This window comes from Arachis stenosperma, chromosome 3 (genome assembly GCF_014773155.1).
Source record: "Arachis stenosperma cultivar V10309 chromosome 3, arast.V10309.gnm1.PFL2, whole genome shotgun sequence".
NCBI classification, from domain to species: Eukaryota; Viridiplantae; Streptophyta; class Magnoliopsida; order Fabales; family Fabaceae; genus Arachis; species Arachis stenosperma.
The window spans coordinates 141,469,503-141,541,591 of NC_080379.1; the positions used below are offsets into that span (position 1 = coordinate 141,469,503).

Below are 72,089 nucleotides of genomic sequence, written 5' to 3' on the forward strand. Positions count from 1 at the left end.
CCTGAGCAAAAATCTGATTCAGAGGCTGAAAAAGGACTGCAAATGCTGTTGGATTCTGACCTCCCTGCACTCGAAGTGGATTTTCTGGAGCTACAGAAGCCCAATTGGCGCGCTCTCAATGGCGTTGGAAAGTAGACATCCTGGGCTTTCCAGAAATATATGATAGTCCATACTTTGCCCAAGATTTGATGTCCCAAACTGGCGTTCAAAGTCACCTTCAGAATTCCCAGCGTTAAACGCCGGAACTGGCACAAGAATGGGAGTTAAACGCCCAAACTGGCACAAAAGCTGGCGTTTAACTCCAAGAAGAGTCTCTACACGAAAATGCTTCAATGCTCAGCCCAAGCACACATCAAGTGGGTCCGGAAGTGGATTTTTATGTCATTTACTCATCTTTGTAATTTTTAAGCTACTAGTTCCCTATAAATAGGACCTTTTACTATTGTATTTGACATCTGGGTAGCTATCTTTAGTCTTATGCTATCTTAGATCATTGGGAGGCTGGTCTCACGGCCATGCCTAGACCTTGTTCTTATGTATTTTCAACGGTGGAGTTTCTACACACCATAGATTAAGGTGTGGAGCTCTGCTGTACCTCGAGTATTAATGCAATTACTATTGTTCTTCTATTCAATTCAGCTTGTTCTTGTTCCAAGATATTCATTCGCACTCAAGAACTTGATGAATGTGATGATTATGTGACGCTCATCATCATTCTCACTTATGAACGCGTGACTGACAATCACCTCCGTTCTACAAGCAAACAAGGCTCTAATGTTTATCTCTTGGGTTCTTTAATCAGAATCTTCGTGGTATAAGCTAGAATTGATGGCGGCATTCAAGAGAATCCGGAAGGTCTAAACCTTGTCTGTGGTATTCTGAGTAGGATTCAATGATTGAATGACTGTGACGAGCTTCAAACTCGCGATTGTGGGGCGTTAGTGACAGACGCAAAAGAATCACTGGATTCTATTCCGACATGATCGAGAACCGACAGCTGGATAGCCATGCCGTGACAGGGTGCGTTGAACATTTCCACTGAGAGGACGGGATTATAGCCATTGACAACGGTGATGCCCAACATACAGCTTGCGATGGAAAGGAGTAAGAAGGATTGGATGAAGACAGTAGGAAAGCAGAGAGACGGAAGGGACAAAGCATCTCCATTCGCTTATCTGAAGTTCTCACCAATGAATTACATAAGTATCTCTATCTTTATCTTTATGTTTTATTCATACATCATCCATAACCACTTGAGTCTGCCTGACTAAGATTTACAAGGTGACCATAGCTTGCTTCATACCAACAATCTCCGTGGGATCGACCCTTACTCGCGTAAGGTTTATTACTTGGACGACCCAGTATACTTGCTGGTTAGTTGTGCGAAGTTGTGTTTATGCCATGGTATTGAGCACCAAGTCTTTGGGGCCATTACTAGGGATTATTTGAGTTGTGAAAAGTAGTGATCACAATTTCGTGCACCAAGTTTTTGGCGCCGTTGTCGGGGATTGTTTCGTGTATGGACAACTGACGGTTCATCTTGTTGCTTAGATTAGGCATTTTTCTTCAGAGTTCTTTAAGAATGAATTCTAGAGTTTCATGATGATCTATTGAAATCTGGCTGGCTGTGAAGCCATGTCTAATCTTATTGGACCGAGGTTTCAACTTATCATCACAAGAGCTTGTTGATTTCTATCAATCTTGCTGTTGGAGCAATGATCTGCTAAGGCTTGGCTGGCCATTGGCCATGTCTAGTGTTTTGGACCGAAGCTTTATTTGAAAGCTTGGCTGGTTGTGAAGCCATGTCTAATTCCTAGACCGAAGTCTTAGACTAGCATTGTAATGATTCCTGGAATTCTCATTAAGAATTTTGATACCTTTATTTTCTTTTCCACTTAATTTTCGAAAAATCCAAAAAAATTACAAAATCATAAAAACCAAAAAAAAATATTTTATGTTTCTTGTTTGAGTCCAGTGTCTCATCTTAAGTTTGTTGTCTTGCATGCATTGTTTATATGATCTTGGGTCTATTTTCAAGTCAATAATACAGGGAACTGAAGATTCAGTACATGCAGCAGAGGAATTACACAGAAAAAGCTGGGCGTTCAAAACGCCCAGTGAAGAAGGGCAGACTGGCGTTTAAACGCCAGCCAGGGTGCCTGGCTGGGTGTTTAACGCCCAAAAGGGTAGTGCTTTGGGCGTTAAACGCCAGAATGACCATTCTGGGCGTTTAACGCCAGGATGGCACAAGAGGGAAGATTCTGTTTTTAATGCAAATTTTTTTCAAGTTTTCAAAATTTTTTCAAAATCAAATCTTTTTTAAATCATATCTTCTTCAAAATAATTTTCAATCATATCTTTTGATTTCTAATTTCAAAATCTTTTTCAAAAAAATCACTTGATTTCTTTTCCACTTTTAGTTTTTGAAAATCAATTACTATTTTTCAAAATGTTTTTAAATCTTTTACTTAGTTTTCGAAAAACTCTTCCTCTCTTCTCACATCCTTCTATTTATGGAGTAACACTCCTCCTCAATGCACAATTCGAACTCTATCTCACTAAGTTCGAATTCTTCTACCTCTTTCTTCTATTTTTCTATTCCTCTGACACCTCAAGGAATCTCTATACTGTGACATAGAGGATTCCACATTTTCTTGTTCTCTTCTCTTTCATATGAGCAGGAACAAAGATAAAGACATTCTTGTTGAAGCTGGCCCTGAACCTAAAAGGACCTTGAAGCGAAAGCTAAGAGAAGCTAAAGCACAACTCTCTGTAGAGGACCTAACAGAATTCTTCAAAGAAGAAGAACCCATGGCAGCCGAAAACAACAACAATGCCAACAATGCAAGGAAGGTGCTGGGTGACTTTACTGCACCTACTCCCGACTTCTATGGGAGAAGCATCTCTATCCCTGCCATTGGAGCAAACAACTTTGAGCTTAAGCCTCAATTAGTTTCTCTAATGCAACGGAATTGCAAGTTCCATGGACTTCCATTGGAAGATCCTCATCAGTTTTTAGCTGAGTTCTTGCAAATCTGTGACACTGTCAAGACTAATGGGGTTGACCCTGAGGTCTACAGACTTATGCCATTCCCTTTTGCTGTAAGAGACAGAGCTAGAATATGGTTGGTCTTACAACCTAAAGACAGCCTGAACTCTTGGGAAAAGCTAGTCAATGCCTTCTTGGCAAAGTTCTTTCCACCTCAAAAATTGAGTAAGCTTAGAGTGGAAGTCCAAACCTTCAGACAGAAGGAAGGAGAATCCCTCTATGAAGCTTGGGAAAGATACAAGCAATTGATCAGAAAATGCCCCTCTGACATGCTTTCTGAATGGAGCATCATAGGTATTTTCTATGATGGTCTCTCTGAACTATCCAAGATGTCTCTGGATAGCTCTGCTGGAGGATCTCTTCATCTGAAGAAGACGCCTACAGAAGCTCAAGAGCTCATTGAAATGGTTGCAAATAACCAATTCATGTACACTTCTGAAAGGAATCCTGTGAATAATGGGACAAATCAGAAGAAAGGAGTTCTTGAGATTGATACTCTGAATGCCATATTGGCTCAGAACAAGATATTGACTCAGCAAGTCAATTTGATTTCTCAAAGTCTGTCTGGAATGCAAGCTGCACCGGGCAGCACTAAGGACGCTTCATCTGAAGAAGAAGCTTATGATCCTGAGAACCCTTCAATGGAAGAGGTGAATTACATGGGAGAACCCTATGGAAACACCTATAATTCTTCATGGAAAAATCATCCAAATTTCTCATGGAAGGATCAACAGAGACCTCAACAAGGTTTCAACAACAATAATGGTGGAAGAAACATGTTTAGCAATGGCAAGCCTTTTCCATCATCTTCTCAGCAACAGACAGAGAATTCTAAGCAGAACCACTCTGACTTAGCAACCATGGTCTCTGATCTAATCAAAACCACTCAAAGTTTCATGACTGAAACAAGGTCCTCCATTAGGAATTTGGAGGCACAAGTGGGACAGCTGAGTAAGAAAATTACTGAACTCCCTCCTAGTACTCTTCCAAGCAATACAGAAGAAAATCCAAAAGGAGAATGCAATGCCATCAACATGGCCGAACTTGGAGAAGAGGAAGAGGCAGTGAACGCCACTGAGGAAGACCTCAATGGATGTCCACTAACCTCCAATGAGTTCCCTAATGAGGAACCATGGGAATCTGAGGCTCACACTGAGACCATAGAGATTCTATTGGATTTACTTCTGCCATTCATGAGCTCTGATGAGTATTCTTCCTCTGAAGAGGATGAGTATGTCACTGAAGAGCAAGTTGCTAAATACCTTGGAGCAATCATGAAGCTAAATGACAAGTTATTTGGTAATGAGACTTGGGAGGATGAACCCCCTTTGCTCACCAAAGAACTGGATGACTTGTCTAGGCAGAAATTACCTCAAAAGAGACAAGATCCTGGGAAGTTTTCAATACCTTGTACCATAGGCACCATGACCTTCAAGAAGGCTCTGTGTGACTTAGGGTCAAGTGTAAACCTCATGCCTCTCTCTGTGATGGAGAAGCTAGGGATCTTTGAGGTACAAGCTGCAAGAATCTCACTAGAGATGGCAGACAATTCAAAGAAACAAGCTTATGGACTTGTAGAGGATGTTCTGGTAAAGGTTGAAGACCATTACATCCCTGCTGATTTCATAGTCCTAGAGACTGGGAAGTGCATGGATGAATCCATCATCCTTGGCAGACCCTTCCTAGCCACAGCAAAGGCTGTGATTAATGTGGACAGAGGAGAAGTGATCATTCAAGTGAATGAAAAATCCTTTGTGTTTAAGGCTCAAGGATATCCCTCTATCACCATAGAGAGGAAGCATGAAGAGCTTCTTTCAAAACAGAGTCAAACAGAGCCCCCACAGTCAAACTCTAAGTTTGGTGTTGGGAGGCCACAACCAAATTCTATGTTTGGTGTTGAACCCCCACATTCAAACTCCAAGTTTGGTGTTGGGAGGTTCCAACATTGCTCTGAGTATCTGTGAGGCTCCATGAGAGCCCTCTGTCAAGCTACTGACATTAAAGAAGCGCTTGTTGGGAGGCAACCCAATGTTATATTTTATCTATTTTCCTTTGTTATTTTATGTTTTCTGTAGGTTGATGATCATGAGAAGTCACAAAATCAATTGAAAAAGCAAAAACAGAATGAAAAATAGAAAGAAAAATAGCACACCCTGGAGGAGAACTCGCTGGCGTTTAAATGCCAGTGAAGTTAGCAAATGGGCGTTTAACGCCCAGTCTGGCACCATTCTGGGCGTTTAACACCAGAAAGGGGCACCAGACTGGCGTTAAACGCCAGAAAAGGGCAAGAAGCTGGCGTTAAACGCCAGAAATGGGCACCAGCCCGGCGTTTAACGCCAGAATTGGCACATAGAGCAATTTTGCTCGCCATTTGGTGCAGGGTTCAATTTTCCTTGACACCTCAGGATCTGTGGAGCCCACAGGATCCCCATCTACCCCACCACCCTCTCTCTTCTTCTTCACCCATTCACCAATCACCTCAACACATCTTCTTCAAAAACCCTTCACCTATCAAACCCCATCTTTCTCTTCACCACTCACATCCATCCTTCATAAAACCCCACCTACCTCACCATTCAAATTCAAACCACTTTCCCTCCCACACCCACCCTTACATGACCGAACCTTACCCCCCTCTCCACCCCTATATAAACCCATCCTCCCTCCTTCATTTTCACACATCCTAAACACTACTTCTCCCCCTTTGGCCGAACCACAAAGCCATCTCCCTCTCCTCTATTTCTTCTTCTTCTACTCTCTTCTTTCTTCTTTTACTCGAGGACGAGCAAACCTTTTAAGTTTGGTGTGGTAAAAGCATTGCTTTTTGTTTTTCCATAACCATTTATGGCACCTAAGGCCGGAGAAACCTCTAAAAAGAGGAAAGGGAAGGCAAAAGCTTTCACCTCCGAGTCATGGGAGATGGAGAGATTCATCTCAAGGGTGCATCAAGACCACTTCTATGAAGTTGTGGCCATGAAGAAGGTGATCCCCGAGATCCCTTTCAAACTTAAAAAGGGTCAACTTTGATCAAAGATTGGACCAAGTCCTCATAAACAATTGTGAAGAGGGCGCTCAATGGAAGAGAAACTCAAGAGGGAAGCCGGTTCAACTGAGAAGGCATGACCTCAAGCCCATCACTAAGAAAAGGATGGAGCAAGCATGAGGAAATTCCTCATCATGAAATCCCTGAGATGCCTCAAGGGATGCACTTTCCTCCACAAAACTATTGGGAGCAAATCAACACCTCCCTAGGAGAATTGAGTTCCAACATGGGACAACTAAGGGTGGAGTACCAAGAACATTCCATCCTCCTCCATGAAATTAGAGAAGATCAAAGAATCATGAGAGAGGAGCAACAAAGGCAAGGAAGAGACATTGAGGAGCTCAAGCACTCCATAAGATCTTCAAGAGGAAGAACAAGCCGCCATCACTAAGGTGGACCCGTTCTTTAATCTCCTTGTTCTTTACTTTCTTGTTTTTTTCGAATTTTCATGCTTATGTTTGTCTATGTTTGTGTCTTATGATCATTAGTGTCTTAGTGTCTATGCCTTAAAGTTATGAATGTCCTATGAATCCATCACCTCTCTTAAATAAAAAATGTTCTTAATTGAAAAAGAGAAGAATTGCATGACTTTCAGATTTTATAACAGATTAATTATTTTGATGTGGTGGCAATACTTTTGTTTTCTGAATGTATGCTTGAACAGTGCATATGTCTTTTGAATTTGTTGTTCATGAATGTTAAAATTGTTGGCTCTTGAAAGAATGATGAAAAAGGAGACATGTTACTGAGGATCTGAAAAATCATAAAAATGATTCTTGAAGCAAGAAAAAGCAGTGAATACAAAAAAAAAGAGAAAAAAGGGGAGAAAAACGAAAAAAAAGAAAGAGAAAAAGAAAGAAAAAGAAAGAAATAAAGTTGTGATCCAAGGCAAAAAGAGTGTGCTTAAGAACCCTGGACACCTCTAATCGGGGACTCTAGCAAAGCTGAGTCACAATCTGAAAAGGTTCACCCAATTATGTGTCTGTGGCATGTATGTATCCGGTGGTAATACTGGAAGATAGAGTGCATTGGGCCACGGCCAAGACTCATAAAGTAGCTGTGTTCAAGAATCATCATACTTAACTAGGAGAATCAATAACACTATCTGGATTCTGAGTTCCTATAGAAGCCAATCATTCTGAATTTCAAAGGATAAAGTGAGATGCCAAAACTGTTCAGAGGCAAAAAGCTAAAGCCCCGCTCATCTAATTAATACTGATCTTCATAGATGTTTTTGGAATTCATTGCATATTCTCTTCTTTTTATCTTATTTGATTTTCAGTTGCTTGGGGACAAGCAACAATTTAAGTTTGGTGTTGTGATGAGCGGATAATTTGTACGCTTTTTGGCATTGTTTTTAGTATGTTTTTAGTATATTTTAGTTAGTTTTTAGTATATTTTTATTATTTTTTAGTTAAAATTCACTTTTCTGGACTTTACTATGAGTTTGTGTGTTTTTCTGTGATTTCAGGTATTTTCTGGCTGAAATTGAGGGACCTGAGCAAAAATCGGATTCAGACACTGAAAAGGACTGCAGATGCTGTTGGATTCTGACCTTCCTGCACTCAAAGTGGATTTTCTGGAGATACAGAAGCCCAATTGGCGCGCTCTCAATGGCGTTGGAAAGTAGACATCCTGGGCTTTCCAGCATTATATGATATTTCATACTTTGCCCAAGATTTGATGGCCCAAACCAGCGTTCAAAGTCACCTTCAGAATTCCCAGCGTTAAACGCCGGAACTGGCACAAGAATGGGAGTTAAACGCCCAAACTGGCACAAAAGCTGGCGTTTAACTCCAAGAAGAGTCTCTACACGAAAATGCTTCAATGCTCAGCCCAAGCACACACCAAGTGGGCCCGGAAGTGGATTTTTATGTCATTTACTCATCTTTGTAATTCTTAAGCTACTAGTTCCCTATAAATAGGACCTTTTACTATTGTATTTGACATCTGGGTAGCTATCTTTAGTCTTATGCTATCTTAGATCATTGGGAGGCTGGTCTCACGGCCATGCCTAGACCTTGTTCTTATGTATTTTCAACGGTGGAGTTTCTACACCCCATAGATTAAGGTGTGGAGCTCTGCTGTACCTCGAGTATTAATGCAATTACTATTGTTCTTCTATTCAATTCAGCTTGTTCTTGTTCCAAGATATTCATTCACACTCAAGAACTTGATGAATGTGATGATTATGTGACGCTCATCATCATTCTCACTTATGAACGCGTGACTGACAACCACCTCCGTTCTACAAGCAAACAAGGCTCTAATGTTTATCTCTTGGGTTCTTTAATCGGAATCTTCGTGGTATAAGCTAGAATTGATGGCGGCATTCAAGAGAATCCGGAAGGTCTAAACCTTGTCTATGGTATTCTGAGTAGGATTCAATGATTGAATGACTGTGACGAGCTTCAAACTCGCGATTGTGGGGCGTTAGTGACAGACGCAAAAGAATCACTGGATTCTATTCCGACATGATCGAGAACCGACAGCTGGATAGCCGTGCCGTGACAGGGTGCGTTGAACATTTCCACTGAGAGGACGGGATTGTAGCCATTGACAACGGTGATGCCCAACATACAGCTTGCCATGGAAAGGAGTAAGAAGGATTGGATGAAGACAGTAGGAAAGTAGAGAGACGGAAGGGACAAAGCATCTCCATTCGCTTATCTGAAGTTCTCACCAATGAATTACATAAGTATATCTATCTTTATCTTTATGTTTTATTCATACATCATCCATAACCACTTGAGTCTGCCTGACTAAGATTTACAAGGTGACCATAGCTTGCTTCATACCAACAATCTCCGTGGGATCGACCCTTACTCGCGTAAGGTTTATTACTTGGACGACCCAGTACACTTGCTGGCTAGTTGTGCGAAGTTGTGTTTATGCCATGGTATTGAGCACCAAGTCTTTGGGGCCATTACTAGGGATTATTTGAGTTGTGAAAAGTAGTGATCACAATTTCGTGCATCATTAACCAAAGCTCAGCTTCCCAAGTGTTGTCCCAACTTGGAAGGGGAACCTAGCCTGATTCAGAAACCCCAAGTGTTATCCAAACTTGGCACGGGAAATCCGCATATTCAATTTACTACCAAGTGCTATCCCAATTTGGCAAGAGAAACTAAACCTTAATTCACAGAAACTAAATTTCACAGAAAGAATTCATTTGGCTTTTTAATGCATCTGTATTGCCTCTTCTCTCATGACTTTTTCAACTCACATATTTAGCCTTTTCTCAATACAAAAGATGACATAAAACAACCATAACAATGAAAAACAGAAATGAAGCACTAGTAGAAGAAAAAGAATTCAGCTCGGTTGAGAGGATATGATGCTCTGAATTTTTGCTCTCTTTTTCTTGTATTCAAATGTTGAGGTGAGGCCTCTTATATATCTTCAGCTTGCATTCCAATTTGCCTCTTCTATTTCCTTGTCTCAGCTACCCGTTGGAGCTATCTCTGAGGACATGCAGTCCTTGTTCCATTCTGCTCCACTATCACTACTTGTCGAGGAATTACTCCACCACCTCTGTTGTCCTTTGATTTGCTTTCTTCCTTGGCATGGATTCCTTTTTATCTTCTGCTCCATTACCCCTGCTGTCCGAGGAGCTACACCACTACTTTTGCTATTCTTGCAAGTTTGTGTTTTGCTCTCCCACATTCTGAATTGTGCTTTTGTTGATGTCCTTGTAATGAGAGTGACCCCAGTTGTCCTTGTTTTTATCTTGGTGTTACAGCTGTCCCATATTGTTGACAGATGTCCTCCCTTTTCCACTAGCATTCGGAGCTCTCTCTCTAGGCTCATGTCCTGACTTGTTGCTTAATTAGCAAGTATTAGAGTTAAGTGTTAAAGCTGTAATTCATTAAGTTGCTAAAGCAACACTAGTTTGGGCTGAAGTAATCATACAAGTGGGCCTGTAACAGTTAGCACACACATTACACCAACTTGGGCTTTTACCCCAAATTATATTTGTCATCAAATATATAAAACCCAAAATCAAACTAAGCTCAACAATCTCCCCCTTGATGACAAACATGATAAAAGAGGATAATTGAATTTAAAATTAATTTAAATGAGTTGAGAGCACTTCTCTTTAATGACATTTGAAATGTGTAGTGCTCCCCCTTAATGTTAGCATTTCTCCCCTTTAATCATGGCTTACTTTTGAAATGGAGATATCTTAAAGAAACCAATAAGACCAATACCAAAGCAATACAATACAACAATAATAGTACAAAACATATGATCATTTAACACAAGTACCATCACACAAAAGATGTAGCAGTAGATTAACAAAGAACGCATAATGCCTATCATGCAAAGTTGATTTTAAAAGATAACAACATAGCATAATCATTAAACATCAATGATCTCTTTTCTTTTCTTTTCTTTTCTTTTTTCCCCCTTTTGTCATCAAGGAGGAAAAAACTAGAAAACCTGTATAAAAGTGTTAGAGTTACCGCAGTAGCAACCATAAGTAGCAGTCAAAATGAAGTAAGTAAACTGTTTATAGCTATCCAACACAAGCAAAATAAAACAAGTCTAAGAAAGTTACTAAATGAAATTAGAGAAAAGTTGAAAGTGTGTAGATCAAAGATGAAATAATTTAGGCATCAGAGATAGAGTTGGTCGAGACTTCATCATCCTCATTTTTCAGAGATAATGGAATCAACTTCAATGTCTTTAGCAAAGTTCTGGAGGATGTGAATGCGGCCTTTGGTGTTCTTGAAAGCAGATTCAGCCATACAGTTAGCCTTTTTTTCTAGTCCCAAAATTAATAAGAAGATCAAACAAGTTCATAAACTCTTGAAACATATCTTTCACAATTCCAGTTGAAGTTCTGATCTTGGAAGAATTAGATTCAGGAACCATTATAGAACACAAGTCAGATTCAGAATGTGAAGAGTTGGGTAAAGAAATGGAGAGAAGTGTGTGTGAGACGGTACATGAAGTGGTGACTTGATATAAACCTAAAGTAGTGCAATGGTATCAGCTTGAAATTGAGTTGAAAAATGAAAATTTTGAAAAATATTGAATTTTACAACTGGATCCAAATTAACCTTGTTTCATAAAATGAAAAAAATAATTATTGAAAACAAAAATATAAGTCCAAGTTAAAATGAAAAACAATTGTTTTAAAATCCAAGGCCAAAGTAGGCCCAACACTTTTAGATACAAGTAGCCCATCTGAGAGTAGACAAGCAAATACCCTAAGCCCACCAAATCTGATAAACCTCTAACGAGTCCAAATAGCAACAAATCAAATTAATGAAGCCACTCATCATCTGTCAAAAATAGTCTCATATCGACCTGTGAAATAAAAACCACCGAAGCATAACATTAGCAAGATTTAAGAACAATAGATGAATCAATAATGCCCAATGCAATGTGCAACTTGCAGAATCTCTCTTCAATAAGAGGTTTAGTGAAAATATCAACTAGTTGATCTTCTGATTTCACAAACTGAATATCTAAATTTCCATTTTGCACATGCTCTCTTATAAAATGAAATCTAACTTCAATATGCTTTGATTTTGAGTGCATAACAGGATTTTTTGAAATATTGATAGGACTCATATTGTCACAAAATAATGGAATATTAGATACTTGCAGTTTATAATCAGCTAACTGTGTTTTCAACCATAATAATTGAGAGCAACAAGAAGAGGCAGCAATATACTCAGCTTTGGTAGTGGATAGTGCCACTGTTGCTTGCTTCTTGCTTGACCATACATTGAGAGATTTGCCAAGGAAGAAACACATGCCACTTGTGCTTCTTCTATCAATTCTGTCCCCAGCAAAATATGTATCACAATAACCCACTAATTGAAAAGAATCAGTTTTGGGATACCATAAACCATAATTAGTGGTACCAAGCACATATCAAATGATCCTCTTGACTGATGAGAGATGAGATTCCTTAGGCTTTGATTGAAATCTTGAGCACACACCAACACTTTGAATGATATCAAGCCTTGAAGAGGTTAGATACATCAAAGAACCAATCATCCCTCTGTAACGTGTCTTATCAACATCTCTAGCTTGTTCATCCTTGTCAAGCTTGATGTTAGGATGTATGGAGGTTCCCATTGGCTTGGCACATTCTAGCCCAAACTTCTTAACAAGTTCTTTAGCATATTTTTCTTGATGAACAAAGATGGCTTCAGCCGTTTGCTTGATTTGCAAGCCTAAGAAGAACGTTAATTCTTGTATCATGCTCATATGAAATTCACTTGTCATTAGCTTAGCAAAATCTGCACACAAAGCCTCATCAGCTGAACTAAAAATGATATCATCAACACAAACTTGCATAAGAATAAAATGATCATTGTAATTCTTAATAAGCATAGTGGTGTCAGTGGCTCCTCTTTGAAAATTATTTTTCAATAAAAATGAGCTAATCCTCTCATACCAAGCTCTAGGAGCTTGTCTTAAACCATATAAGGCTTTAGCTAATTTGAAAACATAGTTAGAAAAGGTTTTGTTTTCAAACCCAGGAGGTTGAGCCACATAGACCTCTCTATCTATGATACCATTGAGGAATGCACACTTTACGTTCATTTGGAAGAGCTTGAAGCCGCAATGAGCTGCATATGCTAAGAGCAATCTAATGGCTTCCATTCGAGCTACAGGTGCAAAACATTCATCGAAGTCAATCCCTTCCTCTTGATCATAGTCTTGAGCAACCAATCTTGCTTTGTTTCGGACAATGGTTCTATCTTTACCCAACTTATTCTGAAAATCTATTTCGTACCAGTGATTTTCTTTCTAATTGAGTGAGGCACTAAGGTCCAGACTTGATTCTTCTCAAACTGCTGCAATTCCTCCTCCATAGCTAATACCCAAGATGGATTAGCAAGAGCTTCTTAGATATTTTGAGGTTCAATCTTTGATATAAGAGCTAAGTTGTTGGATTAAGCTCTTTTCAAAGATGATCTAGTGGATATTCCTTTGAAGGGATCGCCTATAATGAATTCTTCAGGATAGTTTTTCAAAAATCTCCTTCTTGTCTGGGTAGAGAATTCTGTTTCCTCTTGATCCACACTTGCTTCTGCATCAGGATTTTCTGCTGCGACAGGAGATAATTCTAAATTGTCTCCTGTAGAATTGAGATTTTCACTGCTAGCTGGTGCAGTTTCTTGAGAACTTGAATTTTGAGGATCAGACTTAGTGATCTTGGTTAGTTCAGCTTCAAAACCTGGACTATCATCAATACAAACACTAGGATCAGAGTTAGACTCACAGAATGTGACATGTATGGTCTCCTCAACAATTTTGGAGCTCTTATTATATACTCTATAAGCCTTGCTATTAGTGGAATAACCAAGAAAGATGCTTCATGTGTTTTAGGATTGAATTTTCCCGAATTTTCTTTGATATTCAGTATAAAACACTTACAACCAAACACACGAAAGTAATTAAGGTTAGGTGGATGTCATTTCCAAAGTTCATAAGGAGTTTTCTTCAAAAACTTTCTTATGAGGGTTTGATTTAAAACATAACAAACTGTATTCACAGCTTCAGCCCATAAAAATTTGGGAACCTCATATTCACACAACATAGCTCTATCCATTTCTTGTAAACTTCTATTTTTTCTTTTCACAACACCATTTTATTGCGGTGTTCTAGGACATGAGAAGTTGTGTGATATGCCTAGTTCATCACAAAAAGATTCAAAGTGTTGATTTTCAAATTCTTTGCCATGATCACTTCTAATTGAAATAATTTTTAAACTCTTTTCATTTTGAATCTTCTTGCTAAATTTTTCAAAAACAGAAAAAGCTTCATGTTTATGAGCTAGAAAGAACACCCAACCAAACCTAGTGCAGTCATCCACAATAACCATGCCATAACTTTTTCTTCGAAGACTTTGAGTCCTAATTGGTCCAAACAGATCAAGATGCAACAACTCCAATGGTTTCTTAGTAGAGACATCTTCCTTGGGTTTAAAAGAGGTTTTTGTTTGTTTACCCATTTAACAAGCATCACAAGTGATATCCTTATCAAATTTAATATTAGGAAGACCTCTTACTAAGCCCTTTTTAATAAGCTTAGAGATTTGGAACATGCTAGCATGTCCTAATCTCTTATGCCACATCTATTTTTCAGATTCCATTGAAGAGAAATAAGTCACATTTTGAACTTTAAGATCATTTAGTGTGAGCCATAAACATTGTCACTTCTTTTTGCAACAAATAGAACAGCCCATGTTTTCTCATTTATGACCCTACAATCTAGTTTTCTAAAGGTTATAGCATCTCCAAGGTCACACAATTGACTTATGCTCAATAGATTATGCTTTAACCCATCTACCAAAAAGACACTATTAATGCAAGTAGAAAAATCTTTGCCAACCTTACCAATGACAATTATTTTATCTTTACCATTATCTCTGAAAGTGATAAATCCTCCACCATTCTTGTTGAGTTTAATAAAGAAAGTATCCTTTCTGATCATATGCCTTGAACATCCACTATCAAGATACCACATGTCCAATTTCTTCTTGGATGTAAGGCAAACCTGGATGTTCTTTAACTAACCTTAGGTATCCAAATCCATTTGGATCCTTTCATGTGAAATCTTCTTAGTTGCCCAAGAGCATTAAAATCATGAACAACTTTATATAATTTATTATCATTACCAAAAGACCTTAGAAAGATGAAGCATTGTTGAGGATCATGACCTTTTCTATTACCCTTGTAACAATGGTTCTTGCTAACTGATTTTTGAAGTTTGCTAAAAAATTTTGGTTTGAAAATCTTGGAAGAGGAGGCTTCAGATTTTTAACCTTTTATTTGAAAACAGCCTTACTTTCCTCTTTATATCTGATGGGCGAAATTGTGATCACTACAACTCAAATAATCCCTAGTAATGGCTCCAAAGACTTGGTGCTCAATACCATGGCATAAACACAACTTCGCACAACTAACCAGCAAGTGCACTGGGTCGTCCAAGTAATACCTTACGTGAGTAAGGGTCGATCCCACGGAGATTGTTGCTATGAAGCAAGCTATGGTCACCTTGTAGATCTCAGTCAGGCAGACTCAAATGGGTATAGTGATAAACTAATAAAGCATAAAGATAAAGATAGAGATACTTATGTATATCATTGGTGAGAGCTTCAGATAAGCATATGAAGATGCCTTCCCTTCCGTCTCTCTGCTTTCCTACTGTCTTCATCCAATCCTTCTTACTCCTTTCCATGGCAAGCTTATGCAAGGGTTTCACCGTTGTCAGTGGCTACCTCCCATCCTCTCAGTGAAAATGTTCCTATGCTCTGTCACAGCATATGGCTAATCAGCTGTCGGTTCTCGGTCAGGCCGGAATAGAATCCATCGATCCTTTTGCGTCTGTCACTAACGCCCCGCCTGCTAGGAGTTTGAAGCACGTCACAGTCATTCAATCATTGAATCCTACTCAGAATACCACAGACAAGGTTAGACCTTCCGGATTCTCTTGAATGCCGCCATCAGTTCTCGCCTATACCACGAAGACTCTGATCTCACGGAATGGCTGGCTCGTTTGTCAGGCGAGCACTCGGTTGTCAGGCGATCAACCATGCATCGTGTATCAGGAATCCAAGAGATAAACACTAGAGCCTCGTATGCTTGTAGAACAAGAGTGGTTGTCAGTCACTTTGTTCATGAGTGAGAATGATGATGAGTGTCACGGATCATCACATTCATCAAGTTGAAGAACAAGTGATATCTTGGACAAAGAACAAGCGGAATTGAATAGAAGAACAATAGTAATTGCATTAATACTCGAGGTACAGCAGAGCTCCACACCTTAATCTATGGTGTGTAGAAACTCCACCGTTGAAAATACATAAGAACAGGGTCTAGACATGGCCGTGAGGCCAGCCTCCCAATGATCTAAGAACTAGATGTCCAAAGATGATCTAGAGATCTAAAGTGATCAAAAGATATGAAAATACAATAGTAAAAGGTCCTACTTATAGAAAACTAGTAGCCTAAGGTGTACATAGATGAGTAAATGACATAAAAATCCACTTCCGGGCCCACTTGGTGTGTGCTTGGGCTGAGCAATGAAGTATTTTCGTGTAGAGACTCTTCTTGGAGTTAAACGCCAGCTTTTATGCCAGTTTGGGCGTTTAACTCCCATTTTGGTGCCAGTTCCGGCGTTTAACGCTGGAAATTCTGTAGGTGACTTTGAACGCCGGTTTGGGCCATCAAATCTTGGGCAAAATATGGACTATCATATATTGCTGGAAAGCCCAGGATGTCTACTTTCCAACGCCGTTGAGAGCGCGCCAATTGGGCTTCTGTAGCTCAAGAAAATCCACTTCGAGTGCAGGGAGGTCAGAATCCAACAGCATCTGCAGTCCTTTTCAGTCTCTGGATCAGATTTTTGCTCAGATCCCTCAATTTCAGCCAGAAAATACCTGAAATCACAGAAAAACACACAAACTCATAGTAAAGTCCAGAAAAGTGAATTTTAACTAAAAACTAATAAAAATATAGTAAAAACTAACTAAAAGATATCAAAAACATACTAAAAACAATGCCAAAAAAGGTACAAATTATCCGCACATCACAACACCAAACTTAAATTGTTGCTTGTCCCCAAGCAACTGAAGATCAAATAAGATAAAAAGAAGAGAATATGCAATGAACTCCAAAAACATCTATGAAGATCAGTATTAATTAGATGAGCGGGGCTTTTAGCTTTTTGCCTCTGAACAGTTTTGGCATCTCACTTTATCCTTTGGAACTCAGAATGATTGGCTTCTTTAGGAACTCAGAATCCAGATAGTGTTATTAATTCTCCTAGTTAAGTATGATGATTCTTGAACACAGCTACTTATTGAGTCTTGGCTGTGGCCCAAAGCACTCTGTCTTCCAGTATTACCACCGGATACATACATGCCACAGACACATAATTGGGTGAACCTTTTCAGATTGTGACTCAGCTTTGCTAAAGTCCCCAATTAGAGGTGTCCAGGGTTCTTAAGCACACTCTTATTGCCTTGGATCACAACTTTATTTCTTTCTTTTTCTTTCTTTCTTCTTTTTTTTCGGTTTTTTTTTCGCTTGCTTCCCTTTTTTTTTTGTATTCACTGCTTTTTCTTGCTTCAAGAATCATTTCTATGATTTTTCAGATCCTCAGTAACATGTCTCCTTTTTCATCATTCTTTCAAGAGCCAACATTCATGAACCACAAATTCAAAAGACATATGCACTGTTTAAGCATACATTCAGAAAACAAAAGTGTTGCCACCACATCAAAATAATTAAACTGTTATAAAATTCAAAATTCATGCAATTCTTTTCTTTTTCAATTAAGAACATTTGTTTATTTAAGAAAGGTGATGGATTCATAGGACATTCATAACTTTAAGGCATAGACACTAAGATACTAATGATCACAAGACACAAACATGGACAAACATAAAGCACAATTTTCGAAAAAACAGAAGAATAACGAACAAGGAGATTAAAGAACGGGTCCACCTTAGTGATGGCGGCTTGTTCTTCCTCTTGAAGGTCTTATGGAGTGCTTGAGCTCCTCAATGTCTCTTCCTTGTCTTTGTTGCTCCTCTCTCATGATTCTTTGATCTTCTCTAATTTCATGGAGGAGAATGGAGTGTTCTTGGTGCTCCACCCTTTTCTTGGTAATGGGCTTATCCTCATCAATGGGGATGTCTCCCTCTATGTCAACTCCAACTGAATAACAGAGGTGACAGATGAGGTGAGGAAAGGCTAACCTTGCCAAGGTAGAGGACTTGTCCGCCACCTTGTAGAGTTCTTGGGCTATAACCTCATGAACTTCCACTTCTTTTCCAATCATGATGCTATGGATCATGATGGCTCGGTCTAGAGTAACTTCGGACCGGTTGCTAGTGGGAATGATTGAGCGTTGGATAAACTCCAACCATCCTCTAGCCACGGGTTTGAGGTCATGCCTTCTCAATTGAACTGGCTTGCCTCTTGAATCTCTCTTCCATTGTGCGCCCTCTTCACATATGACTGTGAGGACTTGGTCCAACCTTTGATCGAAGTTGACCCTTCTTGTGTAAGGATGTTCATCTCCTTGCATCATAGGCAAGTTGAATGCTAACCTTACATTTTCCGGACTAAAATCCAAGTATTTCCCCCGAACCATTGTAGGATAATTCTTTGGATCCGGGTTCACACTTTGATCATGGTTCTTGGTGATCCATGCATTGGCATAGAACTCTTGAACCATCAAGATTCCGACTTGTTGAATGGGGTTGGTAAGAACTTCCCAACCTCTTCTTCGGATCTCATGGCGGATCTCCGGATATTCACCCTTTTTGAGTAAAAAGGGGACTTCGGGGATCACCTTCTTCAAGGCCACAACTTCATAGAAGTGGTCTTGATGCACCCTTGAGATGAATCTATCCATCTCCCATGACTCGGAGGTGGAAGCTTTTGCCTTCCCTTTCCTCTTTCTAGAGGTTTCTCCGGCCTTGGATGCCATAAATGGTTATGGAAAAACGAAAAAGCAACGCTTTTACCACACCAAACTTAAAATGTTTGCTCGTCCTCGAGCAAAAGAAGAAAGAAGAGAGTAGAAGAAGAAGAAATGAGGAAGAAGGGAATGGCTTTGTGTTCGGCCAAAGAGGGGGAGAAGTGGTGTTTAGGTTGTGTAAAAATGAAGGAGTGAAGAAGGGTTTATATAGGAGAGGGGGGCTCATGGTTCGGTCATGTGTGGGTGGGTTTGGGAGGGAAAGTGGTTTGAATTTGAAGGGTGAGGTAGGTGGGGTTTTATGAAGGATGGATGTGAGTGGTGAAGAGAAAGATGGGATTTGATAGGTGAAGGGTTTTTGGGGAAGAGGTGTTGAGGTGATTGGTGAATGGGTGAAGAAGAGAGAGAGAGTGGTGGGGTTGGTGGGGATCCTGTGGGGTCCACAGATCCTGTGGTGTCAAGGAAAAGTCATCCCTGCACCAAATGGCATTCAAAATCCCGTTTTGAGCCATTTCTGGCGTTAAACGCCGGGCTGGTGCCCATTCCTGGCGTTTAACGCCAGGTTCTTGCCCTTTTCTGGCGTTTAACGCCAGTCTGGTGCCCCTTTCTGGCGTTAAACGCCCAGAATGGTGCCAGACTGGGCGTTAAACGCCCAACTGCTAACCTTACTGGCGTTTAAACGCCAGCAACATCTTCCTCCAGGGTGTGCTATTTTTCTTCCTGTTTTTCATTCTGTTTTTGCTTTTTCAATTAATTTTGTGACTTCTTATGATCATCAACCTACAAAAAACATAAAATAACAAAAGGGAAATAGATAAAATATAACATTGGGTTGCCTCCCAACAAGCGCTTCTTTAATGTCAGTAGCTTGACAGAGGGCTCTCATGGAGCCTCACAGATATTCAGAGCAATGTTGGAACCTCCCAACACCAAACTTAGAGTTTGAATGTGGGGGTTCAACACCAAACTTAGAGTTTGGTTGTGGCCTCTCAACACCAAACTTAGAGTTTGACTGTGGGGGCTCTGTTTGTCTCTAATTTGAGAGAAGCTCTTCATGCTTCCTCTCCATGGTGACAGAGGGATATCCTTGAGCCTTAAACACAAAGGATTCTTCATTCACTTGAATGATCAGTTCACCTCCATCAACATCAATCACAGTCTTTGCTGTGGCTAGGAAGGGTCTGCCAAGGATGATGTTTTCATCCATGCACTTCCCAGTCTCTAGGACTATGAAATCAGTAGGGATGTAATGGTCTTTAATCTTCACCAAAACATTCTCTACAAGTCTATAAGCTTGTTTTCTTGAATTGTCTGCCATCTCTAGTGAGATTCTTGCAGCTTGTACCTCAAAGATCCCTAGCTTCTCCATTACAGAGAGAGGCATGAGGTTTACACTTGACCCTAAGTCACACAGAGCCTTCTTGAAGGTCATGGTGCCTATGGTACAAGGTATGGAAAACTTCCCAGGATCTTGTCTCTTTTGAGGTAATTTCTGCCTAGACAAGTTATCCAGTTCTTTGGTGAGCAAAGGAGGTTTATTCTCCCAAGTCTCATTTCCAAATAACTTGTCATTTAGCTTCATGATTGCTCCAAGGTATTTAGCAACTTGCTCTTCAGTGACATACTCATCCTCTTCAGAGGATGAATACTCATCAGAGCTCATGAATGGCAAAAGTAAGTCCAATGGAATCTCTATGGTCTCATTTTGAGCCTCAGATTCCCATGGTTCCTCGTTGAGGAACTCATTGGAGGTCAGTGCACGCCCATTGAGGTCTTCTTCAGTGGTGTTCACTGCTTCTTCCTCCTCTCCAAATTCAGCCATGTTGATGGCCTTGCACTCTCCTTTTGGATTTTCTTCTGTATTGCTTGGGAGAGTACTAGGAGGGAGTTCAGTAACTTTCTTGCTCAGCTGTCCCACTTGTGCCTCCAAATTCCTAATGGAGGACCTTGTTTCAGTCATGAAACTTTGAGTGGTTTTGGTTAGATCAGAGACCATGGTTGCTAAGTCAGAGGGGTTCTGTTTAGCATTCTCTGTCTGTTGCTGAGAAGATGATGGAAAAGGTTTGCCATTGCTAAACCTGTTTCTTCCACCATTATTGTTGTTGAAACCTTGTTGAGGTCTCTGTTGATCCTTCCATGAGAAATTTGGGTGATTTCTCCATGAAGAATTATAGGTGTTTCCGTAGGGTTCTCCTAGGTAATTCACCTCTTCCATTGAAGGGTTCTCAGGATCATAAGCTTCTTCTTCAGATGAAGCATCCTTAGTACTGCTTGGTGCATTTTGCATTCCAGACAGACTTTGAGAAATCAAATTGACTTGTTGAGTCAATATTTTATTCTGAGCCAAAATGGCGTTCAGAGTGTCAATCTCAAGAACTCCTTTCTTCTGATTAGTCCCATTGTTCACAGGATTCCTTCAGAAGTGTACATGAATTGGTTGTTTGCAACCATTTCAATTAGCTCTTGAGCCTCTGTAGGCGTCTTCTTCAGATGAAGAGATCCTCCAGCAGAGCTATCCAAAGACATCTTGGACAGTTCAGAGAGACCATCATAGAAAATACCTATGATGCTCCATTCAGAAAGCATGTCTGAGGGACACTTTCTGATTAATTGTTTGTATCTTTCCCAAGCTTCATAGAGGGATTCTCCATCCTTCTGTCTGAAGGTTTGGACTTCCACTCTAAGCTTACTCAATTTTTGAGGTGGAAAGAACTTTGCCAAGAAGGCATTGACTAGCTTTTCCCAAGAGTCCAGGCTTTCTTTAGGTTGAGAGTCCAACCATGTTCTAGCTCTGTCTCTTACAGCAAAAGGGAATAGCATCAGTCTGTAGACCTCAGGGTCAACCCCATTAGTCTTGACTATGTCACAGATTTGCAAGAATTCAGCTAAAAACTGATGAGGATCTTCCAATGGAAGTCCATGGAACTTGCAATTCTGTTGCATTAGAGAAACTAATTAAGGCTTAAGCTCAAAGTTGTTTGCTCCAATGGCAGGGATAGAGATGCTTCTCTCATAGAAGTCGGGAGTAGGTGCAGTAAAGTCACCCAGCACCTTCCTTGCATTGTTGGCATTGTTGTTGTTTTCGGCTGCCATGGGTTCTTCTTCTTTGAAGAATTCGGTCAGGTCCTCAACAGAGAGTTGTGCCTTAGTTTCTCTTAGCTTTTGCTTCAAGGTCCTTTCAGGTTCAGGGTCAGCTTCAACAAGAATGCCTTTGTCTTTGTTCCTGCTCATATGAAAGAGAAGAGAACAAGAAAATATGGAATCCTCTATGTCACAGTATAGAGATTCCTTGAGGTGTCAGAGGAAAAGAAAAATGGAAGACAGAGGTAGAAAATTCGAACTTATCAAAGAAGATGGAGTTTGAATTTTGCATTAAGGGATAGTGTTAGTCCATAAATAGAAGGATGTGAGAAGGAGGGAAGTAATTTTCGAAAATTAAGTAAAAGATTTTAAAATATTTTGAAAAACACTGATTAATTTTCGAAAATAAAAGTGGGGAAGAAATCAAGTGATTTTTGAAAAAGATTTTGAAATTAGAAATCAAAAAGATTTGATTGAAAACTATTTTGAAAAAGATGTGGTTAAGAAGATATGATTGGTTTTAAAAAGATGTGATTGAAAAGATATGATTTGAAAGCAATTTTAAAAAGATTTGATTTTAAAAATTAATGACTTGCCTAACAAGAAAAGATATGATTCAAACATTAAACCTTCCTCAACAGAAAAGGCAACATACTTGAAATGTTCAATCAAATGATTAATTGTTAGTAAGTATCTTTGAAAAAGGAAAGAGATTGATTTTGAAAACATTTGATTGAAAAGATTTGATTTGAAAAAGATTTGATTTTGAAAAACTTTGAAAACTAAAAAAAAATTGATTTGAAAAACAAAATCTTCCCCCTTGTGCCATCCTGGCGTTAAACGCCCAGAATGGTATCCATTCTGGCGTTTAACGCCCAAAATGCTACCTTTTTGGGCGTTAAACGCCCAACCAGGTACCCTGGCTGGCGTTTAAACGCCAGTCTGTCCTTCTTCACTGGGCGTTTTGAACGCCCAGCTTTTTCTGTGTAATTCCTCTGCTGCATGTTCTGAATCTTCAATTCCCTGTACTATTGACTTGAAAATTGAACCAAGATCACATAAACAATGCAAGACACCAAACTTAAGATTAGACTCTAGACTCAAAAAACATAAAATATTTTTTGTTTTTTATGATTTTGTAAATTTTTTTGTGCTTCTTTTTCGAAAATTATGTGAAAATTAGAAAATAAAGGTTTCAGAATTCTCAATTTGGATTCCAGGAATCAGTGCAATGCTAGTCTAAGACTCCGGTCCAGGAATTAGACATGGCTTTACAGCCAGCCAAGCTTTCAAAGAAAGCTTCGGTCCAAAACACTAGACATGGCCAATGGCCAGCCAAGCCTTAGCAGATCATTGCTCCAATAGCAAGATTGATAGAGATCAACAAGCTATTGTGATGATCAGTTGAAACCTCGGTCCAATAAGATTAAACATGGCTTCTCAGCCAGCCAGATTTCAACAGATCATCATGAAACTCTAGAATTCATTTTTAAGAATTCTGAAAAAAAAAATACCTAATCTAAGCAACAAGATGAACCGTCAGTTGTCCATACACAAACAATCCCCGGCAACGGCGCCAAAAACTTGGTACACGAAATTGTGATCACTACAACTCAAATAATCCCTAGTAATGGCTCCAAAGACTTGGTGCTCAATACCATGGCATAAACACAACTTCGCACAACTAACCAGCAAGTGCACTGGGTCGTCCAAGTAATACCTTACGTGAGTAAGGGTCGATCCCACGGAGATTGTTGCTATGAAGCAAGCTATGGTCACCTTGTAGATCTCAGTCAGGCAGACTCAAATGGGTATAGTGATAAACGAATAAAGCATAAAGATAAAGATAGAGATACTTATGTATATCATTGGTGAGAGCTTCAGATAAGCGTATGAAGATGCCTTCCCTTCCGTCTCTCTGCTTTCCTACTGTCTTCATCCAATCCTTCTTACTCCTTTCCATGGCAAGCTTATGCAAGGGTTTCACCGTTGTCAGTGGCTACCTCCCATCCTCTCAGTGAAAATGTTCCTATGCTCTGTCACAGCATATGGCTAATCAGCTGTCGGTTCTCGGTCAGGCCGGAATAGAATCCATCGATCCTTTTGCGTCTGTCACTAACGCCCCGCCTGCTAGGAGTTTGAAGCACGTCACAGTCATTCAATCATTGAATCCTACTCAGAATACCACAGACAAGGTTAGACCTTCCGGATTCTCTTGAATGCCGCCATCAGTTCTCACCTATACCACGAAGACTCTGATCTCACGGAATGGCTGGCTCGTTTGTCAGGCGAGCACTCGGTTGTCAGGCGATCAACCATGCATCGTGTATCAGGAATCCAAGAGATAAACACTAGAGCCTCGTATGCTTGTAGAACAAGAGTGGTTGTCAGTCACTTTGTTCATGAGTGAGAATGATGATGAGTGTCACGAATCATCACATTCATCAAGTTGAAGAACAAGTGATATCTTGGACAAAGAACAAGCGGAATTGAATAGAAGAACAATAGTAATTGCATTAATACTCGAGGTACAGCAGAGCTCCACACCTTAATCTATGGTGTGTAGAAACTCCACCGTTGAAAATACATAAGAACAGGGTCTAGACATGGCCGTGAGGCCAGCCTCCCAATGATCTAAGAACTAGATGTCCAAAGATGATCTAGAGATCTAAAGTGATCAAAAGATATGAAAATACAATAGTAAAAGGTCCTACTTATAGAAAACTAGTAGCCTAAGGTGTACATAGATGAGTAAATGACATAAAAATCCACTTCCGGGCCCACTTGGTGTGTGCTTGGGCTGAGCAATGAAGCATTTTCGTGTAGAGACTCTTCTTGGAGTTAAACGCCAGCTTTTATGCCAGTTTGGGCGTTTAACTCCCATTTTGGTGCCAGTTCCGGCGTTTAACGCTGGAAATTCTGTAGGTGACTTTGAACGCCGGTTTGAGCCATCAAATCTTGGGCAAAGTATGAACTATCATATATTGCTGGAAAGCCCAGGATGTCTACTTTTCAACGCCGTTGAGAGCGCGCCAATTGGGCTTCTGTAGCTCCAGAAAATCCACTTCGAGTGCAGGGAGGTCAGAATCCAACAGCATCTGTAGTCCTTTTCAGTCTCTGGATCAGATTTTTGCTCAGATCCCTCAATTTCAGCCAGAAAATACCTGAAATCACAGAAAAACACACAAACTCATAGTAAAGTCCAGAAAAGTGAATTTTAACTAAAAACTAATAAAAATATAGTAAAAACTAACTAAAAGATACCAAAAACATACTAAAAATAATGCCAAAAAAGGTACAAATTATCCGCACATCAATATCTAAGTCCAGATTTTTCAGAACCATATCTTTGATAAGAAAGCAATTTGTCAAGATTTTGGGAACCTTGAACAAATTTTGCTAATTTTTTTTTCAGGTTTTTTATTTGTTCATTCAGCTTTTTGTTTTCAGCAATCAAATCAGTAGAGAAAGTGACCGTATGCTTGAGTTTGAATTTGTTTAATTCTGCTCTTAAAACACTATTTTCTTCTTTTAAAGAATTTTCATTACAAGCTTTGGTTGCCTTAACCTTTTCCAATAGAAAATCATTTTTAGCTCTCAATGCCTCATTATCTTTCTTGCGTTTAACAAACTTATCAAAGAGTTTCTTAGAATTCACAGTAATATTTTTGATAATGTAGTGCAATTCATCAATAGATAGGTCAGAGAGATCTACCTCATCTTCATCTTTGTCTTGAGACATGTGAGTAGTTTCATAAGCCAGTAGTTTGCCTCTTAGCTCATCATAGGTGATTTTGATCAAATCATTACTTTCGAAGATGGCTGTGCTTTTTACTTCCCTCTTCTTTGTAAGACTCCTTGTTGAGCGGATAATTTATACGCTTTTTGGCATTATTTTTAGTATGTTTTAGTTAGTTTTTATTATATTTTTATTAGTTTTTAGTTAAAATTCACTTTTCTGGACTTTACTATGAGTTTGTGTGTTTTTCTGTGATTTCAGGTATTTTCTGGCTGAAATTGAGGGACCTGAGCAAAAATCTGATTCAGAGGCTGAAAAGGATTGTAGATGTTGTTGGATTCTGACTTCCCTGCACTCGAAGTGGATTTTCTGGAGCTACAGAAACCCAATTGGCGCGCTCTTAACTGCGTTGGAAAGTAGACATCTTGGGCTTTCCAGCAATGTATAATGGTCCATACTTTGCCCGAGATTTGATGGCCCAAACAGGCGTTCCAAATCAGCTCAAAACTGCCCGGCGTTAAACGCCAGAACTGGCACAAGAATGGGAGTTAAACGCCCAAACTGGCACAAAAGCTGGCGTTTAACTCCAAGAAAAGTCTCTACACATATAAGCTTTAATGCTCAGCCCAAGCACACACCAAGTGGGCCCGGAAGTGGATTTTTATGTCATTTACTCATCTTTGTAAACTCTAGGCTACTAGTTCTCTACAAATAGGACCTTTTGCTATTGTATTTTCATCTTTGAATCTTTGGATCATTTTAGATCTTTTGATCATCTTTGGACGCCTAGTTCTTAGATCATTGGGAGGCTGGCCATTCGGCCATGCCTAAACCTTGTTCTTATGTATTTTCAACGGTGGAGTTTCTACACACCATAGATTAAGGTGTGGAGCTCTGCTGTACCTCGAGTATTAATGCAATTACTATTGTTCTTCTATTCAATTCAGCTTATTCTTGTTCTAAGATATTCATTCGCACCCAAGAACATGATGAATGTGATGATTATGTGACACTCATCATCATTCTCACTTATGAACGCGTGCCTGACAACCACTCCCGTTCTACAAGCAAACAAGGCTTGAATGTTTATCTCTTGGATTCCTTAATCAGAATCTTCGTGGTATAAGCTAGAATTGATGGCGGCATTCAAGAGAATCCGGAAGGTCTAAACCTTGTCTATGGTATTCTGAGTAGGATTCAATGATTGAATGACTGTGACGAGCTTCAAACTCCTGAAGGCTGGGCGTTAGTGACAGACGCAAAAGAATCACTGGATTCTATTCCAACCTGATTGAGAACCAATAGATGATTAGCCGTGTTGTGACAGAGCGTGTTGAACATGTTCACTGAGAGGATGGGACTGTAGCCACTGACAATGGTGATGCCCAACATACAGCTTGCCATGAAAAGGAGTAAGAAGGATTGGATGAAGACAGTAGGAAAGCAGAGAGACGGAAGGGACAAAGCATCTCCATACGCTTATCTGAAATTCTCACCAATGAATTACATAAGTATCTCTATCTTTATGCTTTATTCATAAATCATCCATAACCATTTGAATCTGCCTGACTGAGATTTACAAGGTGACCATAGCTTGCTTCATACCAACAATTACCGTGGGATCGACCCTTACTCGCATAAGGTTTATTACTTGGACGACCCAGTGCACTTGCTGGTTAGTTGTGCGAAGTTGTGATAAAGAGTTGAGATTGCAATTGAGCGTACCATGTTGATGGCGCCATTGATGATCACAATTTTGTGCACCAAGTTTTTGGCGCCGTTGCCAGGGAATTAAATGTCCTAACTATAGTTTCGCATTTGTTCCCTGCAATAACAGTGCCAAGTTTTTGATCCGGCAACAACACCAAGTTTTTGGCGCCATTGCGGGGATTGTTTGAGTTTGGACAACTGACGGTTCATCTTGTTGCTTAGATTAGGTATTTTTCTTCAGAGTTCTTAAGAATGAATTCTAGTGTTTCAAGGTGATGTTCTCATCATCACCAAAGCTGATTGATTCTCATCAATTTAGCTCTTGAATGTAATGTCCTGCTGAAGCTTGGCTAGCCATGTCTAATTTCTTTAGACTAAAGCTTTAGACTAACATTGCATGATTCCTGGAATTCTCATTAAGAATTTTGATATCCTTATTTTCATTCAATTTTCGAAAAAAAAAATCCAAAAAAATTACAAAATCATAAAAACAAAAAATATTGTATGTTTCTTGTTGAGTCTCGTGTCTCATTTTAAGTTTGGTGTCAATTGCATGTTTTTGTTCTTCTTGCATTCATTCATGTGTCTTCATTGATCTTCAAGTTGGTCTTGATGATTTCCTTGTTCTGATCTTTAAATTCTCTTGTCTTGAGTGTTTTGTTGTTTCTCATATGCATTCTCATTTTGTTAGTGTCAATAGTATACAAACTTCTAAGTTTGGTGTCTTGCATGCATTGTTATTTGATTTTAGTTGCATTTTGATTATTCCTCATCATTAAAAATTCAAAAATATTTTTAATTTGTGTCTTTTCAAGTCAATAATACAGAGAATTGAAGATTCAGAACATACAGCAGAGGAATTACACAGAAAAAGCTGGGCATTCAAAACGCCCAGTGAAGAAGGAAAACTGGCGTTTAAACGCCAGCCAGGGTGCCTGGCTGGGCGTTTAACGCCCAAAAGGGGTGAGTTTTGGGCGTTAAACACCAGAATGTATACCATTCTGGGCGTTTAACGCCAGGATGGCACAAGAGGGAAGATTCTGTTTTTTAATTCAAAATTTTTTCAAGTTTTCAAAAGTTTTCAAAATCAAATCTTTTTCAAATCAAATCTTTTCAATCATATATTTTCAAAATCAATTTATTTCCATTTTCAAAAATACTTGCTATCAATTAATGATTTGATTCAACATTTCAAGTATGTTGCCTTTTCTGTTGAGAAAGGTTTAACGTTTGAATCATATCTTTTCTTGTTAGCCAAGTCATTAATTTTCAAAATCAAATCTTTTTAAATTATTTTTCAAATCATATCTTCTCAATCATATCTTTTTAATCACATCTTTTTCAAAATAGTTTTTCAATCATATCTTTTTAATTTCTAATTTCAAAATCTTATTCAAAAATCACTTGATTTCTTTTCCACTCTTAGTTTTCGAAAATCAATCAGTATTTTTTCAAAATGATTTTAAAATCTGTTACTTATTTTCAAAAATTTCTTCCCCTCTTCTCACATCCTTCTATTTATGGACTAACACTCCTCCTCAATGAACAATTCGAACTCCATCTCCTTTGATAAGTTCGAATTCTTTTACCTCTCCTTCTATTTTTCTTTTCCTCTGACACCTCAAGGAATCTCTATACTGTGACATAGAGGATTCCATATTTTCTTGTTCTCTTCTCTTTCATATGAGCAGAAGCAAAGACAAAAGCATTTTTGTTGAGGCTGACCCTGAACCTGAAAGGACCTTGAAGCGAAAGCTAAGAGAAGCTAAGGCACAACTCTCTGTAGAGGACCTAACAGAAATCTTCAAAGAAGAAGAACCCATGGAAGCCGAAAACAACAACAATGCCAAGAATGCAAGGAAGGTGTTGGGTGACTTTACTGCACCTACTCCCGACTTCTATGGGAGAAGCATCTCTATCCCTGCCATTGGAGCAAACAACTTTGAGCTTAAGCCTCAATTAGTTTCTCTAATGCAACAGAATTGCAAGTTCCATGGACTTCTATTGGAAGATCCTCATCAGTTTTTAGCTGAATTCTTGCAAATCTGTGACACTGTCAAGACCAATGGGGTTGACCCTGAAGTCTACAGACTTATGCTATTCCCTTTTGCTGTAAGAGACAGAGTTAGGATATGGTTGGACTCACAACCTAAAGAAAGCCTGAACTCTTGGGAAAAGCTAGTCAATGCCTTCTTGGCAAAGTTCTTTCCACCTCAAAAATTGAGTAAGCTTAGAGTGGAAGTCCAAACCTTCAGACAGAAGGAAGGTGAATCCCTCTATGAAGCTTGGGAAAGATACAAACAATTGATCAGAAAGTGTCCCTCTGATATGCTTTCTGAATGGAGCATCATAGGTATCTTTTATGATGGTCTGTCTGAACTGTCCAAGATGTCATTGGATAGCTCTGCTGGAGGATCTCTTCATCTGAAGAAGACGCCTACAGAAGCTCAAGAACTCATTGAAATGGTTGCAAATAATCAATTCATGTACACTTCTGAAAGGAATCCTGTGAACAATGGGACGAATCAGAAGAAAGGAGTTCTTGAGATTGATACTCTGAATGCCATATTGGCTCAGAACAAAATATTGACTCAGCAAGTCAATTTGATTTCTCAAAGTCTGTCTGGAATGTAAGCTGCACCAGGCAGTACTAAGGATGCTTCATCTGAAGAAGAAGCTTATGATCCTGAGAACCCTTCAATGGAAGAGGTGAATTACATGGGAGAACCCTATGGAAACACCTATAATTCTTCATGGAAAAATCATCCAAATCTCTCATGGAAGGATCAACAGAGACCTCAACAAGGTTTCAACAACAATAATGGTGGAAGAAACAGGTTTAGCAATGGCAAGCCTTTTCCATCATCTTCTCAGCAACAGATAGAGAATTCTAAGCAGAGCCACTCTGACTTAGCAACCATGGTCTCTGATCTAATCAAAATCACTCAAAGTTTCATGATTGAAACAAGGTCCTCAATTAGGAATTTGGAGGCACAAGTGGGACAACTGAGCAAGAAAATTACTGAACTCCCTCCTAGTACTCTTCCAAGCAATACAGAAGAGAATCCAAAAGGAGAATGCAAGGCCATTAACATGACCCACATGGCCAAACTTGGAGAGGAGGAAGAGGCAGTGATCGCCATTGAGGAAGACCTTAATGGACGTCCACTGGCCTCCAATGAGTTCCCTAATGAGGAACCATGGGAATCTGAGGCTCATAATGAGACCATAGAGATTCCATTGGATTTACTTCTGCCATTCATGAGCTCTGATGAGTATTCTTCCTCTGAAGAAGATGAATATGTCACTGAAGAGCAAGTTGCCAAGTACCTTGGAGCAATCATGAAGCTAAATGACAAGTTATTTGGTAATGAGACTTGGGAGGATGAACCCCCTTTGCTCACCAAAGAACTGGATGACTTGTCTAGGCAGAAATTACCTCAAAAGAGACAGGACCCTGGGAAGTTCTCAATACCTTGTACCATAGGCACCATGACCTTTAAGAAGGCTCTGTGTGACTTAGGATAAAGTATAAACCTCATGCCTCTCTCTGTAATGGAGAAGCTAGGGATCTTTGAGGTACAAGCTGCAAGAATCTCACTAGAGATGGCAGACAACTCAAGAAAACAAGCTTATGGACTTGTAGAAGATATTCTGGTAAAGGTTGAAGACCATTACATCCCTGCTGATTTCATAGTCCTAGAGACTGGGAAGTGCATAGATGAATCCATCATCCTTGGCAGACCCTTCCTAGCCACAGCAAAAGCTATGATTGATGTTGACAGAGGAGAATTGATCATTCAAGTGAATGAAGAATCCTTTGTGTTTAAGGCTCAAGGATATCCCTCTGTTACCATGGAGAGGAAGCATGAAGAGCTTCTCTCAAAACAGAGTCAAACAGAGCCCCCACAGTCAAACTCTAAGTTTGGTGTTGGGAGGCCACAACCAACTTCTAAGTTTGGTGTTGAACCCCCACATTCAAACTCTAAGTTTGGTGTTGGGAGGTTCCAACATTGCTCTGACCATCTGTGAGGCTCCATGAGAGCCCACTGTCAAGCTACTGACATTAAAGAAGCGCTTGTTGGGAGGCAACCCAATGTTATATTTATCTATTTTACTTTGTTATTTATGTTTTCTATAGGTTGATGATCATGGGAAGTCACAAAATCAATTGAAAAAGCAAAAATAGAATGAAAAACAGAAAGAAAAACAGCACACCCTGGAGGAAAACCTTGCTGGCATTTAAACGCCAGCAAGGGCAGCAAATGGGCGTTTAATGCCCAGTCTGGCACCATTCTGGGCGTTTAACGCCAGAAAGGGGCACCAGACTGGCGTTAAACGCCAGGAAAGGGCAAGAAGCTGGCGTTAAATGCTAGAAATGGGCACCAGCCCGGCGTTTAACGCCAGAATTGGCATAAAGAGCATTTTTGCTCGCCACTTGGTGCAGGGATGAATTTTCCTTGACACCTCAGGATCTGTGGATCTCACAGGATCCCCACCTACCCCACCACTCTCTCTCTTCTTCACCCATTCACCAATCACCTCAACACCTCTTCCCCAAAAACCCCTCACCTATCAAATCCCATCTTTTTCTTCACCACTCACATCCATCCTTCATAAAACCCCACCTACCTCACCATTCAAATTCAAACCACTTTCCCTCCCAAACCCACCCCTACATGACCGAACCATACCCCTCTCTCCACTCCTATATAAACCCATATTCACTCCTTCATTTTCACACAACCTAAACACTGCTTCTCCCCCTTGGTCGAACCACAAAGCCACCTCCATCTCCTCTATTTCTTCTTCTTCTACTCTCTTCATTCTTCTTTTGCTCGAGGACGAGCAAACCTTCTAAGTTTGGTGTGGTAAAAGCATTGCTTTTTGTTTTTTCATTACCATTTATGGCATCTAAGGCCGGAGAAACCTCTAGAAAGAGGAAAGGGAAGGCAAAAGCCTCCTCCTCCGAGTCATGGGAGATGGAGAGATTCATTTCAAGGGTGCATCAAGACCACGTCTATAAAGTTGTGGCCATAAAGAAGGTGATCCCCGAGGTCCCTTTCAAACTCAAAAAGAGTGAATATCCGGAGATCCGACATGAAATCCGAAGAAGAGGTTGGGAGGTTCTTACCAACCCCATTCAATAAGTCGGAATCTTAATGGTTCAAGAGTTCTATGCCAATGCATGGATCACCAAGAACCATGATCAAAGTGTGAATCCGGACCCAAAGAATTGGCTTACAATGGTTCGGGGAAAATGCTTAGATTTTAGTCCGGAAAATGTAAGGTTGGCATTCAACTTGCCCATGATGCAAGGAGATGAACACCCTTACACTAGAAGGGTCAACTTTGATCAAAGGTTGGACCAAGTCCTCATAGACATTTGTGAAGAGGGCGCTCAATGGAAGAGAGATTCAAGAGGAAAGCCAGTTCAACTGAGAAGGCATGACCTCAAGCCCGTGGCTAGGGGATGGTTGGAGTTTATCCAACGCTCAATCACTCCCACTAGCAACCGGTCCGAAGTTACTATAGACCGAGCTATCATGATTCATAGCATCATGATTGGAGAGGAAGTAGAAGTTCATGAGGTTATAGCCTAAGAACTTTATAAGGTGGCGGACAAGTCCTCTACCTTGGCAAGGTTAGCTTTTCCTCATCTTATTTGTCACCTCTGTTATTCAGTTGGAATTGACATAGAGGGAGACATCCTCATTGATGAGGACAAGCCCATCACTAAGAAAAGGATGGAGCAAACAAGAGATCCCACTCATCATGAAATCTCTGAGATACCTCAAGGGATGCACTTTCCTCCACAAAACTATTAGGAGCAAATCAACACCTCCCTAGGAGAATTGAGTTCCAACATGGGACAACTAAGGGTAGAGCACCAAGAACATTCCATTCTCCTCCATGAAATTAAAGAAGATCAAAGAATCATGAGAGAGGAGCAACGAAGGCAAGGAAGAGACATTGAGGAGCTCAAACACTCCATAAGATCTTCAAGAGGAAGAACAAGTCGCCATCACTAAGGTGGACCCGTTCTTTAATCTCCTTGTTCTTTATTTTTCTGTTTTTTGAAAAATCATGCTTATGTTTATCTATATTTGTGTCTTATGATCATTAGTGTCTTAGTGTCTATGCCTTAAAGTTATGAATATCCTATGAATCCATCACCTTTTTTAAATGAAAAATGTTCTTAATTGAAAAAGAGAAGAATTGCATGAATTTTAAATTTTATAACAAATTAATTATTTTGATGTGGTGGCAATACTTTTGTTTCTGAATGTATGCTTGAACAGTGCATAAGTATTTTGAATTTGTTGTTCATGAATGTTGGCTCTTGAAAGAATGATGAAAAAGGAGACATGTTACTGAGGATCTGAAAAATCATAAAAATGATTCTTGAAGCAAGAAAAAGCAGTGAATACAAAAAAAAGAGGGAAGGAAAAACGAAAAAAAAAGAAGAAAAAAAGAAAAAAAATAATAAAGTTGTGATCCAAGGCAAAAAGAGTGTGCTTAAGAACCCTGGACACCTCTAATTGGGGACTCTAGCAAAGCTGAGTCACAATCTGAAAAGGTTCACCCAATTATGTGTCCGTGGCATGTATGTATCCGGTGGTAATACTGGAAGACAGAGTGCTTTGGGCCACGGCCAAGACTCATAAAGTATCTGTGTTCAAGAATCATCATACTTAACTAGGAGAATCAATAACACTATCTGGATTCTGAGTTCCTATAGAAGCCAATCATTCTGAATTTCAAAGGATAGAGTGAGATGCCAAAACTATTCAGAGGCAAAAAGCTAAAAGCCCCGCTTATCTAATTAATACTGATCTTCATAGATGTTTTTGGAATTCATTGCATATTCTCTTCTTTTTATCTTATTTGATTTTCAGTTGCTTGGGGACAAGCAACAATTTAAGTTTGGTGTTGTGATAAGCGGATAATTTATACGCTTCTTGGCATTGTTTTCAGTATATTTTTAGTATGTTTTAGTTAGTTTTTATTATATTTTTATTAGTTTTTAGTTAAAATTTACTTTTCTGGACTTTACTATGAGTTTGTGTATTTTTCTATGATTTCAGGTATTTTCTGGCTGAAATTAAGGGACCTGAGCAAAAATCTGATTCAGAGGCTGAAAAGGACTGTAGATGCTGTTGGATTCTGACCTCCCTGCACTCGAAATAGATTTTCTAGAGCTACAGAAGCCCAATTGGCGCGCTCTTAACTGCTTTGGAAAGTAGACATCTTGGGATTTCCAGCAATGTATAATAGTCCATACTTTGCCCGAGATTTGATGGCCCAAACAGGCGTTCCAAATCAGCTCAAAACTGCCCGGCGTTAAACGCCAGAACTGGCACAAGAATGGGAGTTAAACGCCCAAACTGGCACAAAAGCTGGCGTTTAACTCCAAAAAAAGTCTCTACACATAGAAGCTTCAATGCTTAGCCCAAGCACACACCAAGTGGGCCCGTAAGTGGATTTTTATGTCATTTACTCATCTTTGTAAACCCTAGGCTACTAGTTCTCTACAAATAGGACCTTTTGCTATTGTATTTTTATCTTTGAATCTTTGGATCATTTTAGATCTTTTGATCATCTTTGGACGCCTAGTTCTTAGATCATTGGGAGGCTGGCCATTCGGCCATGCCTAGACCTTGTTCTTATGTATTTTCAACGGTGGAGTTTCTACACACTATAGATTAAGGTGTGGAGCTCTGCTGTACCTCGAGTATTAATGCAATTACTATTGTTCTTCTATTCAATTCAGCTTATTCTTGTTCTAAGATATTCATTCGCACCCAAGAACATGATGAATGTGATGATTTTGTGACGCTCATCATCATTCTCACTTATGAACGTGTGCCTGACAACCACTCCCGTTCTACAAGCAAACAAGGCTTGAATGTTTATCTCTTGGATTCCTTAATCAGAATCTTCGTGGTATAAGCTAGAATTGATGGCGGCTTTCAAGAGAATCTAGAAGGTCTAAACCTTGTCTGTGGTATTCTCAGTAGGATTCAATGATTGAATGACTGTGACGAGCTTCAAACTCCTGAAGGCTGGGCGTTAGTGACAGACGCAAAAGAATCACTGGATTCTATTCCAACCTGATTGAGAACCGACAGATGATTAGCCGTGCTGTGACAGAGCGCGTTGAACATTTTCACTGAGAGGACGGGACTGTAGTCACTGAAAATGGTGATGCCCAACATATAGCTTGCCATGGAAAGGAGTAAGAAGGATTGGATGAAGACAGTAGGAAAGCAGAAAGACGGAAGGGACAAAGCATCTCCATACGCTTATCTGAAATTCTCACCAATGAATTACATAAGTATCTCTTTCTTTATGCTTTATTCATAAATCATCCATAACCATTTGAATCTGCCTGACTGAGATTTACAAGGTGACCATAGCTTGCTTCATACCAACAATCTCCGTGGGATCGACCCTTACTCGCGTAAAGTTTATTACTTGGACGACCCAGTGCACTTGCTGGTTAGTTGTGCGAAGTTGTGATAAAGAGTTGAGATTGCAATTGAGCGTACCATGTTGATGGTGCCATTGATGATCACAATTTCGTGCACCACTCCTCAAGATCTTCCTTACCAAGGTTTCTTCGGAATAGCTCTTTTTCAGGACATCCAAATTATTGATGATTATTGAGAACCTTTCGAACATTTGATCAATGCTCCCTTCCTCCTTCTTGTTGAACATTTCATACTCCTTCATCAGCATATCAATTCTGGTCTCCCTCACTTCTTTAATGCCTTCATGGGTGAGTCTGAGCTTGTCCCATATTTCTTTAGCCGTCTTGCACCTTAACACTTTTCTATATTCTTCAAAACTGATTGCGCAGTGCATCAGGTTGATTGCCTTTGCATTAAGTTCAACCTTCTTCTTTTCTTCCTCTGTCCACTCATTGTCTTCTTTTGCCATAACTTCTCCATAAGCATTTTGTTTTGTTGGAACGTCTGGTTCGTTGAGAATAATCTTCCAAATGTTAAAGTCAATTGACTGCACGAAGATTCTCATTCTCTCTTTCCAGTAAGAGTAGTTGCTGCCATTGAAGTAGGATGGTCTGTTATTCGACTGCCCTTCAGTGAGTGTGAATGCCATGATGTTAGGACCCATATTGTTGGCCATGGATCTTTACTCCAAGCTGTGAAGCTTGACTCCTTGAGACCTTGCTCCTAATACTAATTGATGGATCAACTAGAACTTGAGAAGGAGGGGTTGAATCAAGCTAGTTCAAATTTGAACTTTTCAAGCTCTATTTTCGCAGAAGCTAAATATGCATAAGATTTTTTTGTTTTGTCTCATACTCAAGAAATAAAACAGAGAAGGGAAGAAGAGATAAAGGCCAACATGTATCCTGGTTCAGTTTCTAAGTGCCATGAAATCTACATCCAGTTTTCACCACAACCATGGTGGAATTTCCACTATAATCAACAGATTACAATCACCAATACTATTGAATTACATCCTAATTCAACTAGTATCTACCACTAAGCTTTTTTCACCAAAGCTCAGCTTTCCAAGTGCTGTCCCAACTTGGAAGGAGAACTTAGACAGATTTAGAAACACCAAGTGCTATCCCAACTTGGCAAGGAAAACTAAACCTTAGTTCACAGAAACCAAATTACACAGAAAAAATTCATTTGACTTTTTCATGCATCTCTCTTGCCTCTTTTCTCATGACTTTTTCAACTCACATATTTAGCTTTTTCTCAATACAAAAGATGACTCAAGATAGCCATAATAATGAAAATCAGAAATGAAGCACTAGTAGAAGAAAAAGAATTCAGCTCGGTTAAGAGGATATGAAGCCTCTTATATATCTTCAGCTTGCATTCCAATTTGCCTCTTTTATTTCCTTGTCTCAGCTACTCGTTGGAGCTGTCTTTGAGGGAATGCAGTCCTTGCTCCATTCTGCTCCACTATCACTGCTTGTCGAGGAGCCACTCCACCGCCTCTGTTGTCCTTTAATTTGCTTTCTTCCTTGGCATGCATTCCTTTTTTCCTTCTGCTCTATTACCCCTACTGTCCGAGGAGCTACACCACTACTTCTGCTCTTCTTGTAAGTTTTTGTTTAGCTCTCCTACATTATGAATTGTACTTTTATTGATGTCCTTGTAATGAGAGTGACCCCAGCTGTCCTTGTTTTTGTCTTGGTGTTACATCTGTCCCATATTGTTGACAGATGTCCTCCCTTTTCCACTAGCATTCGGAGATCTCTCTCTTGGCTCATGTCCTGACTTGTTGCTCAAGTAGCAAGTATTGGACTTAAGTGTTGGAGCTGTAATTCATTAAGTTGCTGAAGCAACACTAGTTTGGGCTGAAGTAATCATACAAGTAGGCCTGTACACTTAGCACACACATTACACCAACTTAGACTTTCACCCCAAATTTTGTTTGTCATCATATATATAAAATCCAAAATCAAACTAAGCTCAACATTTACTATACAATATATTAACCTAGTTGCTATTCTTTTTTGGTGCATTTGCTTTATATATCTGACACACTCGGCTAAGAAGGACGCAATGAAAAAGAAGCAACTCTAGCTTTTGTCCGGTCGAGCATTCCACTAGCATCTTACATTCACACCTTTGTTTGATTGTCACTCGGGGATGGAGTTGTAGATATTTTAGTTTTAACAAATTATTGGCTGTATATCCTTCTACGACATGTTGTTGTCATCGCCAAATTTCTTATATAACTAACTACGGAGATAACAATTTAAATGGTCATTCAGTTTTAATTCGATAATTAAAATAGTCTCCTAGTTTTTAAACTAATCAAATATTGTTAACAAAAATCCTATATGGACTGTTAACTTACATACTGACATAATATTAGGTAAATGGGATACAACTATTTTAGTTTCTCACATTTGGGACTAAATTGACTAACCTCTAACCCTAAACCCATATACTCCATCAATATTTTCTTTCCTCTCCATTTGACAAACACAACCAACACCACTACTCCATCAAAAACTCTCTTAACAACTAATACCTCTATAACTATTGCTTCTAGTTCCTTTTTAAATTAACCCATACCATATTAGATAAATTAACAAAATCATTCCAATTGTAATCAACATTAGTTTAACATCCTTGAGATAAGTTTCCAAACTCTTTATTTGGCAAAAAAATTCTATCTGTGATTACTTGTGGCTAGTTGTAATTTTTCTCTAAGGTGGCAGAAATGAACTCATGTATATTTTTTCAAAAGTAGCCAGAGCCTCCCATAGTTTATGGCGAATCATATTTTGGGTGGTGAAAGTGCTATTAGAATGAGTTCTATTTCCACCCTCATCCATGGTAAGAGTTGTCTTTTCATATTTTGGAGGATTAAAAGTTTGGACTTGTTCCAAATATGATGAAAAAGGATAAAGATAATAAGGGAGTATATGAGTTTAGGATTGAGTTTAATCAATTTAGTCCCAAATTTGAGGAACTAAATTGATTGTATCTCTTTGATGCTATGTTAGTGATGAGCGGATAATTTATACGCTTTTTGGCATTATTTTTAGTATGTTTTTAGTAGTTTCAGTTGAGTTCTTAGTATATTTTTATTAGTTTTTAGTTAAAATTCACTTTTCTGGACTTCACTATGAGTTTGTGTGTTTTTCTGTGATTTTAGGTATTTTCTGGCTGAAATTGAGGGACCTGAGCAAAAATCTGATTCAGAGACTGAAAAGGACTGCAGATGCTGTTGGATTCTGACCTCCCTACACTCAAAGTGGATTTTCTGGAGCTACAGAAGCCCAATTGGCGCGCTCTTAACGGCTTTGGAAAGTAGACATTCTGGGCTTTCCAGCAATATATGATAGTCCATACTTTGCTCAAGATTTGATGGCCCAAACCGGCGTTCAAAGTCACCCTCAGAATTCCCAGCGTTAAACGCCGGAACTGGCACCTAAATGGGAGTTAAACGCCCAAACTGGCACAAAAGCTGGCGTTTAATTCCAAGAAGAGTCTCTACATGAAAATGCTTCATTGCTCAGTCCAACCACACACCAAGTGGGCCCGGAAGTGGATTTTTATGTCATTTACTCATCTTTGTACACCTTAGGCTACTAGTTTTCTATAAGTAGGACCTTTTACTATTGTATTTGGATATCTTGGTAGCTATCTTTGTTCTTATGCTATCTTAGATCATTGGGAGGCTGGCCTCACGGCCATGCCTAGACCTTGTTCTTATGTATTTTCAACGGTGGAGTTTCTACACACCATAGATTAAGGTGTGGAGCTCTGCTGTACCTCGAGTATTAATGCAATTACTATTGTTCTTCTATTCAATTCCGCTTGTTCTTTGTCCAAGATATCACTTGTTCTTCAACTTGATGAATGTGATGATCCGTGACACTCATCATCATTCTCACCTATGAACGTGTGACTGACAACCACCTCCGTTCTACCTTAGATTGGGTGAATATCTCTTGGATTCCTGATACACGATGCATGGTTGATCGCCTGACAACCGAGTGCTCGCCTGACAAACGAGCCAGCCATTCCGTGAGATCAGAATCTTCGTGGTATAGGCAAGAACTGATGGCGGCATTCAAGAGAATCCGGAAGGTCTAACCTTGTCTGTGGTATTCTGAGTAGGATTCAATGATTGAATGACTGTGACGTGCTTCAAACTCCTGAGGGCGGGGCGTTAGTGACAGACGCAAAAGAATCACTGGATTCTATTCCGGCCTGATTGAGAACCGACATATGGATAGCCGTGCCGTGACAGGGTGCGTTGAATATTTCCACTGAGAGGATGGGAGGTAGCCACTGACAACGGTGAAACCCTTGCATAAGCTTGCCATGGAAAGGAGTAAGAAGGATTGGATGAAGACAGTAGGAAAGCAGAGAGACGGAAGGGAAGGCATCTTCATACGCTTATCTGAAGCTCTCACCAATGATATACATAAGTATCTCTATCTTTATCTTTCTGTTTTATTCATCATCTACACCCATTTGAGTCTGCCTGACTAAGATTTACAAGGTGACCATAGCTTGCTTCATACCAACAATCTCCGTGGGATCGACCCTTACTCGTGTAAGGTTTATTACTTGGACGACCCAGTGCACTTGCTGGTTAGTTGTGCGAAGTTGTGTTTATGCCATGGTATTGAACACCAAGTTTTTGGATTCATTACCGGGGATTATTTGAGTTGTGAAAAGTATTGATCACAATTTCGCATACCAAGTTTTTGGCGCCGTTGCCGGGGATTGTTTTGTGTATGGACAACTGACGGTTCATCTTGTTGCTTAGATTAGGTATTTTTCTTCAGAGTTTTTAAGACTGAGTTCTAGTGTTTCATGATGATCTGTTGAAATCTGGCTGGCTGTGAAGCCATGTCTAATCTTATTGGACCGAGGTTTCAACTGATCATCACAAGAGCTTGTTGATCTCTATCAATCTTGCTATTGGAGCAATGATCTGCTAAGGCTTGGCTGGCCATTGGCCATGTCTAGTGTTTTGGACCGAAGCTTTCTTTGAAAGCTTGGCTGGCTGTGAAGCCATGTCTAATTCTTGGACCGGAGTCTTAGACTAGCATTGCAATGATTCCTGGAATTCAAATTAAGAATTCTGAAACCTTTATTTTTTATTTTCATATAATTTTCGAAAAAGCACAAAAAAATTACAAAACCATAAAAACCAAAAATATTTTATGTTTCTTGTTTGAGTCTAGTGTCTAATTTTAAGTTTGGTGTCTTGCATGCATTGTTTATTTGATCTTGGTTCTATTTTCAAGTCAATAGTACAGGGAACTGAAGATTTAGAACATGCAGCAGAGGAATTACACAGAAAAAGCTGGGCGTTCAAAACGCCCAGTGAAGAAGGACAGACTGGCGTTTAAACGCCAGCCAGGGTACCTGGTTGGGCGTTTAACGCCCAAAAAGGTAGTACATTGGGCGTTAAACGCCAGAATGTGCACCATTCTGGGCGTTTAACGCCAGGATGGCACAAGGGGGAGGATTTTGTTTTCAAATCAATTTTTTTTCAAGTTTTCAAAGTTTTTCAAAATCAAATCTTTTTCAAATCAAATATTTTCAATCAAATGTTTTCAAAATCAATTTCTTTCCTTTTTCAAGGATACTTGCTAACAATTAATGATTTGATTGAACATTTCAAGTTTGTTGCCTTTTCTGTTGAGAAAGGTTTAAATGTTTGAATCATATCTTTTCTTGTTAGGCAAGTCATCAATTTTTAAAAATCAAATCTTTTTTTTTAAATTTGTTTTCAAATCATATCTTTTCAATCATATCTTTTTAAAACTATGACTTTTTAATCATATCATTTTTTTATCACATCTTTTTCAAAACAGTTTTCAGTCATATCTTTTTGATTTCTAATTTCAAAATCTTTTTCAAAAATCACTTGATTCCTTTTCCACTTTTAGTTTTCAAAAATTATCAATCAATTTTTCAAAATGTTTTTTAAAATCTTTTTAATTAATTTTAAAAAAAATTCTCTTCCCCTCTTCTCACATCCTTCTATTTATGGAGTACCACTCCTTCTCAATGCACAATTCGAACTCTATCTGATTAAGTTCGAATTCTTCTACCTCTTTCTTCTATTTTTCTGTTCTTCTGACACCTCAAGGAATCTCTATACTGTGACATAGAGGATTCCACATTTTCTTGTTCTCTTCTCTTTCATATGAGCAGGAGCAGAGACAAAGGCATTCTTGTTGAAGCTGACCCTGAACCTGAAAGGACCTTGAAGCGAAAGCTAAGAGAAGCTAAGGCACAACTCTCTGTAGAGGACCTAACAGAAATCTTCAAAGAAGAAGAACCCATGGCAGCCGAAAACAACAACAATGCAAGGAAGGTGCTGGGTGACTTTACTGCACCTACTCCTGACTTCTATGGGAGAAGCATCTCTATCCCTGCCATTAGAGCAAACAACTTTGAGCTTAAGCCTCAATTAGTTTCTCTAATACAACAGAATTGCAAGTTCCATGGACTTCCATTGGAAGATCCTCATCAGTTTTTAGCTGAATTCTTGCAAATCTGTGACACTGTCAAGACTAATGGGGTTGACCCTGAGGTCTACAGACTTATGCTATTCCCTTTTGCTGTAAGAGACAGAGCTAGGATATGGTTGGACTCACAACCTAAAGAAAGCCTAGACTCATGGGAAAAGCTAGTCAATGCCTTCTTGGCAAATTTCTTTCCACCTCAAAAATTGAGTAAGCTTAGAGTGGAAGTCCAAACCTTCAGACAGAAGGATGGAGAATCCCTCTATGAAGCTTGGGAAAGATACAAACAATTGATCAGAAAGTGTCCCTCTGATATGCTTTCTGAATGGAGCATCATAGGTATTTTCTATGATGGTCTCTCTGAACTATCCAAGATGTCTTTGGATAGCTCTGCTGGAGGATCTCTTCATCTGAAGAAGACGCCTACAGAAGCTCAAGAGCTAATCGAAATGGTTGCAAATAACCAATTCATGTACACTTCTGAAAGGAATCCTGTGAACAATGGGACTAATCAGAAGAAAGGAGTTCTTGAAATTGATACTCTGAATGCCATATTGGCTCAAAATAAAATATTGACTCAACAAGTCAATTTGATTTCTCAAAGTCTGTCTGGAATGCAAAATGCACCTGGCAGTACTAAGGATGCTTCATCTGAAGAAGAAGCTTATGATCCTGAGAACCCTTCAATGGAAGAGGTGAATTACCTAGGAGAACCCTATGGAAACACCTATAATTCTTCATGGAGAAATCATCCAAATTTCTCATGGAAGAATCAAGAGAGACCTCAACAAGGTTTCAACAACAATAATGGTGGAAGAAACAGGTTTAGCAATAGCAAGCCTTTTCCATCATCTTCTCAGCAACAGACAGAGAATTCTAAGCAGAACCCCTCTGACTTAGCAACTATGGTCTCTGATCTAATCAAAACCACTCAAAGTTTCATGACTGAAACAAGGTCCTCCATTAGAAATTTGGAGGCACAAGTGGGACAGCTGAGCAAGAAAGTTACTGAACTCCCTCCAAGTACTCTTCCAAGCAACACAGAAGAAAATCCAAAAGGAGAGTGCAAGGCCATCAACATGGCCGAATTTGGAGAGGAAGGAGAGGAAGTGAACGCCACTGAGGAAGACCTCAATGGGCGTGCACTGACCTCCAATGATTTCCCTAATGAGGAACCATGGGAATCTGAGGCTCAAAATGAGACCATAGAGATTCCATTGGACTTACTTCTGCCCTTCATGAGCTCTGATGAGTATTATTCCTCTGAAGAGGATGAGTATGTCACTGAAGAGCAAGTTGCTAAATACCTTGGAGCAATCATGAAGCTAAATGACAAGTTATTTGGAAATGAGACTTGGGAGAATGAACCTCCTTTGCTCACCAAAGAACTGGATGACTTGTCTAGGCAGAAATTACCTCAAAAGAGACAAGATCCTGGGAAGTTTTCAATACCTTGTACCATAGGCACCATGACCTTCAAGAAGGCTCTGTGTGACTTAGGGTCAAGTGTAAACCTCATGCCTCTCTCTGTAATGGAGAAGCTAGGGATCTTTGAGGTGCAAGCTGCAAGAATCTCATTAGAGATGGCAGACAACTCAAGAAAACAAGCTCATGGACTTGTAGAGGATGTTTTGGCGAAGATTGAAAACCATTACATCCCTGCTGATTTCATAGTCCTAGAGACTGGGAAGTGCATGGATGAAACCATCATCCTTGGCAGACCCTTCCTAGCCACAGCAAAGGCTGTGATTGATGTTGATAGAGGTGAACTGATCATTCAAGTGAATGAAGAATCCTTTGTGTTTAAGGCTCAAGGATATCCCTCTGTCACCATGGAGAGGAAGCATGAAGAGCTTCTCTCTAATCAGAGTCAAACAGAGCCCCCACAGTCAAACTCTAAGTTTGGTGTTGAATCCCCATATTCAAACTCTAAGTTTGGTGTTGGGAGGTTCCAACATTGCTCTGATCATTTGTGAGGCTCCATGAGAGCCCTCTGTCAAGCTACTGACATTAAAGAAGCGCTTGTTGGGAGGCAACCCAATGTTATATTTTATCTATTTTCTTTTGTTATTTTATGTTTTTTTTGTAGGTTGATGATCATGAGAAGTCACAAAATCAATTGAAAAAGCAAAAACAGAATGAAAAACAGGAAGAAAAATAGCACACCCTGGAGGAAGAACTTACTGGCGTTTAAACGCCAGTAAGGCTAGCAGGTGGGCGTTTAACGCCCAGTCTGGCACCATTCTGGGCGTTTAACGCCAGAAAGGGGCACCAGACTGGCGTTAAATGCCAGAAAAGGGCAAGAACCTGGTGTTAAACGCCAGAAATGGGCACCAGCCCGGCGTTTAACGCCAGAATTGGCTCAAAACGTGATTTTGCATGCCATTTGGTGCAGGGATGACTTTTCCTTGACACCTCAGGATCTGTGGACCCCACAGGATCCCCACCAACCCTACCACTCTCTCTCTTCTTCCCCATTCACCAATCACCTCAACACCTCTTCCCCAAAAACCCTTCACCTATCAAATCCCATCTTTCTCTTCACCACTCACACCCATCCTTCATAAAACCCCACCTACCTCACCCTTCAAATTCAAACCACTTTCCCTCCCAAACCCACCCATATATGACCGAACCATGAGCCCCCCTCCCCTATATATACCCTTCTTCACCCCTTCATTTTCACACAACCTAAACACCACTTCTCCCCCTCTTTGGCCGAACACAAAGCCATTCCTTTCTTCCTCATTTCTTCTTCTTCTACTCTCTTCTTTCTTCTTTTGCTCGAGGACGAGCAAACCTTTTAAGTTTGGTGTGGTAAAAGCATTGCTTTTTGTTTTTCCATAACCATTTATGGCATCTAAGGCCGGAGAAACCTCTAGAAAGAGGAAAGGGAAGGCAAAAGCTTCCACCTCCGAGTCATGGGAGATGGAGAGATTCATCTCAAGGGTGCATCAAGACCACTTCTATGAAGTTGTGGCCTTGAAGAAGGTGATCCCCGAGGTCCCTTTTTCACTCAAAAAGAGTGAATATCCGGAGATCCGACATGAGATCCGAAGAAGAGGTTGGGAAGTTCTCACCAACCCCATTCAACAAGTCAGAATCTTGATGGTTCAAGAGTTCTATGCCAATGCATGGATCACCAAGAACCATGATCAAAGTATGAACCCGGATCCAAAGAATTGGCTTACTATGGTTCGGGGGAAATACTTGGATTTTAGTCCGGAAAATGTAAGGTTAGCATTCAACTTGCCCATGATGCAAGGAGATGAACATCCTTACACTAGAAGGGTCAACTTTGATCAAAGGTTGGACCAAGTCCTCACTGACATTTGTGAAGAGGGCACCCAATGGAAGAGAGATTCAAGAGGGAAGCCGGTTTAATTGAGAAGGCATGACCTCAAACCCGTGGCTAGAGGATGGTTGGAGTTTATTCAACACCCAATCATTCCCACTAGCAACCGGTCCGAAGTTACTCTAGACCGGGCCATCATGATTCATAGCATCATGATTGGAGAAGAAGTGGAAGTTCATGAGGTTATAGCCCAAGAACTCTATAAGGTGGCGGACAAGTCATCTACCTTAGCAAGGTTAGCCTTTCCTCATCTCATTTGTCACCTCTGTTATTCAGTTGGAGTTGACATAGAGGGAGACATCCCCATTGATGAGGACAAGCCCATCACTAAGAAAAGGATGGAGCAAACAAGAGACCCCTCTCATCATGAGATCCCTGAGATACCTCAAGGGATGCACTTTCATCCACAAGACTATTGGGAGCAACTAAACACCTCCCTAGGAGAATTGAGTTCCAACATGGGACAACTAATGGTGGAGCACCAAGAACATTCCATCCTCCTCCATGAAATTAGAGAAGATCAAAGAATCATGAGAGAGGAGCAACAAAGACAAGGAAGAGATATTGAGGAGCTCAAGCACTCCATAAGACCTTTAAGAGGAAGAACAAGCCGCCATCACTAAGGTGGACCCGTTCTTTAATCTCCTTGTTCTTTATTTTCTTGTTTTTCGAAATTTTAGTGCTTATGTTTATCCATGTTTGTGTCTTATGATCATTAGTGTCTTAGTGTCTATGCCTTAAAGTTATGAATGTCCTATGAATCCATCACCTTTCTTAAATAAACAATGTTCTTAATTGAAAAGGAGAAGAATTGCATGAATTTTGAATTTTATAACAGTTTAATTATTTTGATGTGGTGGCAATATTTTTGTTTTCTGAATGTATGCTTAAACAGTGCATATGTCTTTTGAATTTGTGGTTCATGAATGTTGGCTCTTGAAAGAATGATGAAAAAGGAGACATGTTACTGAGGATCTGAAAAATCATAAAAATGATTCTTGAAGCAAGAAAAAGCAGTGAATACAAAAAAAAAGGAGGCGAAAAAAAAACGAAAGAAAAAGAAAAAAAAAAGAAAAAGAAAGAAATAAAGTTGTGATCCAAGGCAAAAAGAGTGTGCTTAAGAACCCTGGACACCTCTAATTGGGGACTCTAGCAAAGCTGAGTCACAATTTGAAAAGGTTCACCCAATTATGTGTCTGTGGCATGTATGTATCCGGTGGTAATACTGGAAGACAGAGTGCTTTGGGCCACAACCAAGACTCAATAATTAGCTGTGTTCAAGAATCATCATACTTAACTAGGAGAATCAATAACACTATCTAGATTCTAAGTTCCTAAAGAAGCCAATCATTCTGAATTTCAAAGGATAGAGTGAGATGCCAAAACTGTTCAGAGGCAAAAAGCTAAAAGCCCCGCTCATCTAATTAATTCTGATCTTCATAGATGTTTTTGGAATTCATTGCATATTCTCTTCTTTTTATCTTATTTGATTTTCAGTTGCTTGGGGACAAGCAACAATTTAAGTTTGGTGTTGTGATGAGCGGATAATTTATACGCTTTTTGGAATTGTTTTTAGTATGTTTTTAGTAGTTTCAGTTGAGTTCTTAGTATATTTTTATTAGTTTTTAGTTAAAATTCACTTTTCTGGACTTCACTATGAGTTTGTGTGTTTTTTTGTGATTTCAGGTATTTTCTGGCTGAAATTGAGGGACCTGAGCAAAAATCTGATTCAGAGACTGAAAAGGACTGCAGATGCTGTTGGATTCTGACCACCCTGCACTCGAAGTGGATTTTCTGGAGCTACAGAAGCCCAATTGGCGCGCTCTTAACGGCGTTGGAAAGTAGACATCCTGGGCTTTCCAGCAATATATGATAGTCCATACTTTGCCCAAGATTTGATGGCCCAAACCGGCATTCAAAGTCACCCTCAGAATTCCCAGCGTTAAACGCCGGAACTGGCACCTAAATGGGAGTTAAACGCCCAAACTGGCACAAAAGCTGGCGTTTAACTCCAAGAAGAGTCTCTACACGAAAATGCTTCATTGCTCAGCCCAAGCACACACCAAGTGGGCCCGGAAGTGGATTTTTATGTCATTTACTCATCTTTGTACACCTTAGGCTACTAGTTTTCTATAAGTAGGACCTTTTACTATTGTATTTGGATATCTTGGTAGCTATCTTTGTTCTTATGCTATCTTAGATCATTGGGAGGCTGGCCTCATGGCCATGCCTAGACCTTGTTCTTATGTATTTTCAACGGTGGAGTTTCTACACACCATAGATTAAGGTGTGGAGCTCTGCTGTACCTCGAGTATTAATGCAATTACTATTGTTCTTCTATTCAATTCCGCTTGTTCTTTGTCCAAGATATCACTTGTTCTTCAACTTGATGAATGTGATGATCCGTGACACTCATCATCATTCTCACCTATGAACGTGTGACTGACAACCACCTCCGTTCTACCTTAGATTGGGTGAATATCTCTTGGATTCCTGATACACGATGCATGGTTGATCGCCTGACAACCGAGTGCTCGCCTGACAAACGAGCCAGCCATTCCGTGAGATCAGAATCTTCGTGGTATAGGCAAGAACTGATGGCGGCATTCAAGAGAATTTGGAAGGTCTAACCTTGTCTGTGGTATTCTGAGTAGGATTCAATGATTGAATGACTGTGACGTGCTTCAAACTCCTGAGGGCGGGGCGTTAGTGACAGACGCAAAAGAATCACTGGATTCTATTCCGGCCTGATTGAGAACTGACAGATGGATAGCCGTGCCATGACAGGGTGCGTTGAACATTTCCACTGAGAGGATGGGAGGTAGCCACTGACAACGGTAAAACCCTTGCATAAGCTTGCCATGGAAAGGAGTAAGAAGGATTGGATGAAGACAGTAGGAAAGCAGAGAGACGGAAGGGACAAAGCATCTTCATACGCTTATATGAAGTTCTCACCAATGGAATACATAAGTATCTCTATCTTTATCTTTATGTTTTATTCATCATCTATACCCATTTGTGTCTGCCTGACTAAGATTTACAAGGTGACCATAGCTTGCTTCATACCAACAATCTCCGTGGGATCGACCCTTACTCGCGTAAGGTTTATTACTTGGACGACCCAGTGCACTTGCTGGTTAGTTGTGCGAAGTTGTGTTTATGCCATGGTATTGAACACCAAGTTTTTGGATTCATTACCGGTGATTATTTGAGTTGTGAAAAGTATTGATCACAATTTCGCATACCAGTTAGCATGTCAAATATTATGCCAGCCTAAAAGTTAGCAGTAAATAAGATTTTTGTTAATGATGTTAATTTGATCATTAATAAAAGAACCATCTTGATTTGCAGTTTCAAAATTAGGACTATTTTGATTAGTTTAAATCGATGAACCATTTTGATTATCAAATTAAAATTGAGGACTATTTTAATTATTGGACTAAAATTGATGGACCAATTTAAATATTTTCTTTGTAACTAAGTCATCGTTGCCTCATTATTGGTTAGCACCTCAAAAAGAAATGGCGAACTTCATCCAATGAGTTTGCAATTTTCTTTTAAATGATCATAATAAAGTAATGCTTGAAGATAAATTTTGTACTTTATTAATTTCTTAGTCTTTCTAGTCAGGAGGGCATCGATCGGTCTTTTATGTAACACTCTACCATTCAAATCTTCATGCTAAAGTCATGAGTCGATGATAATAAGGTGGTATGACTCAAGGTAGAGTATATATATATATATATACACACACATACATAATTAATAGAAGAAAGTATTGACTGAGAAGCCTGAAAGGATTCAAAAGAAAATCGCGAGCATAACTCACACACATATCGATGAGAAGCATTCAAATAAGCGGGGTAAAAATAAGACATAAAGGAAGAAGAGTGTTATCAACTCTACTTTGAGTCATACTACCTTATTATCATTGACTCATGACTCAAGTATAAGGATTTAAATGGTAAGATGTTACATTTTGGCCATATGCCCCCGAAAAAATGTACGTTCGAGGTACCAAAAGACTTGTTACTTCCTTAAGCCAAGAATGAAACCCTATGATGATTCACTTTATGTTGAAACAATTATGAGATCTCTCCTTTCTTCAAAAACCAAGTAATAAAGCCAACTCTCACCTTTGATTGATGATAGATGATGATCCCCCCCCCCCCAAATCAATAAAAGTTGAGAAAATTTTGGCATCTGAAAAGGTAGCTAATAGCACGTCTGGTCTCCACACAAAAAACAATAGTTACGAGCTCACTCATGTGTCTGATCCAGCTGACATCTATTTTATTGACAAAATTTAAGGATAAAGATTTTTTCTAGCCACTTTATGATTTTAGCGAGAATAACTATAATTGAATCAAGAAGGAAAAGACTTCAAGTTAGAAAGTCAGCATATGTTTAAAAGTATAACCAATTTTCTCTTGATATGTTCCTTAAAAAATCCAATGCGTGTAAATTCTTCTCTCAACTAAGGTTGCGAATTAGCAGCAATAATTTTGGGCAAAGGCATGATTTTTCTATTTTTTTATAGTCATTCTATGAATACGCAAAAAATTAATCTTCAAATCAGTCAGTTCTATGGATTACATATTAAAATATAAAACACACATTGAAAATACACGAGACATTATAGCGACAAATTTAATGGTTAATTTTTTGTAGGGCCATCAAAATAGGTCAAACCCATCAGGTCATCCCGTTTACCCATTTAAATGGGCGGGCTTTGCCTCTAAAATTAAGCCCGTTTAATTTTCGGGCTAAATAGGTGGCCTGTTTAATTTTTTTTACATTTTTTTTCAAAAAAAGCAGCACTTTTAGCCGATATTTCTCCCGATCCGACCCGAAAATCTGATCCATCAACTAAAAAAATATTGTTTGTTTAAGGTTTTTGACCTAAAAGTGATATTTTTTGTCAAAATATTTTTCAAAAAATAAAATAAAAGCATAAACGGGCTGGCCCATTTAATCCATCGGGCTGACCATAAATGGTCTGGACTAAAAAATTATGGCACGTAAATGAAGCGGGCTTAAACGGTCTAGCCCATTTAACCCACGGGCTTAACAGGTGATGACCAGTCATCTTATGCTAGTTCTACAAGCATTTTTTATTTGTTTCATTAGGTTTTATGCACTTTTTTGCACAATAAGTAAGTGATTGGAGTGGAATTTCATGATTATTTTGAGTCAATCAAACATCATTTATTTTATACAAAATCATTAGGTTTATGCAAGAATTAATTGATTTTATGAATGGTGCAAGGGCCTCGTGATTTTGGTGAGACTTTGATTGCTTATTTGATTGCTTTTAGATGAAGAAATGAAGAAAGGGGGAAGCAAACAGCAAAGCGTTACGTTCAAAGAAGGAATGCCACGCTCAGGAGCACAAATAGCTGGCGCTCATTTCCAAAGTGAGCACCACGCTCACTAAGCCAACGTTTTCGTGGATTTTCAAGCTTGGAGCAAAAGCTTTGCTGTCCGTGTGTGTTGAGGAGCGCTCACTAAGTTAACTTGGCGATCACTAAGAGAGTGCTACGGAAGAAAACAATCGGACGAGAAGAGCACGCTTAGAGAATGAGCGATTCACTCATTGTTTAAACCGAGCGCTCCACTAGAAGAATGCATCCAGACCCACTTCAAACAAGTGCCATTTTGATCCACTTCTTCACAAGCCAAAAAGCCCACTCTAAGTGCTTGATGAGGGAAATAGAAAGTGTATAAATAGGAACAAATTTGATTTGAGAATGACCTTTTTTGCTCACTTTTAATTTTCCTTATAGAATTTTAGAGTCAGAGATCAGATATGGGTTTTCTTTTCTTTTCTGTTTCGTTTTCTCTCTTCTACAATTTCTTCTTTCTGATTTTGTTACTTCACTGAAATTGTCAATTTCTCTTTAGGATTTCAGAGTTGATATAAGTTTTCTTGCTATTTTGATTCTTTTGCAATTTTCCATTTCTGTTTTGCTACTGAGATCCTGATCTGAATCTCTTCGTCTCATAATTCTCTGTTTTACTGCAATTTATAATTCCAGTCTTGTTCTGAATCCCAGTACCCAAATTCTTTTATTCTTCAAGCAATTTAAATTCCTTGGCACTTTAGATTCAGTAATTTAAATTTCTTGCACATTAAGTTTCAGTCATTTACTTTTCTTGCAATTTAAGTTTTAGCTCATTTACTTTCTTGTACTCTAAGTTTCTGCAATTTACTTCTTCTACACTTTAAGATTCTATCAATTTTCATTCAGCACTCTAGTTCACTTGCAATTTTATTTCTGTTAATCAAATTTCACTCAATTTATCAAATATTTGCTTAACTAGATTCATCACCATACTAAAATTGCTCAATCTATCAATCCCTGTGGGATCGACCTCACTCTTGTGAGTTATTACTACTTGATGCAACCCGGTACACTTACCGGTGAGTTTGTGTGGAATCGTTTTTCTCTCATCAAGTTTTTGGCGCTGTTGTCGGGGATTGATATAGATTGACAATGATTAAGTAGGGTGATAATCTAGATTAAGCATTTTTTTCTTTGTTTTTATTAAGTACACTAATTGTTTGAGTTTTTGTTTAAGCTAATCTTAACCTCATTCTAGCTGTAGAGTGAATTGTTTTTGGTTTCTCGTTTTGTGTGTGTTTTATGCCAGGAGGAAGAAGAAATGAATCCACCTCTTTTGATTCTGAACCAGAAAGAACATTTCTGAGATTGAGAAGAGAAGCAAGAAGGAAGGGAGTTGTTGGAGAAGAAGACTTTGAAGAAAAAGACCAAGAAATGGAAGGGAATGCCCCTAATCCACCTGAAGAGGTAGCTAATAACAATAGCCAGCCTCAAAGGAGAGTTCTAGCCTCCTACACCTTCCCCAGTGCAAGAAACTGTGGGAGTAGAATACTCACTCCAAATGTTTATGCAAATAACTTTGAGTTGAAACCTCAATTCATTACACTAGTGCAGAACAACTGTTCTTATGGAGGAGGTCCCTTGGAAGATCCAAATCAGCACCTAGCTATCTTTCTGAGGATATGTGACATAGTTAAGACAAATGGTGTACACCCAAATATTTATAAGTTGCTGATGTTTTCATTTTCCCTGAGGGATAAGGTAACTCAATGGTTAGAAGCATTTCCTAAAGAAAGCATCAACAACTAGGAGGATTTAGTGAGCAAATTTTTGGCTAAATTCTACCCACCTCAGAGGATCATAAGATTGAAGACAGAGGTGCAAACCTTCACCCAAATGGATAGAGAATCAATTTATGAGGTATGGAAAAGACACAGCCTTGATTAGGAAGTTTCCACCGGAGATGTTTAATGAATGAGACAGACTTCAAAATTTCTATGAGAGATTGACTTTAAAAGCTTAGGAAGCTTTGGGTTATTCTGCTGGAGGTTCAGTGCAACTAATGAAGACAGCTGAGGAAGCTCAGAATCTAATAGATACTGTAGCCAACAACCAATACTTTTATGCTCATCAAAGGCAGTGCCAACCAGCTCCAAAGAGAGGTGTGTTAGAACTTGAAGGTGTGGACACCATCTTGACACAAAACAAGGTGATGCACCAACATATTCAACAACAAATGAAGATGATGGCTAAGAGGATTGATGGACTTCAAATTGCAGCAGTAAACACTACAAATCAACCACCACCTACATAGGGACAAAATGAAGAGAGCTGTGAAGAGCAACAGCCTGAGCAAGTCTTATACATGCAGAACCAAGGAGCTAGACAAAATGAGTTCCATGGAGATACCTACAACTCATCCTGGAGGAACCACCCCAATTTGAGGTGGGGAGACAACAAAAACTAGCAGCCTTGGTAGAGAAACTCAAACCAGAACAATTCCAGAAACGCAAACCATCAAAACCATCAAAACACTAACCAAAACCAATACAGAAAACCACAAAACAATCAACCTCAATCTAACTACTATCCACCCAATAACATTTCCACTAACCAAAACAATTCTCATCTACCATCTACATCCCATGCTACCCCACAACCACATCAAGAAGATCAAAGGATCTCCAACTTGGAGATGATGATAGAGAAGATGATCAAGCATCAAGAATTGGCCAATAAGAACCATGAAACTTCACTAAGGAATCTGGAAAGACAAATTGGACAACTGTCCAAGCAAACAGTGGTTAAAAGACCAACCAGTGTACTACCAAGTGTGATACCATTCCCAACCCTAAAGAAGAATGTAAAGTAATTCAACTCAGGAGTGGAAGAACATTGGAGGATGACAAGGTCAGCAGCAAGAAAGAAATGGCAATTGAAGAGAAAGATCAGGGGAAGCTCAAGGAGAACGAGGAAGAGTCGCAAGCCTCAAAGAAAGGAAAACAAATCATGAAAGATCATCCACAAGAACAGAAGAAGATGGAAAAGCTATACACTTCTTCCCTTCCATATCCTCAAAGGTTCAATAGAGAGCTTAAAGACCAACATTTCCCCAAGTTCCTAGAAGTTTTCAAGAAGCTGGAAATCAATATTCCACTTGCTGAAGCATTGGAGCAGATGCCTCTGTATGCAAAATTTCTCAAGGAGCTTATTAACAAGAAGAAGAGCTGGAATGAAAAAGAGACAGTGATCTTGACACAAGAGTGCAGTGCTGTCATCCAAAAAGGCCTCCCACCAAAACTCAAAGACCCTGGAAGTTTCTTTCTACCTAGCACCATTGGCAATATATTCATTGAGAAGGCATTGTGTGATTTAGGATCAAGTATCAATCTGATGCCCTTATCTATGATGAGAAAATTGTCCATAGAAGAAGTGAAAACTATAAGGATGACCTTGCAACTTGCTGACAGATCAATGGTAATCCCTAATGGAGTGGTTGAGAACCTCACATGATGGATAAGTTCATATTTCCAGCAGATTTTCTGATCTTGGATCTAGATGAAGAGGGAGGTGATTCCATCATATTGGGAAGATCTTTTCTAGCCACAGCAAGGGCCATCATTGATGTGGAACAAGGAAAAATGACTTTGAGGGCACACGATGAGAAGATCACTCTAAATGTCTTTCAGGAAATACAATACACTATTGAAGAGAAAAACTGCATGAGAGTTGAAGGAGGAGACATGCATTGGAAGGGAAAAATCTAAAGAGACACTCATCAGCTCACCTTTGAAGCAAAAGACAAACAATGGAGAAGAACAAAAGGGTAATGAAGATGAGAAGGATGGAAAAGGATTGCAACCAGAAGCCATAGGATCAATCATTAAGAAGAATCCTGACATCAAATCTGGTGCCAAGGAAGAAGAGCCACCTCAGAAAGGGAAGCAGAGTAGAAAAAAACTCAAAAAGGATGGAAAAACAAAAAGACCCAACTGAAGGATTCTCAGAAGGAGACAAGGTAAAATTGATATACCAACAGTTGGAGACAGGCCCACAAACTGATGATTATTACATTGTCAATAAGATACTCTCGTTGGAGAATATAGAGATTAATCATCAAAGCACAGGAAGAAGGCTCACATTGAGAGGGGACAAGCTGAGGCACCATAATCATCAGCCACCCTAACAAGGACCCAATATCAAGCTAGTGACAATAAAAGAGTGCTCCATGGGAGGCAGCCCATGATTTAATATTCCTGCTTTTATTTTACTTTCAATAATCAATGCTTCTCCTAGCATAAATTTGAGCTCTCATGAGTAGATTTGATAACTGCACACATCATTTTGAAGCATATGTCTGATTCCTAAGTTTAGTGTGCCTAAAGGCACTCTAAAATAACTTTTCAAGCATGCTGACCATATAACCATTTTAGGATATATACTCATTCATTCTATTGAACTATGTAGCCAAACATTAAGTTTGGTGTCTACATATGCGATGAATTTCAGGAAAATCACTTTTGCTCAAAAGCTCAAATTCATGAAATCGATAAACCATACATTGCATCATTTTAGGAATTTATGATAGTAAGGTAGAAAAAAATGTTCCTTGTAATGAATATACCAATTATGACAGATATTCATTGGGTTTCGTATGAATCACTTAGCAGAAAACAAGTTTGGTGTTCACCAAAATTTTGTTCAATCTCTAAGGGGCATAGTTGGTTATTCATAAATAAGGCACATGTAGCAAATTTTATCTTTCTTTATTACTTTTCACTTGATAAACACCACCGTACCAAATTCAAATTTTGAGCTTACCGTTGTCTCGATTCAAATGGATAGGTACGAAGAAAATTGAGAAAAGGACAAAACCATACCATGTACGGTTGTCCCAAGAAGAAAAGTAAGTCACATGTGCATGATTGGAAAGCACAACTTTGCAGGAATCAGCACCTAGGAGGCCGAACCGTATGCCTAATGAAGGGGCGATCCTTGTCTTCATCCATCTCCACATGCAAACCGTTCATTCCATAAATTTTTAATAAAGACAAACTCAATCCTCACCCTTCATTACAACCCAACCGAACTATCAATTCATGGTGTTGTTTCAATAATTCATGTCCCTGCTATAAATTGGCAGCAACACCCCCTGAGCCCACACACCCTTGCTTTCTTTATATAAGTCCTCCATAATATTTACATCATTCTTCTCTTACCCAAAGACATCACACAGTACTTAACTTCTTCTCTCTTCCATCCTAAATCGTGCTTTAACCAAGGCTTATCCTTTTTTCTCCCTTCTTTCCTAATTAATGGCCTCATCAAGTTCCAAAAGAAGGAAAAGAAAATAACCAGTTGAAGCTGAACCACCAACTTATGATGATAAAATATTTAAATCTCAATTCCATGAGTCACAATATCACAGGTTGATGGAATCAAAAAAAGTCATTCCAGAGATTGGTTTCAGATTAAAAGAAGGAGAATACCCCATCATGAGAAGAATAGTTGAACAGAGAAGATGGGAACTCCTGTGTGAACCTCTCATAGACATAAGTAAAACCATGATAAGGGAGTTCTATGCAAATGCTGTGAGGTCAAGCATGACCAGCCCTCCTTACAAGAGCTATGTTAGAGGGGTTGATGTAGATTTCAGCCCATCATTGATAAACCCCATTTGTAGGGTTTATCTTATGCTTCATTTAAGGGATTTTATGACCTTTTACCCACATTTATTCAATGAAATAGCATGGTTTTATAACTTCTCCCTTAATTGTGCTTAAGAGTGAAAACATGCTTTTTAGGACTTAAAATAGCTAAATCTAATTCTCCTTAATTCCATTAGATGCCTTGATATGTTTGCTAAGTGATTTCAGATTTAGGAGGCAAGGATTGGACCAAGGGAATGAAGGAAAAGCATGTAGAAATGGAGAACTCATGAAGAAATAAAGGAAACGCAAAAACTGTCAAGCCGACCTCTTCGCACTTAATCGGCCATAACTTGAGCCACAGAGGTCCAAATGATGCGGTTCCAGTTGGGTTGAAAAGCTAACATCTGGGGCTTCGAAATGATATAAGATTTGCCATAGTTGCTACACGTATGGTGACACGTACGCGCACTGTACGCGCACGCATTGTTGCTGCCATATGGTCCACTTAAAGCAATACGTGGCCAGCTAATTCTAAAGCCTTGTGGGCCCTATCTAACTCATTTCTAATGCTATTTAAGCCAAGGATTGAAGGGGGAATGAGGATATTTTTTCATACTTTAGAAGTTAGTTACCATTAGTCATAGTTTAGTTTTAGAAGTAGTTTCTAGAGAGAGAAGCTCTCACTTCTCTCTAGAATTAAGATTAGGATTAGGTTTAGTTCTTAGATCTAGGTTTTAATTCATGTTCTCTTCTACTTCTACTTCTCAATTCTTTGTTGTTACATTCATCATTCTTCTACTCCTTTGTTGTAATTTTCTTTATGTTGTTCTTATACTTTGTTGTAGATCTACTATTGTTCCTTCCATTTTCTTTCAATTCAATAAGAGGTAATTCATAATAATTGTTCTTCTTTGCTTTTCTATTGTTGATCTCTTGCCTTTGTAGTTAGATCTCTCTTTAATTCTTATAATTTATGTTGTTTACTTTTATTGCCTTTTATGTGTTTGTTGAAATGCCTCTTCTAGATATAGTATAGATTTTGTTCCTCTTGGCCTAGGGAGAGTAATTAGTGACACTTGAGTTATCTAATTCCTTTGTTGATTGGTAATTGGAGAGATTGCTAATTAGTTTGGAGTGCACTAAAGCTAGTCTTTCCTTGGGAGTTGACTAGGACTTGTGGCTCAAGTCAATTCATCCACTTGACTTTCCTTTATTTAGTAAGGGTTAACTAAGTGGTAGCAATGAACAATTCTCATCACAATTGAGAAGGATAACTAGGATAGGACTTCTAATTTTCATACCTTGCCAAGAGCCTTTTATAGTTGTTAGTTTATTTTCATTACCATTTACTTTCATGCTTCTTATCCAAAACCCCAAAACACATTTCTAACCAATAACAAGACACTTTATTGTAATTCCTAGGGAGAACGACCCGAGGTTTGAATACTTCGGTTTATTAATTTTAGGGGTTTGTTCTAGTGACAAATAACTTTTTGTATGAAAGGATTAGTGATTGGTTTAGAAACTATACTTGCAACGAGAATTCATTTGTGAATTCTAAACCGTCAAAAATCCAATCATCAAAATGGCGCCGTTGCCGGGGAATTGTAATGGTGTTATGTTATTGGTTATTGTATATATGTGAATATTGTGAATAGCTTGATTTTTGGATTGCTTGTTAGTTTTTGCTAGTCTTAGTATTTTGTTTCATTATTTCTTATTAGTTTTTTGTTTCTTATTTTCTCTTGCTACCATGAATTCTCACTTTGGCTATGAGTGTAGTTACAATTATGTTGTAGGTGATGAGAACTATAATGAGAATGTGTATCAAGGATGGGATAACCAAAGGTGGAAGGAGCCATATGCTTATGATCAATCCTCTTGGCAACAACCTCCACCAATGCACTATGAAGAAGAGCCATTCTATGATGCATATCAATCCAATGGCTATGGTGAATCACCTTGTGATTTTCAAGAACCACCACCATATGCCTATGAGTCATATCCTCAACATGAGCTTCAACCACACTCACAAGCCTATTTTCAACAAACACCTCCATATGACCATGATCCTTACCCACCATACCAACCTCCTTTTGAACCATATGAGCCATACATGGAACCACAATTCCAAGATTACTACTCTCAAGAACCACCTCAATACACACCACCACCTTACCAAGAAGAACCACCTTCCTATAATGAACCCTTTCTCCAAGACAATGAACCCTCTTATCCACTCCAATCCTCAATGGATGAAATCCTTAGCCTTATACTTCAAGGGCAAGGAGAAATACAAAGGGAGACACTATAATTTATGGCTACCTTGGCCAAGGTAGTAAGCATTTTAGCCTCCCAATGCTTGAGCACTCAAAGCACTCCCATGGTCACATGTGGAGAATCAATTAAAGAGCATAGCATGAAGGAGAGATTGGAAACTCCGGTGGAAAATGAGGAATGCCACTTTGTATTAGAACAATTGGAGAAGCCTATGATTATTGAAGAAAAGGAAGAAGTGGTTGAAGACTTAGGAGATGCAGAACCTCCATGGGAAGCTAAAATCAAAGAAAATTCCTCCAAGAAGAGTAAATTTGATGTTGAGGATGAATGTGCACAACCCCCGAGGCATATTCTATACGAAGACTTGGAGAGAATGAAGCAAGAATTGAGTTCCCTTGGTGATGAAGATCATGCATCCAATCTTCTTGGTGGAGAATCCTTTGAATTTGAAGAACCTTCTCCCAATGAATTTGAAAGTGATGTGGAGGTAGATTTCTCTCAACCTCCCATTTATGACTTGAGTGATGGAGAAGAGTTAGAGGAAGTTGATGAACAAAGGATTGAGAATGAAGAAGTTTATGAAGAGGTGGTGATTGACAAGGAAGCAAACAAGGGAGTAGAGCTTGCAAGCACATTGGAGATACCTCTTCCCAAGCCATCACCATCCATTCTCTCATTCAAGTGGGTAAATTCCTTATACTTAAGCTTTGTTATTCCCCTTGAATATGGTTTGCTTGAGACGGATGGTCAACTTAGAAAAATTAGTGGCTTTAAGAGTAAAAAGGAGATGGTTAGTGGTTGGAAGCATCATTCTAGGTTCATTATGGTCACATGTCCAAAGCTTGATAGCAAAGGTTGGTGTATAACTAGAGTACATGGGTCTAGAAGGATGTTTGGTCACTTTGTTGAGAATTCACCTTGCTCACCACCCACATGGATTAATGATAATCAACTTGGAGATGGGTGTGAAGACAAAATATGGGATCCGGGAACACATGAGGATCAATATTGGGAGCCCATGGTTTGTGAAGAACTCCATCAAAGCTTGGAGATATTGATCTTAAATGATGGAGCTTATTGGAAGTCCAAGCATTGGTGGAAGTTCCAAGATGAGTACAAGCACAAGCCACCTTGAGAAGAGCTCCCCATAAGTCCAACTTAAGGACAATAAACATAAGTGCTAGGTGGGAGACACCCCACCATGGTAACTTCGTTTCATTTTATCTTTTTGTACATATTGGTAGAATTAGTTTAAACTCTTGTTTTGATTGTTTTAATGAGTTTAATTGGTAGTTTAGTATGTTAAATAAGGTTTTATGGTATTTTGGTAGCTGTTTGGAGGTTTGGAATGCTTGGATTGGTGAAAAAAAAAACATAGCAAAAATTTTTGAAAAAAAAAACAGAGCACCATCCACGCGTACGCGCACTGCGTGCGTACGCGTGCATCAAGCGTTTTGGACCATCCACGCGAGCGCGCCATGCGTGCGTACGCGTGGATTGAGAAGTTCCACCTTCCATGCATTTTTCCAGAGAGTTGTGCCTGCGCCGCGCCAACGTTGTGCCTTTGGCACAAACCTATTTGCGCGCTCGCGCACATGACGCATACGTGCCACTCTCGAAATAAACCATCCGCGCGCGCGGCATGCGCGCGTACGCGTGGATTTCCTTCCTTCACCACAATTCTTTTCTTATCCTCTTTCCATTTCTTTCCTTCTCCTTTCTTCTTCCCTTCTTCTACCCCTCATCCAACACTTCCAAACACCATTGATAACCATTTATTTTAGTTAGTTAATTAGTTATTAGTTAGTTAGTTAATTAGTTAGTTAGTTAGTGCTTAGTTAGTTCTAGTTAGTTTTCATTTCATTTTTTTCTTTTTCATTGTAAGTGTTGGATTGTTATTCTTGTTTACCATTAATTGCTGCTGAGTATTAAAAAGGGATGTTTTCTTAACACCACTATGTTTATAATCTTTGTTGGACTCTATGATTGAGGTTATATTTTGCTACTTGGTTTTGAGTTCTTCATGCTTACCTTTTGAAAAATACCAAGTGATGAGAATTGCCTTCGAGCTTATAACTCTTTTGAATTGCATGTTGTAGCTAGCCGCCATGTAATTTGAATCCTTTTCCTCGATTAGGCAACCTTTTGATGGATGATGTTGTGCATTTACCTTAATGCATTGTATTTCATGATTATATGCATCCATATGTGTTTGACTTGAATGCTTTCATGCTTCTTTAATGCTTGTTTTACTTTACAAGTTTACTTAAAGCATCTCAAGTACACTAGGATAAGTGAAGTGCATGCTTCTTTTGTGACATCACTTTTTATGCTAATGTGTGTTCTAAAAGGCGCCTAATTTAGAATTCACACACTTATTTGTCATTAATGTCATACTCACCTCATTCTAGTGATTTACCTCATTCCAACAATGTATGCTTCCTTGCTTTTGTATTGTCTCATCTTATGGTGTTATATTTTTGTTTTTTTATGATGAATGCACCACAAGCAAACATGGAAGCAAGACTAAGAACACGCAGCACTCCGGAGATTCGCGGTACCCCCTTGCTCATCTTTGAATGCACCGAGGACGGTGCAAACTTTTAAGTGTGGGGAGGTCGTCCGACCGATCGGCGATTTTGGGTGACAAATTTCTAATCCCAACACTTTTTGCATTTCATTCTAGGATTTTAGGATTTTTACTTGCATTTTCCTATTTTTTTCATACATATACACAATAAGCTTAGTCAAAATAATGAAATTTTTCAAGATTTCTATCTATAGGGCACCAATTGATTTGAGTGAAAACTTTTCATAGAATTTGCTTGAATTATATATCTTGTGGATCATGTTTTTGACCTAAAAACACAAGCAAGTGAGATTTGATCCTAATGGTGTGGTTACATCTTATAACCACTTATTTTCCCTTCTTGTGTGCATTATTCTCTTTCTATGATTGTAAACTTTGCTTTGTTTGATTCTTTATTTCCATTATTTTATGTATTCATGCATTTATATGATTGAGGCCATCGTTTCATTTAACTCACTTACCCAAATAGCCTTACCTTTCATCTTCCATTGCTAGCCAATTTGAGCCTATGCTTAACCCACCCACTTGTTCTTATTTTAGCACATTACAAGCCTTTAAGCGAAAAAAATAATAAAAGTCCTTATTTGGATCTTTGATTAGCTTAGGCTAGTGTATGTGAGCATCATTCAAGTGTGGGAATCTTGGGACATTGGGGGAATAAAAGGGTAGTTTTATTTTTTTATTGAAATTATTTGGAATCGGGTATATGCTCATGTATTGATCAAATGTAAAACCTTATGCATTGATGCTCTTGTATATAAAAGAAAAAAAAAGAGAGAAAAATAAAATAAAAAGAAAATAAAAAAAAGAAAAATAATATGGAAAAGAATAAAAAAATAGAAAAAGAAAGAAAAGAAAAAAAAAGAGAAAGAAATGAAAAAGGGGACAAAATGCCCCAAAGCAAAGTGTAGCTTAATAAGATCAATGCATATGTGTTGTGAAACGAAAAGGGATACATAAGCATGTGAAAAAGTGAGAAATGGGTAGTAAGGTTAGAACTTAATTGTATAGGATGTCATAGGTTAGGTGGAAAGTCTAAGCTTATCAAAGATTCAAACTTCAAGCTCACTTGACCAAATATGCATCCTACCTTGACCCTAACCCCATTACAACCTAAAGAAAAGACCTCATGATAGATGTGTGCATGCATGAAATATATGTTGATTGTGAGATGAAAAACAAATCTTAGAAAGCATGATTAGGGGAGAATTGAGTGAATCAACCCTAAACACTTGAGCGAATAGAGTGCAAACACTACCGGTGAGGGTTCGATTACTCAATTACATGTTTCCACCCATAAGTGTCAATTTTCATGCAAGTTTGTAAAAATATTTAATAACTCAATTCAATTGTGGATTAGACTTGCTAGTCCTTAACCCTTGTGCATATATGCTTCTTGGGAATTGATTTATTTTGACCAAGCAATTGCATTCATATAGATAGTTGCATATAGGTAGATTGCATATAGTTTATTTACATTGAATAAACGCCATACCCTTACTTCATTCTTGGTTTTAGCATGAGGACATGCTTGGTTTAAGTGTGGGGATGTTGATAAACCCCATTTGTAGGGTTTATCTTATGCTTCATTTAAGGGATTTTATGACCTTTTACCCACATTTATTCAATGAAATAGCATGGTTTTATAACTTCTCCCTTAATTGTGCTTAAGAGTGAAAACATGCTTTTTAGGACTTAAAATAGCTAAATCTAATTCTCCTTGATTCCATTAGATGCCTTGATATGTTTGCTAAGTGATTTCAGATTTAGGAGGCAAGGATTGGACCAAGGGAATGAAGGAAAAGCATGTAGAAATGGAGAACTCATGAAGAAATAAAGGAAACGCAAAAGCTGTCAAGCCGACCTCTTCGCACTTAATCGGCCATAACTTGAGCCACAGAAGTCCAAATGATGCGGTTTTAGTTGGGTTGGAAAGCTAACATCCAGGGCTTCGAAACGATATAAGATTTGCCATAGTTGCTACACGTATGGTGACGCGTACGCGCACTGTACGTGCACGCATCGTTGCTGCCATATGGTCCACTTAAAGCAATATGTGGCCAGCGAATTCTAAAGCCTTGTGGGCCCAATCCAACTCATTTATAATGCTATTTAAGCCAAGGATTGAAGGGAGAATGAGGATATTTTTTCATACTTTAGAAGTTAGTTACTATTAGTCATAGTTTAGTTTTAGAAGTAGTTTCTAGAGAGAGAAGCTCTCACTTCTCTCTAGAATTAAGATTAGGATTAGGTTTAGTTCTTAGATCTAGGTTTTAATTCATGTTCTCTTCTACTTCTACTTCTCAATTTTTTGTTGTTACATTCATCATTCTTCTACTCCTTTGTTGTAATTTTCTTTATGTTGTTCTTATACTTTGTTGTAGATCTACTATTGTTCCTTCCATTTTCTTTCAATTCAATAAGAGGTAATTCATAATAATTGTTCTTCTTTGCTTTTCTATTGTTGATCTCTTGCCTTTGTAGTTAGATCTCTCTTTAATTCTTGCAATTTATGTTGTTTACTTTTATTGCCTTTTATGTGTTTGTTGAAATGCCTCTTCTAGATATAGTATAGATTTTGTTCCTCTTGGCCTAGGGAGAGTAATTAGTGACACTTGAGTTATCTAATTCCTTTGTTGATTGGTAATTGGAGAGATTGCTAATTGGTTTGGAGTGCACTAAAGCTAGTCTTTCCTTGGGAGTTGGCTAGGACTTATGGCTCAAGTCAATTCATCCACTTGACTTTCCTTTATTTAGTAAGGGTTAACTAAGTGGTAGCAATGAACAATTCTCATCACAATTGAGAAGGATAACTAGGATAGGACTTCTAATTTTCATACCTTGCCAAGAGCCTTTTATAGTTGTTAGTTTATTTTCATTACCATTTACTTTCATGCTTCTTATCCAAAACCCCAAAACACATTTCTAACTAATAACAAGACACTTTATTGTAATTCCTAGGGAGAACGACCCGAGGTTTGAATATTTCGATTTATTAATTTTAGGGGTTTGTTCTAGTGACAAACAACTTTTTGTATGAAAGGATTAGTGATTGGTTTAGAAACTATACTTGCAACGAGAATTCATTTGTGAATTCTAAACCGTCAAAAATCCAATCATCAATCATCCATCATAAGGGTCTAACAGATAAGAGTGATACCCTTTGCAGAACCCAGCTTTGATGAAAGAATGACGGGTGAGAATGATCCTGATGAGATACTAAATGGTTTGTGCTTGGAAGGCAAAGACTGGGAAAGGGACTCAGAAGGGGATCTAAGCCACTTGAAGAGAATTGATCTCATACCTGAGGCCAAAGATTAGTATGAGATAGTGAGAAGATCCATACTCCCTACTGGAAATACATCAGAGGTCACAATAAAGAGAGTAATCCTGACATATTGCATACTTAAGGGAGGCGAAATCAATATACCATAACTCATAGCAGATAGCATCCAAGAGATAGCTGAGGATAGCGGCAAATCAAGCAGACTTGGTCACCCATGTACCATTTTGATGCTGTGCAATAGAGCAGGGGTACTCTTTGAGGATGCAGATACAGATCGGGTAAGGGGAGGCAGAGGAATCATAAAGCAAAGAATGGAAGGTGCCACTAACACTGACACTCAGCAAGAGAGAAGATCCCAAGGAAGAAGAAGGAGACCACAAATGGAGAAGGGACAAGCTTCTGGTGCAATGGACTTGAGCCAAATGCAAAGAGCCATTGAAGAAATGTCTCAGTAATATCTCAGCAATACATGAAAGTATAGGGGCAACAGCAAGAGTAATACTTGAGGCAACAGGAGCAGTACTTGAAAACCCAGGAGCAACAGGAGAATTAGCAGGTGAAGATAATGGAACAACAAGAAAACTTCCAGATGAAGATGATGGAACAGCAAAGGGACTTCCAAGCAAGATCCCTAGAGAGGCAAATGGAACAAGCAGCTCAATTTCAAGAATCATTTAACAACATGTTCCAACAACAAGCTAGGCAGGAAAAGTACATGCAAGATTTTCATCAATGGAAGAACATATATCACACGACTGGAGAAGCTAGGTAGGTAGACTGAATGGAATATGGACACTCAATCAAAGCTAAACTACTTAGTCGGTGGTATGCCAGTGGTCAACCAAGAGATCAAGCCATATCAGGAGTGGTCTGAACTAGGAGCAGCACAAAGAGAAAGGGCTAGAAGAAATTTAGAGAGAATGGAGAAAGCATTACAAGATGCTGGACTATGGGAACAAGTGAATCCATCTCGATTCTCCATAGAATCGTTTGAAGAACAAATGGAACAAAGAAAGAAGAAGAAGCAGGAGCCAAAGAAGAAAGGAGAATCAAGTAAAGGGAAAGAGCACAAAAATTAGAGGTGGTGGAGTCCCTTTCATAGTCTTAATTAAATAAGGATGATGCATATCTGAAACATGATATGCCTCCAAATATTTTATGTTCTGCACTTTCATGTCTTAGTAGATTTCTTATCAGGATCTGCATTCTGCTTGTTATCACTCATCTACTTAAATATATATCTTATTTCCCTCTGCATGAATAAGAGAAAATATTTGAAATAGAAAGTAATTGTCCAATGTGGTAGGAGTAAAAATAAAGTCCAGTGGTGGTAATTGCTTGAATAGATGATAAGCTCAATAATAAAAGCTGAAGAATAGAATGTCCTTTGTAGTGTGAACTCAGTTGCTGTTATAAAACATTCAATTAATGAACATCCCTGGAAAATAAAGAAAAGTAAGGGAAAAAAAGCAAAGAATTGGCAACAAGAAAGAAAGAAACAAATAATAAGGCTAGACACCAATAGCTTGGACCTTAGGACATATGCCTATGGTGCTTTTGTACTAGGATCTGCTTGCACAATTAGGTTCTGAGGAGTCTTTTAAAACTTGGCAACTTGGATTAACTAATCCGGGATTACCAACCGAAAGTCCATTATCATAAGCAACCTAGCTACGAAGCATTTAGTAACCCAAAGAGGTGCTAGGCATCAATGTTCCTAAGAAGAATTGTAAGCCAAGTGTCTGTAGTGAAGAGGTGTTGAGAAAAATTAAGCCAAAAGGCTGCTACAACACTTGCCACTGAGCTACCATTAAGAAATAAGCTTTTGAAGCAAAAGAAAGAAGAAAAAAATCAAATAGGGATCAATAAAAGAACAAGGAATTGTAGCAGCAACTCTAGTGAATCCTCAAAGAAACATTTAATATCTGACAGCTAAGAATAATTGAGCTACATTTTGTCTGTATAAAACCCCATGAACCAAATTTTGTTACCTGCTAAAAAAGGACATGCTTCTCTATTTTATTTTATTTCTTCTCAAGTTTAGTGCTTGCTTGGGGACAAGCAAGGTTTAAGTTTGGTGTTGTGATGACAAGTCATCTTATGCTAGTTCTACAAGCATTTTTTATTTGTTTAATTAGGTTTTATGCACTTTCTTGCACAATAAGTAAGTGATTGGAGTAGAATTTCATGATTATTTTGAGTCAATCAAACATTATTTATTTTATACAAAATCGTTAGGTTTATGCAAGAATTAATTGATTTTATGAATGGTGCAAGGACCTTGTGATTTTGGTGAGACTTTGATTGCTTGTTTGATTGCTTTTAGGTGAAGAAATGAAGAAAGGGGGAAGCAAACAGTAAAGCGTTACGTTCAGAGAAGGAACGCCACGCTCAGGAGAACAAATAGCTGGCGCTCATTTCCAAAGTGAGCGCCACGCTTACTAAGCCAACGTTTTCGTGGATTTTCAAGCTTGGAGCAAAAGCTTTGCTGTCCGTACGTGTTGAAGAGCGCTCACTAAGTTAACTTGGCGTTCACTAAGAGAGCGCTAAGGAAGAAAACAAGCGCACGAGAGGAGCACGCTTAGAGAATGAACACTGTGCTCATTGTTTAAACGGAGCGCTCCACTGGAAGCATGCATCCTGACCCACTTCAAACAAGTGCCATTTTGATCCACTTCTTCACAGGCCAAAAAGCCCACTCTAAGAGCTTGATGAGGGAAATAGAAAGTGTATAAATAGGAACAAATTTGATTTGAGAAGGACCTTTTTTGCTCTTTTTTAATTTTCCATTTAGAATTTTAGAATCGGAGATCAGATCTGGATTTTCTTTTCTTTTCTGTTTCGTTTTCTCTCTTCTGCAATTTCTTCTTTTTAATTTTGTTACTTCACTGAAATTGTCAATTTCTCTTTAGAATTTCAGAGTTGATATAAGTTTTCTTGTTGTTTTGATTCTTCTGCAATTTTTCATTTCTGTTTTGCTACTGAGATCTTGATCTGAATTTCTTCGTCTCATAATTTTCTGTTTTACTGCAATTTACAATTTCAGTCTTGTTCTGAATCCCAGTACCCAAATCCTTTTATTCTTCAAGCAATTTAAGTTCCCTGGCACTTTAGATTCAGCAATTTAAATTTCTTGCACTTTAAGTTTTAGTCATTTACCTTTCTTGCAATTTAAGTTTCAGCTCATTTACTTTCTTGTACTCTAAGTTTCTGTAATTTACTTCTTCTGCACTTTAAGATTCTGTCAATTTTCATTCTGCACTCTAGTTCACTTGCAATTTTATTTCTGTTAATCAAATTTTACTCAATTTATCAAATATTCGCTTAACTAAATTCATCGCCATACTAAAATTGCTCAATCCATCAATCCCTGTGGGATCGGCCTCACTCTTATGAGTTATTACTACTTGATGCAACCCGGTATATTTGCCGGTGAGTTTGTGTTGAATCATTTTTCCCTCATCAATGGGCCGGGCCTAAATGGGCTGGGCTAGCCCATTTGACAGCCCTACTTTTTGGGGTATGTAAAACCCCACAAAATACTAAATAAATAATTAACAACTAATAAATAAATTAAATGAGAGCAAAAAAGGATTAGAGAATTAATATTTATAATTTGAAGAAATAAAAATATTTATAGTGCGAATTAAAATGCTTATCTTAAGGGTTTTGGCGCAAAGTTAGACCAATGGACTATAGAAATAAAATTGGGCCTTACGGGACTCAAACCTCATATATTTACCCACACTTAATCAGATTTTAGCCATCATTCTCCCCATTTAGTGAGAGAGACCCGAAAATGAGAGAAGAGAGAAAAGAAGGATGAAATCCTAGCTTCCTTCAACTTCAATTATCCATAACGTTTTCTACAAAACTTTGATTGACGAGTCGCTCGTAGCCATGCAAAACTTGTCTCCTCCTCTTCAACTCTATCTAAATAGTTTGGTGAGTAACGTAAAATCTTAGCCCCAGATTCTCATTCAAATCTGAAGTCATGTTTTTGGTTTTGGATTTGGTGATTTTGATGTTATAAGGATTCTCTAACTTATGTTCTTGGTGGTATCCATCACTAATTTCAGTGGGTAAAGGTAAGAAACCCTTTTTTCCTCTTGATTCATTAATTTATGAAAATTCTAATTTTTAATATTGTGCCAAATTGTATAATATGGTGTTAGATTGAGTAATTAGAAGCTTGACTTGGTAGAATTTTAGAAAGGAAAGCTTGGAAGCTTGAAATTGCGATATTAAGGTACATGTGTTAGTTTTGAGTAGGCATTATGTAAGATTATGTGAAAACTTATGTTACTTGCCCCTAGGATAAGTTAAATGGAATTAATTGTTGTGTGTTTGAATAATGGCTAGTATGAGTATTATGTTGGTTGATGTGTTTTGACATAAAATTGAGGAGTGTGATGTGATGTTGTTGCAAGTGGATATTGTAATATATGTTGGTGTTATGTTACATAAAAATGAGTATGCTTGTTGAAGTTTTAATTGAGAATTAGATGTATGAATATTGCAATTTGTGGAAATTGGGACAGAGGCCGTAATAGAGTGAGAAAATCTCCTATATGGTAAGTTAAGGTAAGTGGTGTGAATTGATGTATGAGAATGAGGGTTGATTATTGGTTGATTGAGAAATTGGATATATGCATGTTATATGTTGTTGATGAATACGAGGATTTAGATAAAGTGTGTTAAATAGTTTGGGAGTGAGTTGAATTAGGTTTCGAATGGTTGAGAATTGTTGAATAAATGTTTGGGGTGTGACTGAGTGGTTTCAGAATAGTTTTTATTGAATTAAATTGAGAATTTATGAAACCGAAGGGTTATAAGAATTTGGTAAAAATAGAATTTAAACCAACTTCGATAGGTCATAACTTGGTGTTCAGATTTTGGATTTGAATGAGATTTGTCTTAAATTATAGCTAGTAGAAAGATCTTTAAAACCATATAAGAATAAAGAAAAATAAAAAGTTGTAGAAAAAGTTATGAGAGTTTGGATTTGTGGGTTTAAAATTGAATTCTACAGAAGTTGCAGAAAATTGAGGTCATGCATACTCATGAGGAGTGTAACAGAAGTGAAATAATTTTGTGTGAGTTTCATGCGCATGCACAAAAATGAAGTTGCACATACACACAACTCGCATTTCTAGAATTGAATATTTTTTGTGCGCGTTCCGTGGGTACGCGCAAAGAGAAACTTGTGCGTACGCACGAGGCATGCGTACGCACGAGGCATGCGTACGCACAACCGTCCTATTTTTCAAAGATGATATTTTTAATTGTTTTTGCATATCCAATCCGCTGTTTCATTTTTGTAACCCCTATTTGAGATCTGATAACTATTTTCTATTTTTTGGAACGAATCTTATGCCTCTAAACCGTTTTCTTAACGTTTTAAACTTTCATAAATCCTATAACGAGTATAGAGGATAAAGAGAATGAGATGATATGTTTGAATGATGAGATTGAGTTGATTCGAGATGATAGAAAATGAGATTATCTGATTGAATGATGAGATTGAGATGATTCGAGAGGATAATGAGAATTAGTTGATTGATATTTGAGCTTTTGGGGTAGATAAAAGGATTGTAGTTTTGTCCCACTTGCTCCTAGTCAGTATTAAGCTTTTGGGGGTAGATGTAAGGATTGTGGTTTTGTACCGCTTGCTCCCAGTCGGTATTTGAGCTTTCAGGGTAATATGCAAGGATGGTGGTTTTGTCCCATTTGCTCCGGGTCAGAAGTAAGACTTTGTTGACCCTCTGTCGCAAGATATGGTCAAGCACTTATACCTCCCTAGATGTTTTTTATCATGGACATTGATCAATGAATATGAGTTTGAGCTTGGGGATGCACGCACCGAGGGACTGTCCAAGGTTAGCTACTGGACATGTCGGGTTTGGCCGTAGAAGAAGGTTGAGAGGTGTTGTGAAAAACTGAGAATAAATTGATAAGATTGAAACTAAATTTTAATATTGAATTACTAAATAACTGGAGAATCTATGATATTGAGAGAGATAATGATTTGTGTAAGGAAAATTGAGATTTAAAGATCACTAAAATAGTTAAGATTTAGTTTATCTACCTTGATTGGATTAGTAAGAACCCTAGGCTTGAACTTTGTGTGATTAGATTAGGGTGGCCTAGGGTTCATGTAGTTTTACATAGTCTCTATTTAGAATTATTGCCCTGCTGAGAATCCCGTAAGGGATGATGTTCTCACCCGTTTCGAGAATTATTACTTTTTAGATGTAGGTCCCAGCACTTCACAGAGTGGGGGGTTTATATGGAAGGACAGCAATGAAAAATGTTTTTTCTGCTTTAATTTTAGACTCTCTCCTTCTTTTGGGAAACACTTATATTATGCGCTTATTTTTTAAGACTTGTCTTTATAAGCTTATGATGCATTTTGGAGAGATAGGTTATGTCTATCCAACTGTTTTACTATTGTAACTCTAGCCGGCCTAATCTTCACAGGCCGAGAGTAGTTGATACTTATATATACTTATATATGTCTCTTTACTCTTATTCTTCCTTTGAACTTTTAATTATTTACTTTTCTTCTGACGCGATTATATATATACATTATCGAGTGTGAGCGATTGACGATTGCCTTTTTCTTGAGTTTTAAATCCTTTCACAGGCTTCTAGTATAATATTCCTTTCTATATATACGTATTTATATCTTAACCTTGTGTCATAGCACCAAACCATAATTGAATTATGACTTAAGCAGACGGCAATAAATGATAGGGTGTTACTGTGTCCACATATCATTTTTTAGATGGTTCGTTACAAGTTCGACCCAAACAGAAAACAAAAAGACAACTTATATTCCATTAATTACCTCCTTCGACATTGCCATCAAAGATAACTAGTTTTTATAAGCATCTATTACAGCTAGCATCAAACAAAACACATCATCAATTATTGAGTCCTTGATTCCATATCACCCAATTAGATGTCTTTGTATTTACAATATGCATCTAGCTATTTTTTGTCATAAACCTCTTCTCCTCTTTGAATTCAACCTGCACATTCTGAAACTGATAGTCCATGTTTTTAGTTTTATTTCCTAAGAATATACGCTTTCAATTAGTGTCATTTTTTCTTCTAATCTAGTCAACAATATCCTTATAATATAAATTCAATTTTAACTCTTTTTCCACAATATCTACTTCTTCCAACAAGAATTGCATCGCCTCTTTTATTCCTTGTAGCACCTCATCTCCCTCATTTCTTTCACTTACAGCATTATCCATGAAACATATTATGTCATCATTATTATTTGTCAAGTATCCTCCAATAACAAATTTCTTTTAGGTTGATACATTGCACATTGTCACTATCTCTATTTTTTATTAGTTGTCTCCTCTTCACTAGGTGCTATTATATTTTTAACTTTTTTCTCTCTAACACTTCAATCCATTACTAAATATTTAACGTGTTCCCACATAGTATTGATCGTATCTTCAAAAATTATTTGATTTTTATGTTTTTCAC

At 38.6% G+C, this 72,089-nt stretch overlaps 1 protein-coding gene and 4 non-coding genes across 5 annotated transcripts; 2 read left to right on the plus strand and 3 right to left on the minus strand.

Moving 5' to 3' along the window:
* Positions 1 to 3,216: 3,216 nt before the first annotated feature.
* Positions 3,217 to 3,324, minus strand: LOC130971078 (small nucleolar RNA R71). The gene has a single exon (XR_009082312.1). It is a non-coding gene; the product is annotated as a small nucleolar RNA R71 (small nucleolar RNA).
* Positions 3,325 to 21,131: 17,807 nt separating this feature from the next.
* LOC130972221 (small nucleolar RNA R71) lies at positions 21,132 to 21,239 on the plus strand. The gene has a single exon (XR_009083414.1). It is a non-coding gene; the product is annotated as a small nucleolar RNA R71 (small nucleolar RNA).
* Positions 21,240 to 29,307: 8,068 nt separating this feature from the next.
* Positions 29,308 to 29,415, minus strand: LOC130971146 (small nucleolar RNA R71). Its single transcript, XR_009082381.1, has one exon. It is a non-coding gene; the product is annotated as a small nucleolar RNA R71 (small nucleolar RNA).
* Positions 29,416 to 42,288: 12,873 nt separating this feature from the next.
* LOC130971008 (small nucleolar RNA R71) lies at positions 42,289 to 42,396 on the minus strand. Its single transcript, XR_009082247.1, has one exon. It is a non-coding gene; the product is annotated as a small nucleolar RNA R71 (small nucleolar RNA).
* Positions 42,397 to 53,704: 11,308 nt separating this feature from the next.
* On the plus strand, positions 53,705 to 54,289 carry LOC130966779 (uncharacterized). The gene has a single exon (XM_057891603.1). The coding sequence runs from the start codon at positions 53,705 to 53,707 to the stop codon at positions 54,287 to 54,289; it is 585 nt and encodes a 194-aa protein (XP_057747586.1).
* Positions 54,290 to 72,089: the final 17,800 nt, after the last annotated feature.

Bases quoted from the DNA above. Each gene is read 5' to 3' on its own strand.
- LOC130966779 (XM_057891603.1), top strand. From the start codon at position 53,705: ATGGCAATTGAAGAGAAAGATCAGGGGAAGCTCAAGGAGAACGAGGAA.